The sequence below is a fragment of the Procambarus clarkii genome, chromosome 56 (genome assembly GCF_040958095.1).
Source record: "Procambarus clarkii isolate CNS0578487 chromosome 56, FALCON_Pclarkii_2.0, whole genome shotgun sequence".
In the NCBI taxonomy this organism is placed as follows: Eukaryota; Metazoa; Arthropoda; class Malacostraca; order Decapoda; family Cambaridae; genus Procambarus; species Procambarus clarkii.
The window spans coordinates 16,021,772-16,093,860 of NC_091205.1; the positions used below are offsets into that span (position 1 = coordinate 16,021,772).

Sequence of the window (72,089 nt, forward strand, 5' to 3'; positions counted from 1 at the left end):
AATGAATGAATGAATGAATGAATGAATGAAAAATTCTAAGATAGATGTATAGGATTGCATCAATAACAAATTTAGTTTTACACAATTAGATACAGTATTAAATGGGGCAGAAAAATGCACAAGCAAGACTGGTTTCTAAGAGAATACATTACAAGGAAAATATGACCACTTACCCGGTAACAATAACAAAAAGAATTTACAAAAATTAAATGATCAGACTCAAAGAACAACCATTCCTTAAAATAGGACAGATAACCCAAAATTTCTTTAATAACCACAAAACTCTAGAAAATGGGTCATTGAATATGTCATGTTGGAAGTGTTCTGAAGAAACTTCAGTCAAGTCAATCTCAACTAGAGGTGACAAATATCTTGTTGAATATACATTATTTAAGACAGGATACATTGATTGAATACTTATCTACAATATATGAATAAGGGTAAGGACCAGGTATGCAAAATGACTGGAAACGAACACAACTATCTTGAAAAAATGTTTATGTAATATAAAAAAATCAGACTAGAACTAGTTTACATATGTAAGGAAATAATAACATTTACCACAACTTCCATTAACAAGTAATGTCAAAAGATAATAGGTACAAGAAAATTAAAGCATATAAAATTGTGCTATGGCAAAAATATCATCACAGAGGGAGGGAGGGAGGAATGGAAGGAAGGAAAGGAAGGAAGGGGAGAAGGAGAGGGAAAGTGACCTGCAGGAAACATCGAAGACTCGCTCGGCTGTGAGGATGATCACCAGGTACTATCAACAGATATGTTGGGACCAGAAAGATAAACTATGTATGGCCAGGATAAAACCAGAGGAAATGTATATTGCTAAGGTAGAAATATTCATTCAAAAATATTAACCAAAGGTAGATAGAAAGAAATTCATTCAATACAGGATGAATTATAGCAATTCTCCCCATGGCAGTATTCAAATAATTTAGGACTGGTTTCAAAAACCAAGTGCTGTAGCAGCAATGAATAATCAATTCAAAATAAAACATAATGTCCATCAAAATATTTACAAATAAACAACTCTGAAGCTGAGCCACAAATGAAATTATTGAAAAATACAAAGAACATGCAAACCTCTTCTTTCTAATACAAATAGTACTCTCCATTCATAAAACATCACAAAGTTTATAAGGAACACCTAAGCCTTAATCCTGCATGAGTAACAAGTGGTATGTCGCAATATTATATGCAAGACTTTCATTTCCACTCTTAATACCCAGAAACTGCATGAGGATTTCAGCACAACAGTTAAGAAGGAAAAAACTGGGTGAGGGAGCAGGTGAATAGTTCCCTATTCTTGGGGAGAGGAATTAAGCCAGTTAGGTTTATTGCGGTCCCCCTGGGCCACCGAAGAAGCTTCCCACACAACAGTCGCTTTACTCCCAGGAACCTATTTTACTGTTAACCACTGCGCTACAGATCATGATTTGAGGAGGACACAGGATGAGTTTTATTTGAATGCCAATAGTAAGTAAGTTTCACAATGAAATCACAATGGCCTTATATATAAATGAAAATAATTTTGAGGCAATAGAGTGACTTGAACTCACGACCTGGTGATTCCCAGGCAGCGAGTTTGATTTGCATGATTAAGTTTCTACAGTAAGCTATACAAAAAATAATATACATATACAAATGTATTTGTGTAGGTATATTATGTACAAAACATGTGTGTTGTGTGTTTACTTTATATACATGTGTGTATGATAAATATGTATAAATAAAAAGTATCTATATGTTATGTTCATTAGCCTGAGTTGCTTAACAGGCCAAAATTATATAAAAATTTTATTTTTTAAATCTTGCATACTGAAACATTAAAAGCAATATAATAAGAAAGGTGAATCCAGCCCATTACTAACCGAAAAGTGTGAGAGACCAACACACTTTCTCTTTTTATCAGACATTATTAATAGGATTTTTCTTTATAAACATTTGAAATAGTCCACAGAATGCACAGTGGAGTCTACACTGGAGTATGAGAATCAGCCACAGCCTTTTGTCATGCAGACATTTTTGTAAGCTTCCACATAGCCTTGTGGAAGTAACATTACAGTATTTGTATGATGGACCAATGAAGCTGGTTCGTATAGTAGATCCAGATGCAAAACTGGGACTTGTGAGGTCATTCATAAGATTGGATGTTCATAGGTTGGAGATATCATGTAGTTACACAAACATGTTTGCAGATGATAGGCTACTGTTATGATGAGTCCAGGATGACTGTCGTGCTCTTGATGATAAACTCATGGAGCAATATATGACAAATGGAATTCAAAGTGGGTACTATGCCACATAATACAGTATAGAATAAGTGCAACAAGGTCCACATTCAACCCACTAATTATGTGAAAAACTCTACAAAACTCAGGCAAAGCTTTTGTCATAAAATTGTCACCAGAACACTACATCAATGACATAGTATGAGAAATCTACACTACTCTGGAAAATTTCTGAATGCCTTTAAAAACATGGATAATAAAATAATAATTTCATCACGTAATTGAGATCTGAATTAGAATATGTATATTTTGGTTTAGTGACCAAACCTCAAAAACATGTAAATAAAATAAAGATACAAAGACATGCTACTAAATGAGTCCCAAACCAAAAAAACACAAGAGCTATAAAGAAAAGCCGAATGTGTCAACATGTCCAACTAATTAAAATACAGGGGTACCTCGGTTTAAGAGTTTAATCCGTTCCAGGAGACAGCTCGTAATCCGAAAAGTTGTAAACCGCAGCTAATTTCCCCATAAGAAATACATAATGGGAAATGAATTAATCCATTCCTGACTACCCAAAAACCTCACTTCAAACTAAATTTTATACCTAATTTATCTAAATTTACACTACAAAAGTATGTTCAAGTTATTACTTACCCTTGCTGATGACTCCTGTTGGCGTATGGAAGATGGTGAGGAGGAGGGAGGAGGAGAGGTGTTACTGTTTGGAAGGGGAGTCCCCTTCCATTATAACACCAGACAGCGAGGACTTCACTGGTGTGCACTCTGGCACGTTTTACCTGCATACCACTAGGACTTGCTTGTCTTACTAAGAATCTGTCTAAAGACACTTGTTTTTCCCTACATTTTAACACTTGTCTGTAGTAAGACATCACATTGTCATTTAAAAGGTCAATGCAACGGCCTGCTACAGCTTTATCTGGGTGAGTTTTTTCAACAAAACTTTGCAGTTCTTTCCATACTTCACACATTTTCTTAATGAAGAAGGAACATCCTCTACTGCCTCTACTCACAATTATTTTCTTAGGTTGAACCTTACCACTGGCTTTCTTGGGACCCATGGCGAGATATATAATAACAACTTTTATACTCAAATGGCCAAAAATCAGACAAAAAACTGTAAATCCTTGTGAAGAATTCAGGCGGGATAGTCACTGGGCAAGAGGCACTGGTAAACTGAGGCACAATCGCTGTGCCATCACACGCTAGTCGGCCTGTACGCGTATCAACACGCTCGTCTTCCGAGGCAACGCTCGTATTCCAATGTAAATTTTCCGAGCAAATCCTGCTCATATTCCGAAAAACTCGTATACAGGGCAACTTGCATTCCGAGGTACCACTGTAAAAAAAAATAAAGATGAAATGGTCACTACATTCAAAATTGTGACAGAAATCTACAAAATTGATAAGAAGGCAGGCATGTTTTCAATCCACAGCATCAAACAGTGATCACAGATTCAAAACAAGAAGACAAAAGTACTGATAAACTTGCATAAATTCTTTTTAGCAATGGTAGATGATGCAACAAAATAAATGAGGGAGTGTATTTGAAGACCATCAGAAGCATCAAAACTTGGTAATACAGTACAAAGAATATAGGGAAGATGGGACACCATGAGCGTAACTTTCATCCTGTAAATCCAGTTAGGTAATTACAAACTCACTCCCACACAAATGCACAAACACTGACAAATACCTGCTTTAAGGCCGACACAGCAAATAAGAATAGCCCTACAAAAACTATTCAACTTTCACTGTTCAAGATATCACCGATATCTTTAGCCAGTCTGAATCATCTCTGGCATCAATGGTCATGCTTGCAAAAATAATAAACCATAAAAATATATAGCGACACATAAAATGGCCCTATTCAACAAAGTTGTGAACGATCATAGCACGAATGTACCGGGTGTGTGAAATGCCCACAAAACACACAGACCCATCTCAAGTCTTATTATGCAGCTTCAGCCCAGATTGATTCACAAAGCTAGAAAAAAGCTGGTTCCCAGTAGTAATTTTGCACTTACACAATACAGTATAGTATACAAAGCCTTACTTCAAAACTCTCTTCACTACATGGCACATTTGGATCCCATGTTATATGCAATCAATGCACATCTCTTAAACTGTGTATATTGTATATATTATACATACCTACAAAATGTATTACTTCATACAGTACATAATTAAAAAAAATGTGTTAGTAGGTTGTGTAAAGGCCACATTATGTAACATAAGCTGTGGCCTTTAATTTAACTACAGTATTTGGAATGACTTGGCCAAGTGTTTGTACCTCCATCCAAGTACAAGTGTATATTTATCAAGTCTATATACATTATATTATATATATGTATACTGTATATACATATATAATAAAATCGGGAAAGGAAATCGAAACCACTATTTGCAAATAAATATATGCTATCTGGCTTGAAAAGAAATGGGTCATGAAAGCGGAAAAAATCCACAACTAGCAAAATGACTTTGGTATAAATGCAACCTTAGACATAAGGGTGATTAAAAAAGAGGAAACCTCAGTGCTGTCTCAATTATTGAACGTAAGAAATCCAGAATTATTCATTTAAATTTACACTTTTTTTTAACAATCTTGCTCGTACAATAGCCTTATACGATAATATTTCACACCACATATCAAGCAAACTCATTGAACATCATCTAGTTCACAGTTTAAGAGAATATTAGCCCATATTGAATTGCCTATATTGTGTGGCGAACATTAAAAGTGAGGCAAATAATTTGTTTTTGCATGGGGAATAGTTATTTTAAGTGATGGATATTTATGCCAAAGATGCAATGTTAAGGTTACTCATCCTGCACTTGTAATGACAAAACACAGCTACTAGTACCATGCACCAAAAACTACATGACTATTAGTTGCATCAGTGAAATGACTTTTCATTACTGTACTTTAGTCTTATACACATTCATTAATGCCTGCAACATGCTTTGTGGTGGCTTTGATCTGTACAAACTAACCACTTCCAACAGCACTACCATTCTCACCTGCATGATTTTAAAATATGAAAATTTGCACCTCTGAATAATGAAAGCAGCAGGTACAAAGCAGACACAATTTTTCCAAAGCTAGACTCTTCTACTAAGACCCAAGGGAACTACATAAAATGTCTAGTATAAAGTTGTAAGAAGGTAAAGGGTTTTAAAGTGTTGGCATTATATTCCTATCAGTCTGGTTATAGCTGCCTCAATACAACCTTAATCTCACACCAACACAACTGTAGCAAATTATGTTATTATTATAGAAATTATTCTGGCTATCTAGTCCTTGGCATTTATTTTGGTTTCCATATACACGTATACAACAAATACTTCTGGAACTTTTAATATGAAATTGTATTAAAAAGTATTCATTGCAAAGTAAAACCAATTTTCATGAGTCAATTGCATAGTAATTTGTGTTGTTTCACACATGTCAAAACTTTTGCCAATCTGAAAACACACTTTCATTGAATCTGTGAAGTCTTTTCTTCTGCTGGCTTCCAAAGCCTTTGAAACAAATGCTGGCAAATACAAATTTTCAAACACTATAAATGGACAGTGGAGTCACCTTTTCAAAACAATTATTTTGCCATATTATCCATCAGTTCAGTGCTGCTATGCATAACCATCATGTGGGGTCTCATTATATTTTCAAAAAATGTTGTCTGAACACACAAAATTTGTTCCAGCTATTCATTATGCATCTATTGTATAATATTATGAGGTCTGCACCTTTAGGACTGCATGAACTGCAAAATCATAACATAGTTAATACCGTGTTTGGAGGGAGGCCGAGTTCACGTCAGTTTTTCAGGTAGAAATAATCAATGAAGGTAACCAATAAATGAAGAAGCCATTTATACTTGGCTATTTATTTTTCTTCAATCCTAATTAATAAGGCTAAAAGCTGCGTGGCTCCTCGCTCTTTTGTAACCCACTCAATGGTGTCAGGGTGCAGATGAGGGTCAGGTGAGGTGTGCGTGTTAGGGTCATGGTTGGGTGTCCACGGCACAGATGGAGACCCAACTTTATAAGACCCTGGTTTAACAGCAACCTGCAGCACCACCCGCACCTGTACATTTTTTCTCGTACATGGATCAACAAACCTGTGAATACGAACAGTATAAAGATGTCTAGTATAAAGTTTGTCTAGTATAATGTCTAGTATATGTCTAAAGATGTCTAGTATAAAGTTTATCACTGGCATTAAAGTCATTATTTAAGTATACATGTAACAGTAAAACTTACCTAAGTAATGTTATTCATGTTATATATTTTTTTAGAATATAGCAGGGCACAGAAAAAATGTCCATTATCATCATTACCCTAATTCCCACTTTCATGTAGTGGGGAAGTACTGTACTTGTTTGGAAAGGTGGAAAAGTATTATACTAGAATTTTTTTTACGGGAACAGTATTCAAAGACATTTGAATACCTCCCACACTTTGCAGCAGCATGGGGAAAGTTAACATCAACACACACACATGCAAACACTTGCAAAATATTGACACTAGTACCTCTGTGTAACCCACTACACCAACTACAGTATCACAAACCCAGACCTCAAACATTTATTTCCTTCAAACCTGCTTCTTCCATTCCGGGCTGTCCATTACCACTTCTGGATTCACATAAATTCCTTGTTCCCTGCTCTGCTTCATAACCTTAAATTCACCCATTCATTTCTCATCACTAGTCTGTCATTATCCAATCATTCAAACATGACCAACATGTACCTTCATAGCATACATGCCATAATCTGGCATGACACACTTTTATGTAACAAGAGAACAGTGAATAGCAATGGTTGAGTATGTTGCCAGGCAGTCGACAGTATGCAATGGGAATTCACATCTCAATCAGGTGCTAACCGAGAGCCAGGTCAACTTGGGTCAATGGTGAAGAGGTCACAAAGTAGTCAGATACGATGCTGCTAAGTTAATCCATGAGGATTAACTCTTCCACATCAAAAGGATGCCGGGACCTCACATGCCTCGTTCAGCTGTATATAAGATCAAGTTCAATCAACAGAAGATAGAGTGTGTGTGTGTGTGAACTGTGGGGTGTGTTGAAGATTCTCAGGGTGAACATCAAGTACTTCAAGGTCGTGTGGAACTTCGTGTGAGTAAGTATGGAGAAACTACACTCTAAAGCCACCTGAATAGATGTCTTGATAGTTGTGATGGTCTGAAAGCATGTTACGGTTCCAGTAATAGTCTACATGAAAACAGGCAAGTGACCCTTTGTCCAAAGCAGAGATTATTCTCAAGTTATAAATTTACATTATTATAAATCATTGGTATAAAATATCAAAAGTACAGTGGAACCTCGAATAATGAATTTAATCCGTTCCGGTGCCGTGATCGTCATGTGAAACGGATGTCATACAAAACGAATATCCCCATTGACAATAATGGAAATCAAATTAATCCGTTCTACCACCGAAAAACAACAATATGATATTCGATGTTTTCAATAATGGAGCAGCCTACCTTACATACACTGAACAAACCTTAATGACATTTTTCTTTCTTCAAATTTGTTCAATACTTTTTTTCATTTGTTTTATAGCAAAAGGTTCATTCGGTGTTTGGCAGGTAGGCAGCTCCATGATTCTTAAATAAAAAAAAAAAATGAAAAAATAAAAAAAATGAAAAAATAAAAAAAATGAAGAATTTTGAAAAACAACAAGTGTCAAAAAAGTTTGTTCAGTTTTCGGCAGGTAGGCTGCTCCATGTTTCTTAAATAAAACAAAACGAAAAATAAAAAAAACGGTTGAAACAATTTAAAAAACGGACAAATGCCATGAAGGTTCGTTCAGTGTTTGTCGGGTAGGCTGCTCCATTATGACAGTTTTTTTTTTTTTCAAATGTGTTCCATTTGTTTTGTATTTTTCATTTGTCTCAATAATGGAGCAGCCTAGCTGAAAAACACTGAACAAAACTTTTTGGCATTTGTCCATTTTTCAAATTCTTTCAACTGTTTATTGTATTTTCGTTTTTTTTTTATATAAGAAACATGGAGCAGCCTACCTGCCAAACACCGAACAAACCTTTTTGACTTTTTTTTTTAAATTTTATTTCTTTTTTTTTTTCTACGAAACAATTGATGCTTTGCAACATCACAGCAGTCGCCCCTTTATATCCCAGCATCATTAGCATCTTAAAAAAAAAAAACATAATTTATTTGCATCGTCGGAGGCGTCCGAGAATGTGCGAGAAGCAGCGCGACCCCACCATGTGGTGGTGTCGTTATTCAAACGAGCGCTCGCCACATAAGATGAACTGTCGGCGATCTGGGCGTTCATTACCCAAAATGCTCACCAATTGAGGCAATCGTCACTCGAGGTTCTACTGTATATGGTGAAAACGTTGTCTTTGAAGAAATTGGTTTTCTGTAAATGGAATTCTCGGGTATACTCAAATATTTTTTGAATTTCATATTTCACATCAATAACACACTGTATTAATGTGACCAAATGTAATGAAGCTTAACCTAACTAAACCCAACCTTATCCTAAAGTAACCTTAACCTAACCTAATGATGAACATAAGAGTAGATAATAGCACTGTCTATTCCTGTGAGTGGATTTCCTCCCTGAGGCCAGGTTGTAATACTTGCCAATCATCTTTTTTCAATATTTGTATTATTCTGAAGTAATAAATATTAGTAAGAAATAAATATTCCCAGGCAATATTTATGTTAAGAGCCAGTCAATACTGTTAGTCTCTTTGTTTACACTGTTGCAATACAAAATGTGCATGTACTTACAAAACTGCTGGAGCAAACTGATCTGTTGAAGCATAGTTGACTGTGGGAGAAAAACAAAGCTGGGATCCGTCACTATCATCATCCTTACTGCGGCGACCAGCTAGTGTTGAGCTGACACCAAGTTCACCTGCAAGGGAGAAGGGGGGGGGGGGGATTGCATTAATAATACTCAATTCTCTCCTTGATAATACAAGTCATATTGTTTGACATTTATCCAAGCTATGTATATACACTACAAGATTTAGCGCCTTACCACTGAAGAGCAACTCGCCCTTGTCAAGCATCCGCCTGACTGCTCCAGGTCTTGTGCCATGGTATGCCATATGCCATGACTCGTTATTGTCTCCCACACCACTCACAAGTGCAAACCGACACCAACCAAATGGCTGAGAGTAGTGCTTTGGAGGATTTCCTGAAAGAATACATGAAATAAGGCTACCTATTTATTACCTAAACATTACATGTAACACTTCAAAATGTTTAAATATTAGAAGAGAAGACTGCAACAAGTAAAGTAGTTAATGAAAACAATCATGCGTTAATATGTTTGCCTTTTTTCTACAGTAGCAATAGGAATATGTGGTTATTCTGTTACCAATCATCTTCATATATACAGTAGTAATCACTATCAAAGTAGAGGAAAACTTTTGATATTTACCCACCAAAATATTCTTATATAAGTAACACTTTCATGTGCAATTTCATTTAAAACTACTGGCACTCAAATTTAACAAAGAAAAGCAATATTCCTAAGTAACCAGTGGAAACACTAACGTGGGGGAAAGTAAATGAAAGTACCCCTTGTCAAATAATGAAACCGGCCCAGGCACATTTCAAAATGTTATACACAACCAAAGAGCACATTCACTCCAAACATCTACCACCTACGGGCTACTCATGCCCATGCCACCTCTCGTGGTCGCTTAATCTTCATAAATCAATCAACATAATGAAAGCTGCTTTCCCACACGCTACTTTAGTTTTATACCTGTGCCTTTCTCTCCTCCCTTCCTCTAGCTCTGCCCCATGTACATGCTTCCTGAGGCAAGTCTCATTCTTTGTCTCTATTCTCATTTTAGTTCAGTTAGCAATTGGTGACTGCTTCATTTTGGCGTTGACTAAACAATAAAGTTAAAAAAAAATTTAGACAAGCTTCAAGAGTTCTGAAGTTCCTTCTAAAATTTTCAACATTTGATAGCTGAAATGTTGAGATGATCTTAAATGATGCTACCCACTCCTTCCTCATGATAACCTAAAGGTAACAAGGTGTCTGAAAATAAAATTACAATATATTTTCCTTTGCAATTACAATTTCCAAGCCTTTATTGTGACTTCTACACTACAGCCCCAGCTGTTAGGCTTATCATTTATTTTTGGATCTGACATACTCAAATAAATATAGCCTCTTTCTCCCCAATGCATTCTTTATTTTTTGTTAAAGTTATTCATCAATCTCATCCCACTTCTATCTGAAACATAACCTACCCTTTCTACATATAGTAATGGCTCACTAATCTGGTTGGAGTGTGTAGCGATATTTGCCATTAGTTGAACATCTTAAGTTTACCAGCACTAAATGCCTAACAGTAAATGAGTGCTAATCAAAAACTCTTCAGACTGTATAAACGTTATGAACAACTAACACACTCCATCAATGTGGAAGAAAATGTAATTCAAGAACACTGGATGCACAATCCACCTGTTTACCTGCTGGGCCAGGAGATACATATAATAGATACAAACCACATGACAGGTAATACAGCAAAGCTGTAAAGATACACAAATACTTGTAAAGATAATGTAGTGTACCTGCTGTCTTGCTTGAATGAACTGATTCAGACTCAACCCCTTCCACTGTACTGGAGTGAACGATATGGAAGAAAATGCAAGATTGAACCAGTGAAGAGCAGAGGTGCCATAGGCACAATCAGAGAACACTGTATAAACATCAGAGGTCCACAGTTGTTCAACGTTCTCCCAGCGACTATAAGAAATATTGCCGGAACAACCATGGACATCTTCAAGAGAATACTGGACTGTTTTCTAAGAGAAATTCCGGATCAGCTGGGCTGTGGTGGGTATGTGGGCCTGCGGGCCACTCCAAACAACAGCCTAGTGGACCAAACTCTCACAAGTCGAGCCTGGCCTCAGGCCGGGCTTGGGGAGTAGAAGAACTCCCAGAACCCCCATCAAGCAGGTATCACTGCAAAAGCACATTCATTGCATCCAAATGTTATCATTTGTTCCCATTATGTGTTCCAAATTATTGTTTTTATTAGTGCAAATAAGATCTTGAACATGGTTAATACCAAAATACTCAGTATCTTGTAAAAATAACATGTATATTAATAATATTCAATTAAGGTTTTTGGCACTGCATTTCAGCTCAGTAAAGACTTGCTTCATTGTAAAACTCTGCCATCAATCCTTATTACACCTGACCGAAGCCTTACTTCATTCCTGGACTTCTGGGAATGTCCGGGAATGTAGTAGAATAGATGCCATTCCAGTGGTAATATACTTAACATAAAACAGTAATCTTTATAAAAAGCCATGATTTTATAGATAAGCATTTGCCAACATGAACAAGAGTATGTGAACCGGGTTACCTTTTGTGTAGTAAGGTTCATCTCCTCGAATTTTGTGGCAGGTCTCGCAGTAACACAGGTTTCCATCTGTGTTGAAGTATCCCTCTGTCGACAAAAAAAAAAAAAAAAATGATAAATTCCAGAGTTCTGCAGGGTGATAATGAATACTGCCATGCATGGGCTGTCAGTGACTGCCTCATGCATCCAGATGTTGCCAAGTGTAGATGAAAATATATTTCTAGCATACAATTTACATTTCAATGTGTGAAATCCAAACAATACTAAAAACACTCAAATGAGAGCAAAATAAATTCTAAAGTTAAGAGATCCTAACTGCAAGAAATCAATATTTAACACTGCTCAAAATTATCTTCTAAATAATGAACATGTATTTGGAGCATCTCAGAAAGTTAGACAAAGAAAAAAAAATCAATACTTTAGAGATGACTGAAAAGCATGAGAAATTAAATGGATAATAATCATTGCAAGTATTAAAGTTCAGGTATTTATTACAGAGATTGCTCTCTCTGCAGTAATAAATAAATATAATACTTGTACAGTATTATGATAAAGATAAGCTTTTCACAAGCCACTGTGTTGTACAGTTCAATAACATACACAGGGTGTAGGAGTATTTTTCTATCCAAACTTCACTGTTATTAAGAATGCCTCAGCCTTCTACGTAAAACTATATATTAATACCATAATCAATAGAAAATACACAGTTGCTGATGAAATGCTGATAACTGGTTTAGCCAGCATGAAAGCCAAGTTCACTAAAAAATTACATGTTTAATAACTAACAAAAACAAATTTCTTACCAGGCAAGGCCAAGGAAGTCTTGAATCGATGACACATATTTTGGTACTCGCAGTTCTTAACGATACTGCTGTCTGGTAAGGCTCGTATAACACCCTGAAGACGTTCGAATAAAATGTCTTAATATATTTCTGCCTACAGGAAGTCAGCTTAAGCTTAAGAATATTGTTTTCTAAGATATTAAAACTTTCAAACTAAAATTTTCAACACTGCAAAATATTACTGACTAAAAGTTTGTGATGTACTTAATTTTCATCAGTAAAACAAGACAAGCATATGAAGAACGAATATCATTCTTAAGATTGGATATTTTTTGAAGTGAAATGTATGTATCTATTGTTAACACAAAATTTTGATGCATTATGTATTGAATTACTATCAAAAAGAATAATTTGAAAATATAATGAGTGGATATGATGAAAAAAGTACTAATGTGAACATGGTTGGATTTGATAGTAAGAGAACTGCAAGCTCTTATGATAAATCTATAAGTGATTAGATCAATGAAGCTGAAATATGGACAAGTTGCAGAAATTGGTAAATGTTGTGGAGAAAAGGGAATGTAGTGTGGATAGGGTATCTTCTAAAACCTGGACTGTGGTATTGGTTGGTACTGGATGGTGCCTTCCATTCTCCAAGTCAGTCAGATAGTACTTCTGGTTGAGATACATTTAATTCATTATGGTTTAGTCAATAGTGCATGTGCCTGGGAAAGTCCAGGGACATGAGTTCAATCCCAATGTACAGACTCCATATTTTCTTGAATATACTGTAACAGGTGTTCAAAATTTATCACAAGGCATGGAATAGTGATACTGGGCCAGAAGACTAGAAAATAGCTATGATAGTATCAATGAATAACAATAAAAGGGGAAGAGTAGGAATTAGAGAGACATTAGTTTACCAAGTATAGTGTGGTTTGGATATCATATCTTCAACCACATTATTGTTACTCATTGTCTGCATATACATAGGTAAAGTGAATGATAGGAGAATGATTGGAAAAGTCCACACAGTTACTGAGACTGAACAGCGACGAACAAGTGGGTTCTACGGTGGAAGAGGATGTGTAGATATTTGCACCGAGACAGCTTGTATGGAAGACACTTTAAGGCTAAAACGTACATGGCTGGCATTCATGAGCTTGGAAAATGTATATGGTAAAGTTAATAAAAGGGTGCTTAAAGATGAGCATGTATGGAATTGCCACAGTGCTGCTAAATGCTGTGAAATGTTTCTATGTAAGCAGCAATGCATATGGAAGAGTTAATGGTGTAATGAGTCATTGGTTTGACATTAATATAAGTGTACATCAGGGGCCAGACTCCCAAAGCAGTTATGCAAGTACTTACAAACGTGTACATCTTTCCCTCAGTCTTTGACGGCTTTGGTTACATATATTAAACAGTTTATGGATAACAAAATAAGAATATATATACCTGTACAGCCAAAGATTTGCATGGAGTGGTGGTGCCACTCTGGTGTATGGTTATGAGACAACTGTACAGTATGAACATGAAAACTGAAGAGCTAAAGCAGTAGAAATGGATAATCTGAGATGCATGCATGGTGTTAGAAAAACAGAGCATGTAATGAAAATATAGTGGAGATAGATGAGGAGTGCAACAAATGAACCACAAGTTTCAGGAGAGCATACAAAGATGATTTGGGCATTTTTAACAAATGGATGATGAAAGACTGGTAAATACTGTAGTGTGTATTAAAGTGAATTTGAGAGTATGGGGTGAAGGAGAAGGTGGGCAAAGATGATCAGTATGTGAGGAAGTAGTGTTTGTGCGTGTGTGCATGCGTGTGTGGGAGGGGGGGGGGCAATGCACATGATATGGTTATGGTAGGGTATAAGGCTGGGTGAAAGTTTTTTGTAAGAATTAAATTAATGTAATTGTGTGAAATAAATATGATAATTAATCAGGAACACTGTATACCAGGTCTTACAATGCAGTGGACAGCTGATGTGGATGACTATTGTGTTTGTGGTGGTGCTTGCTTATCCATGATGCTCTATGCTGTACAGTATTTATAATGATAAAGTGAATGGATGAATAACATTTTAAATGTTCTAATATTTATATACCTTAACCTTCTTTACTATATTTCTCTCCTGTTTTTATTTAGATTGATACTTTTCTGCCCCATGAAAAGTGGGATGGGGTAATGGTTATGACAATATATACGCAGAAGAAACAGTTTACACATGTCATAACAAGAAATATTATCATTTTGCTTGTGTGTGTTAGAAGAGTGGTGGTGGCTTATGGTACAGCTTCTTTTGTGCAAACATGGTATTACAACAGATTGTTCATTAAACAGTTACCATTATCCTCTAAATAGGTGCTCATCCTTACCTTATCCTTATCTTTAGGCGGGTGAGATTGTGTGATGTGTTCTACGTCGTTGGAGCCAGGTTGTCTTACTACACTCGAGTCGTTATTAGAAATATTACTGCTGCTGTTCTCTTGGTTCAGACTAGAGACCATTACACCACTCCCTGGCTGTTGCGCAGGCTGTGACTGCTGTTGTGACTGTGGCTGTTGTTGTTGCTGCTGCTGCTGTTGCTGCTGCTGCTGCTGTTGAATATTGTGGGAGTGATGATGGGAGTGGTGATGGTGGTGGTGGTGATGGTGGTGAATCTTCATAAGGTTCTTCTTATTTTGCTCCTGGCCCAGTTGTGGGGTGGTGGTAGTGACTGTGTTAGCAGTGATGGTAGAATTTGTGGTTGAAATAGCCGTTGTGTTGGTTTGTTGGGAGTTGACTGTGGTGTTGGTAGCAACTGTACTGCTTGTGGTGGTAATATTACTTGAAGCAGTTGTGGTGGTAACTGCAGACTCACTACTCACACTACTGTTACACATGGTCACCTGTTGGCAAAATTAATGCTTTATAATCACATAATAAATATGTATATAATATGATGACCAAACCACACACCAGAAGATGAAGAGACGACGACATTTTGGTCCATCCTGGACCATTATCAAGACGATTGTCTTGATAATAGTCCAATACGGACTGGAACGTCATCTCTTCATCTTCTGGTGTGTGGTTTGGTCATTACATCTTCTCCCATATGATTGTGACTCATCATCTGCACAAGGATAAAGTAGTCCATAGAAATGGTAGATAACTGATGAAATAATTGCGTAACTGATGAAATAATTGCATAACTGATGAAATAATTGCGTAACTGATGAAATAATTGCGTAACTGATGAAATAATTGCGTAACTGATGAAATAATTGCGTAACTGATGAAATAATTGCGTAACATGTTAATGTTACAACTAAGCTTATGAAGGTTGTTACATTTACTCAAAATATGACAAACCTCCTGACACTGCCCATACAGGTCAAGCAACACATGAGGGTTTGGGGGAATTTCCTTGGCTGCAACACCTTGATCTACGCCATTCACAAGGAGGTGAAGGCGAGCCTCGTGGTCCACCATGATGCCAACCACATGACCTCCTGTACCACCACTTCCCCCAGCCAAGCTATCCAAGTCAGGCCCATAACGTCCTTTGATCTACAAGTGTACAAGTTATACAAATATTATCATAATACCTTGAGTTATTCTGGCAAAAAAAGATCAAGATCACATTAAGTACAAGCTAAAGATTATCATTTATTTATCTTTTAACTAAAAAATTTAAATTTTGTATTATGTACAATTATGCACTAAATATGTGAACTTTTGTATTTGGGCCAGAGTACTATGTTAAATTTAGTATTAATTCTTTAATTCAAATGTTGTATGTACTTGATGAGATACTGTATACAGTATTTGAAATTTTTTTCATATATATATATATATTCAAGGCTGAAATACTTGGACAAATAAGTCACTTCCTGTATAAAAATAGATGCTTGAGTCCAGTAACATAAAAACTACTCACTTTGACTCCATTGTAGAAAACAGAGTCACCGGATATGATCCAAGTGTTTCGTTTGAGAGCAAAAGCTGTATTCGGTAGATGAAGCTTCTCAGGTGACTGGGCAGTGACTCCGATCATCAGAGAGCTTGACCATCGTGGATTAAGGGCTCCTAGTCGCACCTTGAAAATAATTGAAGTTCCTGAACCCATTATGTGCCTCTGTAACCTTTTCCAGTATTGCCCACAGGATGGGTATGGGGGTGCACAACAAACAAACAAAATCAAAGTGCTTGGGAGAATCCTGAATGATTACATTAAGAGGAAACAGACACTTATGCAAGTGATAAAGTAGAAATATTTAGTCTGAACTAGCTTACAGGTTTCTTAATAGCCTAGTATTTGATTTACCTAGACAGTAGCTTCACAGTTAATTTACATGCACATCATTATTACCCCATATACCACATGCATGAGTTGAAGCACCTTAGCCTTTAGTGGGAAGGAGATAGATGGGCTCCCAGTTAAATCTCTTCCCACATCATCAAAGTGAATTACTTTTTGCTTGAAGGTTCCAAGCAAAACACTAGCCCCAACCAGAAAATCTGTACTCTAAACTTACTTGGAAGACAACATTCCTGGGAAGGGGCTTAGCAGACATGACAATGCCTTGATTATAACTTTCTGTTCGTCTCGCTGATAGGCGGTCTGATGAAAGCAAAATATTTTTTCCTGTGTTTTCATGAAACTGAACTATTGAAACTTCTTTATTATTAATCGATGACGCTTGCTGTTGTCGACTCTCTGTAGATGTGTCAAGCGTTCCATGTACGTGCCCATTAGTCCGTGCATCTGAAGTCTGTGCGTGCCGCCCATTTTGTCCCGAATCTTGCCGATTGTGGTCATTTGTGCTAGCTACCTTACCATCTGTTGATAAGCGAAGATCTAAGTGTGGTAGGTGTGCAGAGGTGGCAGGGTGAAAGCCTGAATTGATGGATATGTGTCCCAGTGGATGTCTAGAGTCTGGTTGAGAGAGTTCTAGTGAATCTTGGGAGACAGCATTATTATTTGTTGCTACAACTGTTGAATCCATGATGGGAGAGCTGGCTTGTCTGGAAACACTTGTTGCTACCACAGACTCTGTAAACCCAAACAAGTCCACAACACCAAACACACGCTGAAAGGAAAACAAAAAATTAACCTCTTCATTGCTGACACTATTATACAAGATGTAATCTGTAATCAGAATTTTCCTGAAATGTTTTGGTAATGCTCAGAATTTAAATACTCTAAACACTACCTATGATAAAATACTTAAGAATTTTGTTTATATTTACTGCTTCCTCCAGAGAAAATGTTAATATGTGAAATATGTTAGAACAACTTTAGAAATTACACTCGGAAATAATAAAAAAACAAAGATCCCTCTCAACAGATAATATGAAGACATGCTATTGGCTTCTAAATGAGACTACATAGTGAATGATACCATTGAAAGGCAACAATAATGCAAGAGAACCAATTTAGAGACATCTACCAAATCTGTGGTTGCCACTAGAGAAATGTTCTCCAAATGCTCCGATCTGTCACAAAATTGTATTTACGTGACTTTGCTTTTCTTCCATTTCATTCACATCAAATCACTGAAAGACAGAGCCAAATACAGCACAGTGCAGAGTAACCTTTATCAAATTGATTGCCGTGGGCCAGAATCCCTGGTGGGTCAGAATGAATTTGCTGACAAAATCTTGATTAGCCAGAATATTGTGTTCACTTCACCAAGCTGTTTGGTACCTGGTTGATACCTGGTTGATGGGGTTCTGGGAGTTCTTCTACTCCCCAAGCCCGGCCCGAGGCCAGGCTTGACTTGTGAGAGTTTGGTCCACTAGGCTGTTGCTTGGAGCGGCCCGCAGGCCCACATACCCACCACAGTCAACCACAGTTGTGGTAAACCACCACAACCTGATGAAGGCATATCCATATTTCATAAAAAGGAAAAAAAAGAAATCCCTTTTCTCTTACCTTTAGTAATAAATACTAATAAAAAATAAGAGTTATCTTTTGCAAAGTTTTTCTAGACTACAATATTTACTGCTAACAGTGAATTTCTTTAGGGTATTTTTTTATTTTACTGCAGTTGCCTTAGGCTTGACAGGAATAGAATGGATCTCTTCATGTGTGCTTTTTTTCCTCACACTCACATCTCATGACGTTATGGTATTCAATGATTTTCATCGACTTTTCTTTTGATATTGTATTATTTGAGTTGAAACCAATTTTACCAGCTGGAGTAGTGTGGCAAAATCAGGTCCAGGATTCATCAAACATTTTTGCAACAACTTTTGAGACCTGTACATGTTTCCTCAATCATGGCTTAGTTTACCTTCATTAGATGCTAAATGGGCCTTGAAGCACTATAATGTTACTTATAACAATAATAACCTAGAGTTGTTGTTTCGAAGATTGAAAACTGTTTAAAAAATGCAATCAAAGCTGTCATGATCAAGGAAAGACACTGGGGTTTTGTAGGCGGACATTAAGATGCTTGATGAATTCTTGTCTAGGTTAATAGAAAAAATGTATCTTAGTATGGGATAAAAGACTAAAATTATCACAAGCTTGTGCAAGATTCAGAAGTGAAGTGGCTGACATAGGGATTTATTAATGACAAGGTTCCACTATATACTTCAATATTATCTTTTCTAGAAAACATTTAAATGAGATATTGAGGCTTACCTTTGTCACATTTGTAGCTGCCACACCAAAATCTTCTCCATTAATATAAAACCTCATTGCCCCATCAGTCGTCCTTTTGATTCCCACTCGATCCCCAATGAGCAGTCTTCCCATATTGGGACTGAAGTTGAGCCGCAGAACAGAAGAGCCATTTCTCCTCACGTCAGATCCACTGATCCACCAAGTGTCTGCAGACTCGATCCCTGCCAAGGATGCCGGCAGGTTGACAGAGGGGTACGAGTCGCTAACTGGGAGGGAGGTGAGGCCAATCCCTAAGGAGCCGCAGTAACCCACAGCTACCCGATCAATTTGTACCTGTAGGTAATGCATAAGAGGCAAAAGGGGCTTTACAATGTGTGTTTATACTGTATATACAAATTCAGTAATCTTTCAGTTTTAAATAAATTAAAAAGAGTTGTTTAAATACAGCATATTGTACAGTATCCACAAGTAAATTCCTACCTCAAACAGTTCTTCAGGTTCTAAAGGGTGCGAGGTAAATATAAGCCCATGATTGAAGTGTCTGATACGTGTGGCTGTAGTGTTGTTGTTACTTAGAGCAATGTTTGCTCCACAACATTTGGAAAACCGATGTATTACCTGAAAAAGACACTACTGTTAAATTTAACAAGGAGTTACTGTATCATATATGACAAATAATTCACATCTCTACAAACCATACAAATAGCAATATAAAGGTTACCAATGTTTTCATTCCTGTTCTAATGGTTTTCATCAAAAGATACCTATACTGTCTCTGTCCAAGTTTAAAACAAATAACTACTACATATTAAAATGACAACATTAAGAACATTTGAGTGCATTTGACCACAACTAAGACAGCTTATACAAGGAGAAAACACAACTGTGTATATGTGAATGACGAGCATTTAAGACGCAGCCTATCTGAAACTTGGTAATGGGATGCTGATTTCTGAAACCTTTTAAAAAAAAGAGGTACTGTATGTGCTTTTTGTTATTTTACTATGATTTTTCTGTGTTTTGAATCTTGTTTTTCAAAACAAGATTCAATGTTTTTGTAATCTTGCTCATACCATGTTGTGTGCCGAGCATTGCTGAGGTTGCCATCACGGGGATGGAGGTATTCATCTCTTCCACCAATGAAGAGGTGCACTGTTACACTCCGGTTTGATTGTAGCTGTTCGGAATCTGTTCAGTTGGAGTATTGTCTATCATGCCTGGTACATTTTGTCAAACAAGTCAAACAATGTTGAATATATACAATATTTCAATTAGAAACCTTGCCACGTCCTAATGTTAAACAAGTCTTATCTGAGCATTGCCAAATACAACTCCTTCAAAAAGCAAATCTGATAATTATACCTCTCAAATTCTAAAGACTTATCTGTTCATCTATAATGCCCACAAAACCTTCTGAATATTAGAGGACAAAGCGTTTGGTTCAGCATTATCATATTCCCCCCCCCCCCTCACTCAGTTCTTAGTATACTCACCTAGCTGTTCTTGCCTAGTTGTACTCACCTAGTTGTGCTTACAGAGGTTGAGCTTTGGCTCTTTGGTCCCACCTCTCAACCGTCAATCTACTGGTGTACAGATTCCTGAGCTTCTCCAGCTCTATCATATCTATCTACATTTGAAACTGTGTATGGAGTCAGCCTCCACCACATCACTTCCTAGTGCATTCCATTTACTAACTCCTCTGACACTGAAAAAGTTCTTTCTAATGTCTCTGTGGCTCATTTGTTGCTCAGCTTCCACCTGTTTCTCCCTTGTGCATGAACCACCCTTGTTAAATAATCCCTCTTTGTCTACCCTGTCAATTCCACTGAGAATTTTTTTCTGTGGTGTTCATGTCCCCCCCCCCCCCCACCCCCCGAGCTCTTCTGACTTCCAGGACGTGAGGTGCAGTTCGCTCAGCCTTTCCTTGCAACTCATGCCTCTTAGTTCTGGGACTAGCCTAGTGGCATACCTCTGAACTTTTTCCAGCTTCGTCTTCCACTTGACAAGGTATGGGCTCCATGCTGGAGCGGCATACTCCAGGATTGGCCTTACATATGTGGTTCTGAAAGATTCGTTACAGTGTGCTGCTATGAATGTGCCTACTTTGGGAAGAATTCCTTTGCTTCTATTTCAAATACCAATTTTCCTTTATCTTGGTACTGTATTTGCAACAGTTTAACCATTTCTGAGATAGGAAACTGATCACTAAAGTTCTTCAAACTTATTTCAAGTACAGGTAATTTCAAACAAGGAGAACCCTTTCAAGTTCTCGCAACTAGAAGAAGATTCATTCCTCCATCTTTAAACTTTAAGAATTTAAAATTATCATACTGAAAATTATACAAGTTAATCATTATTGTGATAACCAGTGCGGCTTCTAAAAGATACACTCTTCTTACTGGTGAACAGTCCGAACACAAGAGTTGGTGCTCATCTACAAGCACAGCTCTATCATTATTCAAGTAATTTCCAAAATATCTGTCAGAGTTCAGCACAAAGCTTTAATCCCCTATCTTCACACTCTTTTTTGTTCTTTTTTCTGTTTTCCATACTCACTTTTTATAGTTTCTATCTCTGTCACTGATGATCATGCCAATTCTATCAAATATATACTCAATAGTACAGTGGAACCTCGATTAACGAATTTAATCCGTTCTGGCACCGAGCTCGTCATGTGAAATGGTTGTCTTCCAAAACGAATTTCCCTATTTAAAATATTGGGAATAAAAATAATCCGTTCCACCACTGACAAACATCAATATGATATTCGATTTTTTAAATAATGGAGCAGCCTACCTGACATACACTGAATGAACCTTCATGACATTTTTCTTCTTCAAATTTGTTCATTTTTTTTTTTTTTAGAAACATGGAACAGCCTACCTGACATACACTGAACAAACCTTTATGACATTTGTTCTTTTTTCAACTTTGTTCACTTTTATTTAATTTTTCATTTATTTTTATAGCAAAAGGTTCGTTCAGTGTATGTCAAGTAGGCTGCTCCATGTTTTGTAAAAAAAAAAAAAAAAAAAAAAAAAAAAAAAAATTGAAAAAAGGAAAAAGTCATGAAGGTTCTTTCAGAGTTTGTTAGGTAGGATGCTCCATTATGACAATCTTTCTTCATTTCAAATGTGTTCAATTTGTTTTGCATTTTTCATTTATTTAATAATAATGGAGCAGCCTACCTGACACACTGAACAAAAATTTATGACTTTTTCCTTTTTTTCATATTTGTTCAATTTTTTTTTTTTTTAAGAAACATGGAGCAGCTTACTTGACATACACTGAACAAACCTTTTTGACACGTGTTCTTTTTTTGTAATGTTTTCATTTATTTCTGTTTATTCTACAAAAAAATTCAATGCTTTGCAACATCACAGCAGTCATCCCCTTACATCCCAGCATTATTAGCATCTTTAAACAAAATAAATAATTTATTTGCATCGTCGGAGGCGTCCGAGAATGTGCAAGAAGCAGCGGGAACACACCATGTGGTTTTCTCGTTAATCAAACAAGTGCTCGCCAATCGAGACAAATTATCGGCGATCGGCTCGCTCGTTATTCAAAATGCTCGTAAATTGAGGCGCTTATCACTCCAGGTTCCACTGCAGTCTTTTTCAGGGCTCTGTCCTGTCTTGAAGGGCTATGCATTCTGTTTCCTACCCATTTTCTTCTCTATGTTGCTGATTACACCCCATACCTCCATCAGTATACTCTCTCATGTTGATAACTCTGGTTCATACAACTACCTACGTTCTCCATTTACTTTCCTCTCATTGCTTTTCTTATGATTAATTTATATTAAATCTTTAAACTGTCTTCTCATCATCCTAATACAGTACTGTGACATAAATTGTGCCAAAACCTCTCTCGCTGCTGTAATGGTAAACTACACTTTGTTTATCCAATATATATCACCTTTCAAATTATAAGCAAAATGTTACTCATGTTATGCCAAATATATTTTATTTTAGGTGCTGTACACCTGATTAATCCAGCCATTATTGTAATGATTTGTATACGTTGTTATGAATAAAGTTTCTGATTCTGATTAATTCAGATCTTAATATCCTCCTCCAGCAGATGGTACAACAATCTTTAGTATGTTCAACTCTTACAAAAGCCATACTTTATTTATACTGTATAAATAAGATACACTTGAGTGTTCATTTTTCTTCATCCTTTATCAGCTACAGATAGTCTTTTTTTTTTCATTTTAAATATTTGATCACTTAAGGAAAACTCATTTACTCAACAGTAAAATCAGCTGGCATGAAGCTTTAGAATTTGGTGCAAATTTAGAGGATACCTTTTTAGTAATCAATGCCTGAAGCTTAATAAATGGTTCATACATTCTTGTATATTCGTTAATAGTTACTTAACATGGGAACCCGCAGGTATTTTTCTCTAGACCTGATTGATGCTTTACATGATTTTACATCGATTGAACCATCTAGAATTCTATACACATGTTTTACACATACCACATGTATATAAATGACCAAGACACTATATAGGGAAAACCTTACACAAGACTCTCCAAGGGCATATAATGGAAGTCAAGACAAGATACACAAAGACAGACTAATGACACACTTTGTTACATACCTCTGAGCCAACACTAGCCTGACCCGCTGCTGGCAGAGACAGATGTGACATGTCCAAGTACTGTGACACGGAGATAAGGGACTGATCATGTCTGATGGGGTTGTGCACAATCGTCACTTGAGCACACTGCCCATACAGGTCAATCACAGGCCACAGACCTGGAAGTAATCATGCACAGATTCTAAACATACTTAAGATGACAATAAAGCAAAACCAAGAAGCTTCTTTCTTTACCTTCTCCTGTTTATTTTTCATAAATAGGTAGCAAACCTTCAATCAAGATATCATAAACAAATCATTAATATATAATGCAGTATATTTAATTAAATATTTTCTGGCCACATAAACACTGTACACAAAATGCATACAAGAGTCACTGATATCCCAGCATCCTCAACATATCCATTAAACACACTTAATGTACTAAACCCAATACAGTAGTTAAGTGCTGCAGGGTCTTTTGAAATTGTTTAAAGTGTTGTGTTTGCATTGAGCTGTTAAGAGTTATGATAAATTATGAGTAGCTGTGCCAGGTAAAAAGATGACCTCTTACCTGTAGGTTACCTGTAGTTTACCTGTAGTCAGTTCTGAGAGTTCTTCTACTCCAACACTGGCCTAGGACCAGGTTTTTCGTATTATAACTTGATGAAAAGACTGTTGCCTAGAGTGGCCTGCAGGTCAACATATTCATTACAACCTGACTGACCCGACACTTCCTGCAGGAACTTGTCCACTTGTCTCGAATACCTTCACTTTTCTTCTGGCAATATTTCTCATATTTGCTTGGAGGAGGTTGAAGAGCCTGTGGGCCTCTGATGTTTACAATGTTCTCTGATTATGTCTAGCACTTCTACTCTTCACTGGCTCTTATTTTGCATTTCCTACCATATCTTTCACACCAATAAGTTGTTACTGTGTTGTGTATATTTGGGACGTAGCCTTTCAGTAACTTCTATATATACTTTACTGAATATTATGTGATGCCTCTCTTGCCTTCTTTCCAGAGAGTATATTTTGAGTGCTTTATGACTGTCCCAATAATTTAGGTGTTTCTAATTATTTATCCATGGCTGGCATATGACTGTGGACATTCTCTAAAAATTCAGGAGAAACAGCTATTCAAACCATATAAAATCAAAGCCTAAATTTTACTTTGCAGCAATATTTTTGTTATTATGTTTTTCCTCAGTCACAGACTACACTTACCCTTGTGTGACTTAACATTTAAGACAGGATTCAGTTAGGGTCTGCCAGTAATTCTTGACTTGACTCCCAGGCCACTTCTCCCAACTTCACTGAGAGTCTGGCTTGTCAGACATTTCCATGTTAGTCTCCAGCTCTATTTCTCTACCAAAACATTAAGTGTTGAATGCAGCCACATCAACATTTGGGTAATGGTGCTATCTGGATTTCATTCATGTGTATCTCTCTGCCAGGGGCTTTGCATAAGCATCTATATTCCAACAGCAATATAAAAGGTTTCGACTTAACATGGGGTGCTATTCCAATTTCCTCTGACTGTGATGTTGGACACTGGCTATAACATACCTTTCAGCATTGCAATATTAAATCCTAGAAGCAGTTCACATCCACAGGGGTGTTAAATGTATTTGCAGACAGCCTCTCTCAGTCCCATCTGATTGTGACAACCGGAGGTGGAGGAGACCTCCTGTCAGTAGATGTGTGTGTAACTTTCACCATCCATATGGAAATGTGAGCTGCTTGGATTTCTAACTCTCTTTCAAATCTGTTTTGGGTTTGGAGTGGACACAGTTCCAACTAAACCCAATGTGAGATAAATGTTTTTTTTTACACCAGTCCAGATGCTTAATATGGACCATCCAAAATTAGAAAGCCTGGTGTGCTGTACCATTTTGTTTGATCTGTAACTGATTCAGCCATGGTTTATAACCTTGTTCTACAGTTGTTCCAATTAGTTCCCTTCCCTACCCATATGTGGCAAATCAGTCATCTATGTTATATAAATATTTTTAGGCTTTCCTACGAGTTTTTAGACCGGGGGCATCTTTTGTTAAGGGAGCATATTTTTGTCATCAATATGAGGAGCAGGTGGCAAAAAATTTTAAGGCATCACTTTGGCATCTTCGTCAATATTATGAGGAGGCCTGGTGGGTTTTCCAAAGGTATATTACATTTCACCACCTGTCCTTTATTTCTGCTAAATTTCTCTGAACTTTTCTTGGATTTTTATGGAAAGGTGACCATGCCCCAAATCCTCACCTCCAACAGAGATGCTTTGGTGGAACAGCTATATCTTAGCTTCAGCCTTGACCATTCAACATATGTTCTTCAAATACTCTCAATGGAATTGCCTGATCTCTCGATGTGATATTGAATTTCCTTAACTTAAGATTGGCTTATGGTCTTAACATTTTAAGACCCAATTTCTGATGGTTCTTGCTACATTAATTGAGTCTGTGATAAAATCCGTATGACCAGTGATGAGGGTTCAAACATATGCGACTAGACCACAACATGGTATAAGGACTGCAGCCTGGGTTCTTCTGAACACACAAAGCTTCACATGGCTTCCTGAGGCTTCTACTGAAGCCTCAGGAAATCCTTGTGTGTTCAATATTTTCTGAATGCATTGGCAGGCTTCAGAACCAGTGAATCAGTTTGAGTAACACAACGATATATTATGCTCTTCTCTTTGGGAAGTCTAAATGGCAAGGGTATATATAATATCATGCTCAGATCTAGGCATCTTAATCATTTTGAGCTTCCAGAACAGACACCTACTTTATTTAAAGGAATGCAACCCCTTACATGAGTAATTGCACAACATGTCAATAATTAGTTTCAATAAAGTGAAGTGAAAGTAAAGTGCAAACTCTAGCAAGAAATACATACAGTACTGTAATAAAATTACAACTGGAGAAGAAAGCATCAATTGCAGATGAATACATTTTCTTCAGCATTCACTTACTCATCTGCCTGTACCCATCAAAACCTACTTTCTGCTCCTTTAATGAGGATTCATGCACAAACTAAAGTTTCCTCTTACAGTATAACAATATCCTTCAAATATAAATTATCATCAAATATCTAATCTACTTTGTGCAACTCTCCTCTATATTAATGATTTGTTTGCTTATCTTGAATGGGAATGACTCCTGCAAATAATCCAACCATAATATTATTTACCATGACCATCACTGCCTCAAGACAAACTGAACATTACAAAAAAAAAAAGACTTTGAAGACATACCTTATCAATACACACATCTAAAAATAATCACACTAAGGAGAAAGCAGTGGTCTCTACAAATACACACAACGAGGCTAATCAAATGCAGCTACTGATAACGTACCTTCGTCTTCTATTGTCGGCGTGAAACAATTTAATAAGAGTCCTTAGTGACACGACAGGTAGGAGGGGCTTAACCTCATAGTGGCAAGGAAAGCCAAAGTTACATTTTAATCACAATGGACATTGAAGAGTGGGGAGAGAGAGCAGTGTTTGAGCACAGAAGGGCATGCAATGCATCACATAAGAACACAGTTAAGCTGCTCTATGGGTGAAGAATTAGGAAATGGGATGGTCCATGGTTAAGGATGCAGAAATCACTGAAATATAATGAAAAGAAAAATAGGAAGTCACAGGAGAAAGGAATAAGAAAGAATGGCTGAAGGGAGTATTAGATCATTTAGATGGGAAAACAAAAAGTACAAGATGAAAGAGGATGAAACAATAAAGGGAAAGAAAAAGGGTGAGAAGGAATGACAAAGACTGGGAGAATGACAGAACAACCCATCCTCATTTGAACAGTCAAATATGTTATAAATGTTTAACATGCCAGTCGTACTAATGCATTTTGAATGTTGACTTTCATATTTAGTTTATTGCTGAATGTTGTATGTAATCAAATATGGTGTAGTGTGTTAGGTTAGGCTTTGTATCGTTAGTCCTAGATCTGGTTAGGTTTAGATGGTTTGGTAAACATTTTGAAACTAATGGTAATATTATTTGTATATAGTTAATATACGATATTGTACACATGTTAAAATGCATGTATGTTAAGATGGATGTACGTATGTTAAGTTGCATGAGGACAGACTGCAGAGACAGGGATGTGAAGTGACATAGAAAGGGAAGGAAATAATAAATTTAAATAAGCATGACATATAATAAAACAGACAAATCATTGATATGAAACAAATCATACTTATAAAAACATGAAATAGATGCATTAAGAAACACAACCTGTACATTAGAAGACATATAAAATAATTCATTGGAGAATACAAAAGAGTCAACATGAAAAATGTATCTAAGCATAAAAGGAATAAAATTCTGATAAATGAGTGAAAAACATATTCCACGAAGGACACGGGAGTGGTGGCAGTCTCGGACAAGAAGAACGAGCACCCAAGTTCAACAAAGAGGAACTTTGGCATTATGGTGAAACGGGTACCAGGATAGGCTGAAGAATGGGTGACAATATTGGCTAGAAAATGGATAGGTTATTAGAGCTTGGGGGTCTTATAAAACTATCCCATGTTAGGAAAAAGACTTACAGCTATATTTGGGATCACTGCATGAAAAATACAGGATTATATATTTCAAAATCTGTAAATTTCCACAATGGAGAAAACTGTCATGCATATTTATTTGTAAAGCTATTAGAAAAATTACAACTAAAATGGAGACAATTTCTGATCCTACATTTTTCTAACATACAGCTGCATCCTAGTAAATGCAATTAAAAAAAAGGCCTAGTTTTATGGTGCTACAAGCAATATGTAGTTTGAACTTGTGGAAGGAAGAGAAAACTAGTGCCATCTATAAATTTCTGTGTGACTCGCTGACTTTAATACCCAAAACAATACCCAGGTATTGCACTTGGGGTTTTCCCATGAGCCAGTCCCTTCAAAGTTCTCTATCCCTAAAATTGCTGTAGTTCTATCAACTTATATATATATATTTAACTCAAAACCAAAGATCTCAGGTTCAATTTCCGCAGCAGGATAGAGACAGTCGAGTAGGTTTCTTTTAATCTGAAGCCTCTGCCCACCAAGCAGTAAATAGGTATCCACCACTTGAGCAACTATTGAGAGTTGCATTCTAGGGAATGCCATTAGTTACCCTACGGGGACACCCATAAGCCCAACAACACGATTCTTGTCTCCAACAATGAAAAACTATATACATTAATATATTTAACATTGATAATTTTAGTAACTGAATTAATATACATTATATAATTCTATCGTATCGTAACTGCATCTAATTCCAGGACAATCTTACTTGAAATACAATTTAAAACATATTTCATTCAACGATTCTGTCAAAGTATTTCAATAACAAATTATTGTAATATTGGAGAAGTTATCACCAAAAATAATTTTCCTTTCCAACATCATACCCAATAAAAAAAAGTAAAATAAAGATTTTATATTTGCAAGAAGTAAATAAAAATATATATTAAGATTATATAGAAAAAATAACAAGTCCATCTAGCCAATCAATAGGCAGCTTTCATTACCTTAAACAAGAAATTGTCCTTTTTCAGTATCCCCTATGCATCGCTCTCCATTTTCTCCCATCTCTCTCTCACCCTTGTCTTTCTGCCTCTATTGGACTGGTAAACCCTTATATATTTGTATGATTTTCATTGTAAGTGAGCACCAACTCCTTTCCCTATATGATAGCAAAATCAATATAAACTTTAGGACGAGTCGAGTATAATATGGATTTCATAATAAACCTTTAATACATAAATGGGGTGAGAATAGCTTGAGCTACCTCATCCCTTTGTGTGTATTTTACTCAATAAACTTATTTCAATTTCAATTTAATACATAACTTATACTTTAAACACAAACATTTCCAATCTCATTGTTTGGTCTTCTCTCTTTTTTTTTTTTTTTTTAATGTTATCATAAATATTCTAATGCATACTTTTATTAGGGGTTACTTTAGTACCCCTAATGATGGATGCCTACTTACCTACCTACTTTAGTACTCTTTTTAACAAATTAACTCTAAATCGACAAATTTAAGTACAGTACATATTCTTCACATAAGCAAAACTTAAAGAGGCCAAAAATGGTACCTCTTGCCAACAGACTTTCTCCATTCACATAGATTTTTCCTTGTGCAAAAACTCAGTAGAATTTTGCTTCAGAATGCACAGTATATAGAAATCTCTATCCCATTCCTAAGTTAACCTTCCAAGCTTCCACAACTGAGTAATGTAGACTCTTACTGAGAGGAAGATTGTCATCTATGCCACTGTTTACATCTTAAAAATTACAAATTGATGAAAATTTTTAATCTTTGACAGCCTTCCACAGAACATGATATCAATAGCTTTCTTAAGTCCTTCATTATCTAATTATTAAATATTTGAATCAAAAGCTAGTTCAGGGACCTAACACTACCCACTAGATAACTAAAATATAAATGCTACATCAGCTGAATACTTAAAAAATGCTTTATTTTCTACAATTCATGTATGTAGTTATAAAAATCTTGATTAAATCTATTATTTATATCGTAAAATATCACAGAAAGCAAGCACAAATATGCAAATGGTTTCCAAACATTTCCAGGCATACTAAAGATACGGAAAGCTTATACATTTCACCATCTTCATTAAGTTGCTATGGTAAGAGCCCTTGAGCTGGTCTGGAACCTATTTCCACCCAGGACCAATCTGACTGGATCTTTACTTCCCACTGTAACACAGCTTACTGACTGTCAAAGAATTTGTTTGCTAATTCTCCTCTGATTCCTAAAATATTAAATATGTTTTCATCCTGATTTATCATCAGTTCATAATGAGCATTAACCGTATAGGCAAAGACAAAAATGATTACAATTAAATTAGCATAGGCATTTCAAGCTTTTATATATAAATGGGTAATCCAGACGAGTGGGTAGAACACAAGAACACCAGTGTTAAATAGTGAGAGGAAGTTTTACTAGCAACAAGTTTGTATAACCATAAGGGTGTAACTTAACTTCCTATTCAAGAGGACAAAGCAAGACTGAGCAGCAAAAAATTAACTCGTGTGAAAGGTAGTCAATAATTATAAAAAACTCGTGTGAAAAATGCTTTCAAAAATTCTGAGAACATACAAATAGAGAAATAAAAGTATATCACAACAGAATTATCTTTAATGTGAGGTGCTGAAGCTATTATACTGGAACTGCTTCTGCTACCTGGCCAGCTGGGTCCTGAGCAGTGAAGATCAAGTACCATGTGTGTGGGGTCATGAACACCATGCACATTCTTGACTCCTCTCTCTCTAGTGTAGCTTCATCCATATCCACTTCCTATACTATTAGCTCATCCATGTCTAGTACTAACAGTGACCCCACTACATTAATATGGAGACAAGTGCTTATACATCAAAGACAAACATTGTTGATCCTGCCACATCCGTTCAATTCATTTCACCTGCCGAGTGGATTATAAAGAAAGGTAGTGCCGAGATTAATAATAATAATAATAATGACATGTGATATCCTACGAGTATTTACTATTGAAAAGAAGCTATACCCTTGACCCCTCACCGTCCCAAACTGGGAGCTGTACATACCTGGTGGCAGATTTTCACATGCTGTGCCTTGATCTTCTCCATTAACATAATAATGGAGTGAGCCATCAGAGTGCCTCATCATTCCCACTCTGGTTCCAACTACAAGAGAATCCAGGTCACAGCGGTAATTGTTCATAATGGTAACACCATCCCGCATGACAGATGATCCACTGAGCATCCATGTATCATAATCAATGTCTGTCATCGTGCTTGGAAAATCAATTTCCTCTGGTGGAATGGCAGTAACACCTAACGGAGATGGAAGATAAGTCAAGGCATATCAGTGAATGTGCCCAAAGTGATGGCTTTAATGAGACAAAACAATTAGCAAAAACAAAACAATAGTAAAATAAGGAAGTGCAATGAACCGTTTAGCCGAGATGATTGACACTTGTTGCTGGAAAGATGATGGTAATTAAGTATAGAGAGAGACCTTTGTCCACCTGCATAAAAAGCCTTTACTGTAAAGTAGGGGGTTAGACAATTATGTTTCTACTTCTAAAATCCTATATAAACGTTTGGGTACATGCTGACATCTGGTGACAAAGGTTCCTCTCATGATACTAGCCACTCCTAAATTTCACTGAAAACTTCATTGAATTTCAATATAATTCATTGAAAATATCCTATAACAAAAGTGATGCACAAGTTATACGTAGGTTATATCATATCCAAGCAGAACACAGGTAGGGACATTTAGTAAAGGATGTAAAGAGATGGTCACTATGATAGCAGGAGTTGTGACACTCAAGTAAGATATATTGCTACATAATGAGTTTGTAAACCGACTGATAACACAAATGAAATTTTTTTATACAGAAGGTAATCCCGTACATTAAGGTGACAGAAGACAATAATAATCTCTTGTTGCAATATCTCCTGGAAAACACATCCAGGAGTTCCTTCTAATCCTTGTCTAAATGATAACAAAAACAAAACTCTCAAGGTATAACACTATGCCTGCACTGGGTCACCAGGCTGAATGGTGTATGTTATTCAACCACTACATCAAGTACCACTGGAGTGAAACACAGGTATATTACCAATTTGACTTAATTTGTATATACACCAAAATTCTTACCTGCTTCCAAAGACCCTGACCACCTGTCCACCATCTTGTCAATCATAACTTCAAACATTTCTCCTTCATGAAGCTGACGGTTGCTGATGACAATGGCATCGTTGAACTCTCCATGAGCATTAGGTCTTTGAGCAGTTAAACCCCCATTTAATATTCTTGCATTCTTGCCATGAAGATGATGAAATCTTAAGTCACTGAAAAATATACCCAATTCTTGAAAGTAACATACTATATCTTGAAGAATTAAGAAATAACTCTCAAACGTTGAAGAAATTTGCTTTTCATTCAAAATTATCTACTACAAGAAATTTAGCCAATTATCCCATGTTTGATAACTGTATGTAGTGCATGCACATACATGTAACCTATCCACCGCCGCCCACTGGATGAGTGTGGGGTGCACGACTGGATGAGAGCAAGGTGCACGACGAGAAGATTAAAATTTAACCAGCTCAACAAACTAACAATGATGTTAGTTCAATAAACTGTGACCTTTTTTTTCACTATAACCCACAAGAAGAATCTCTCAAGCTTCCAAACTTTTCAAAATAATCCTTACAATTTAACTCAGAAACAATGTATTGTAATATGTTACTGTAATAAAGAAACATCTACAAATGCCATCACTAGAAATATGAGCAACAATTAATTTTGGCAAGGGACTACTGCAGTTAATTTGCTGAAGAGAAGATAATGACAATGGACATAAAATATGTTCAAACCATTTATATTTAATTAATTTATGTAGTCAAGTTACTGTACCTTACAAGCACTGTGCATGTAATTTGGTGGCAGGTACCTGTAAATTGTGGAGCTGGAGACACTGGAGGGCAAGACCTCTGAGGAACAGTGATCAGAGTGCTGTACTATGGTAGCTTGTGCTGCCTGACCATACAGGTCCACTACTCCATACACATGTTCTGGTACATTGTTAGCTGCCAGACCTTGCTCTACACCATTCACAAAAAAGTATAGAGCACCGTTGTCTTTCCGAAGGACGCCGACACGGTCTCCAACCTAGTTGATTTGTAACGTGTTAAGACATTGTAATATTAACCACCGCACTTCTGAGCATCTTAATATAAACGTTATGTGTATGTCTGGATGAACGTAGCTGGCTAGGAAAGTGAATGAAAGGGTTTTATAAAATGTATAGTTCAGTTTACTATAATTTTTTTTTTTTAAGTTTTGTAAAATTTACAGAGAAAAATATGTACCAGAAATATAGGCAGTTGCAAATGGAAAGGTGATCTGGTTACTACCTAGGAAATCTTTAAATAAATCTTAATTCTGTAAAAAACATCGACAATCCTTAAGACTTATTTTGAAGAACTTTTGATGTCATTATCGTTACCCCCATTATCTTGAGGTTATCGTGAGATGATTTCGGGGGTTTTTAGTGTCCCCGCGGCCCAGTCCTCGACCAGGCCTCCAACCCTCAGGAAGCAGCCCGTGACAGCTGACTAACACCCAGGTACCTATTTTACTGCTAGGTAACAGGGGCATAGGGTGAAAGAAACTCTGCCCATTGTTTCTTGCCGGCGCCCGGGGTTGAACCCGGGACCACAGGATCAAAAGTCCAGCGTGCTTTTTATGCAGCGAGGCGTCCTCACCCTCAAGCAAATAACAACACTACAGAAATGTACTATACTGTATACCAAGTGAAGTATAAAAAATGTAGAGTATCACAACATTTATTTTTTACTGCATTACATAATCAGTTAATTTGTTGTTATTGTAATACAGCCCCAGTACATCTGTGTATTATTGTAGCACCAGTACACAGTACCAATACACGTCTGAAGACAATAACCCTAATGTACATGGTAACTAACCAAAAGACAAATATAACATATATAAGAAACAAAATGGCAATGAAAAACTAAATGGATAATAAATGATACAGAGGAGTGAAATAAGGGATAATGAAACAGAAGGTAAACAACCCTTTTATGTACAATTACCTTGAGTCGGTCCAAATTCAGACCATAATCATCAATAATAGTTGTGCCATTATGCATGACTCCATTGCCAGTCATCATCCATGTGCCTGACCTGAAAACAAAAAGTACCTCTTTTATTGCAGATGCAACATGTCAAGATGCATACAAAAAGCACCTGGTGTTCACATTCAATTCTACAACTGATCATTCTGAAACAAAAAGTACCAAAAAGTGATCACAAAATGTTGGTCTAGACTACACATGCATAGCAAATACTGTATAACTATACTAGACCACACAAACATGGAAATTATAGTCTACTAGGCCTCAGATGAATGGTAAATATATATGACTAGACCACAAATGATGACAAATGTGATCAAACTAGATCACACATGCATGGCAAATAAGGAAATATATAAAAGGAAACATCTATAACTGCCAAGCATTTATTATAGGGAAAATTGTTTACAGAAGAGCTTCAGGTGTGACCCCTCACTTAGCATAGTGACTGTAATAAAAGCTCGTCCATGACTGATGCTTCCTTCACACATACTTGCCAGAGGCACCTGCCCTTCGTCCATATTAACACAATTTTATACGGAATATCTTAAGAGTTCATGATGCACAGCCATCCCATGACAGGTTCCTACATGCTAAAGAGAACAGAGTGTCAGAGATATGGCTTTGTATCAACTCGGTATTAGCAATACCCTTTGAACAACGGTATACCTTTCAAACTTAGCCCAAATATATATGCCAATTACATACCTGACATTAGTCATTGTGGATGGATATTCGAGATCTGTAGGAGGATGTGTGGTAACGCCAATCTCAAGGGAACCTGCCCACTTGTCCACACACTTGTCTAATCGAACTTCAAACATTTCATTTGGCTTCAGTGGACGTAGAGTGAGGACAACCCCATTATTAAAGTCATCTGAAGCACTAAAAAAAATAAACCAATACAAAATATAAAAATTTCTCGACATGTATCATGAAATCATTTGTCATTGCTGTTTATCTATAAATATTTAAAACATTTACTCCTACACACAAAAAAGTGAATTGTTACATGCAAAAACTACAAACACCAGAAACTACAGAACATCTCACTGAAGTCTCCAATGTATGCTCCTCCCACCCATCCCACCATGAATCATGGTATTTTCCTTGTCAGTTCCCTCATACAATAGTTAACACTCCATTCCATATATACCTACAACGAGCCAGCATCACCATAAATAGGAGTCACTCCAGTTATCACCTGAGTACCAGCATCTGAGTACTACTGGAATTCAAGAGTTCGTAAACAACACCACTTAAATCCTTATGCTTTGCAGCAAAATAAAATATATTTCTCAATGGAACACTTAAACTGTTCACAATAGGAAAGAACTATAACAATTCTGCAAACAAGGGCATTAACATGCTGAAAATCAAAATATGCCTACCACTCGAGAATCTATTTTGTACCCTTTGTATCCCCTAACATTATATATTGAGCATATGGATCCTGGAATGAGCACTATGCACTCTGCACAGCAGACCTTCATGAATCACAAATTTCACAAGGTGCTATCCAATTCTATAACAAAAATTGCCTAATGCAAGTTAGCTAAGATGTTTCTTACATTTTATAATTATGACTTCGTGCAAATTAGTTTTTCTTGAGTGTTCTGCACTTATTGAATTCTATTTTTGGATCATTGTGCACAGTATGTGTGGTGTCTAGAAACTGCAATAAAATATAATGGAAAGAATTAAACCATTCAATCTGGAGTGCAGTGTACAAAATTGAGTTTGTTATAGATATGGTCCGATGCATTGGAACCTGTGGTATTGGCCTACTTTTGCAGTACAGTATTGGTATCGATAAGATTTACTTCCCTAACCAATAAATATTTAATATATACAGGTGGATACAGGATCAGATGACTTATAATAATAATAATAATAATAATAATAATAATAATAATAATAATATTTATACAAGTAAAAGTAAATATACAAAATGAGCTACAAACAGAACGTTAGATTTCTAGATAGAGCTAGTGTATACTATGCCTAAAGCCACTAGTACGCACAGCATTTCAAGCAAGAGATACTTGACCTCTTAAACACAACTTCTTAAACCTTGCCCTACAAGTTTTCTCTAGAACACAATCTACTCATTGCCTTACAACTAGGTCCCCGATTACTGCTGGGCGAATGTAGGTAAACAGTTAAGGATTGGTTACCAATCATCTCTTCCTTCGCAAAGGGATGAGTTGAGGAAAGATTATGAATTAAGGGGGGTAGAAATAGCCTAAGCTACTTTATCCCTTTGAGATATATTTTTTTCTTGTCTCAATAAACATACTTGAATTGAACTATGAATTAAACCATATATTACATGAAGTCAGAAATGTTAAGAAAGACATGATTACAACATAAAATTTATCAGGGAAATTTAAGGGGAATTGATGAATGGATTATTTAGAATGGGTGGCACTTGAACAAGGGAAAACTAAATACCCACAGATGAACCACAGGACATACCCACAAACTAAATACCCACATATAGAAAGCCTTTTTTCATGTTCTATTAGTGATTAATGGAATGCACTCTAAAAATAAAGTGGTGCAGGACGACTTCAAACACAACTTCATATGGAAATATGACAGAACCCAATTGGTTTGAGAACCAATTTACCAGTTGACTGAAGGCTTATGTGGGGGAGAAAAAGCAGAAGCTTAACTTCAAAGTGCACAATTAGGCAAGAACTCCTGCCTCGGCCATACCCACCCCCACCCAACACCAACCTAACCAACCCTTGTACCTACCCATTTCTGTCTTATCCACCCCATTTCCCATAAACCCCATTTCATACAATTAAATACCCACCCCCCCGTTTAGGAGCCGGTCGGCCGAGCGGACAGCACGCTGGGCTTGTGATCCTGTGGTCCCGGGTTCGATCCCAGGCCCCGGCGAGAAATAATGGGCAGAGTTTCTTTCACCCTATGCCCCTGTTACCTAGCAGTAAAATAGGTACCTGGGTGCTGGGTGTTAGTCAGCTGTCACGGGCTGCTTCCTGGGGGTGGAGGCCTGGTCGAGGACCGGGCCGCGGGGACACTAAAGCCCCGAAATCATCTCAAGATATCCTCAAGATAACCCCTAATCCTATACACTCCTGCTACTACCAGTCTTGTACTATTAAAACTATTAAAAACTTTCAAACTCAACATGTTGAGAATGTAAGGCAGCATGCCCCAAGCTACTTCAAGATCAATTAGTTATGCAAAATGTCTATGGACTGCATGTGCTACTAATCAGTAATCACTGCTGGCGAGTCCATTTAACACAATTTCATTTAGTGGACTGCTCAGCAGGTATAGGTGTTATGATTATTATGCAGTAATTGAGTGCAACTTATTTACTATGTCATTGTTTACACTTCATATTACAATCTTCAGGTTATCTTGAGATGATTTCGGGGCTTTAGTGTCCCCGCGACCCGGTCCTCGACCAGGCCTCCACCCCCAGGAAGCAGCCCATGACAGCTGACTAACACCCAGGTACCTATTTTACTGCTAGGTAACAGGGGCATAGGGTGAAAGAAACTCTGCCCATTGTTTCTCGCCGGCGCCCGGGATCGAACCCGGGACCACAGGATCACAAGTCCAGCGTGCTGTCCGCTCGGCCGACCGGCTCCCTCAAGAACCATTATGTCTTATGCTTTAATGTCTACAAAAATATTTAGTACTCTGTTAGTAGGGAGTATCAGTATGGAGTATCATTATTTTAGTAATATCAAAGTAGTGCCAGTATCGTATAATAAAGTGGCATCAGTCAAAATATTGGTATCAGTATTGCATATCTCTAGTTTATTACGTTTATTTTTATTTTTCATTAAAAAAATTCTTGTTTATATCCTTTTTGGTATGAAACTTTTTGTTACAAAAAATAATATTACATTAATACAAAGCACACACTGTACTCCAAGTGAATGGACAAAATTCATACTGTGGCCTTTCTGGCCCTTCAATGCATCCAAAATTTGACTATTTTTTGCCACATCTACCAAATATAATTATGTTTTTACTAATGCAAATAATAGAACACACATTCTAAGACCAAAATCACTTGAGACCGAATGTTTTTAAACATTTTGTTCGTTGTTACATTTGCCTACACAGTTGTAGTCCAGTAAATGTACAGTCCTGTACAAGTCCACTTCACCCAAGATACGTTTGATATTTGATGTTGCAATCAAATATAACTATCGTATGCAGGCGATGAGTCACAATAACGTGGCTGAAGTATGTTGACCAGACCACACACTAGAAGTTTGAAGGGACGATGACGTTTCGGTCCGTCCTGGACCATTCTCCTGTCCAGGACGGACCGAAACGTCGTCGTCCCTTCAAACTTCAAGTGTGTGGTCTGGTCAAAATAGCTATCGTAACTACTGGAATGGACTCCTATTGCATCTGGCTTACTGGTGCATTGATTTCCACTTAAGCGGGTGTCCATTGTACAAAGGTGTAAATTTTGGAATGGGTCTAAAACCAATAAGTACAAAAATTTTTAAGTTGTGCTGCATATGTACACAGTATTATAGACAGCTTACTACGGTACAGTATAAAGGAACAAATAGAATGAATAAAATCTATCTTTCTAAAAATTTGTTAAGACACACACAAAAGTTAAAAGCAGACAGACTGGCAGTAAACGTAGGGTTCTTTGCTGCTTTGAACAAATTCAACTCCAGAGATCATGAAACTTCAACTTACTTTGGCCGATGAGCTGTTCGGCCATTGTTAATGACCTGGGCATATGTGCCACAGTTAGGATGAAAAAGCAGGGTGTCGTTCCCATCTTCATCGGGTGGGACTGTGTGTATAGATGAAGCCAATTTGTTACAAGACAACTATCATGATTTAATATACAAAACATGTAATTTTTAAGGTAAGATGAAATAATGTATTAAGTTTAAGGCAAAACCACTTTAGAAATTTAAATACAAATATGAAAACATACTTGTTTAATTTTGTACATAAGAGGGAGAACAAAAACAATATGCTGGAATTTCCTTCAAAGACAATTCCACTAATATTTGCTTTAGGCAATTACAGTACTTTCATCTTTCTTAATAAAAAGTTTCCTCTTTTTTTTATCTTGCAAATTTTCAACACAGTGCAACAAAATGTAGACTATTATACAGTATATATACAACAGCCAACATTTTGTACAAATGCACAATAATTTTTGAGGATTGACTGGAGATCGTAAACAGAAATATAACAACATATAGAGAAATACTTGCCCGTGTCTGAGAGTGGGGGTTGTATGTCACACATCTGGGTGTTTCGACGGGTTATTAGGTTCTGTTCTTCCCTTTCATCACGGTCTACTATTGTCACCTAGAACAGCAATGTTATTCAGTGAAGATAACTACCATTGCAAAATAGAGTACATGTGCTGTAGGTACAGTATTGTACAATTATCATTGTGCTACAACTGAATAATTTCACATTAATAACAAAGAAATTTAATACAGTACTGTACACACACTTATACTGAAGCAAAGTTGTAACCTCTTGGCAAATAATAAAGGAAGTAATACATATAGTGAACTGTATAATAATATTGTTTGATTTCAAAACAACAAACTTGGATAGCACAAGAAGAAGGTTTCTACAAAGCTCCACAAATGACTCCATTTGCCTCATCCCATGATCATTTCTCAACTTTATCATGAAGAGAGTGACAATTAAAGAAAAGATTTATGCTTGGACTTTGAAGAAACATTCAGATGATAGGAAAACAAATTAAAATGGCTCATATTCAAAATGAAGTCAAATATTCAAAGTGACAACATGAGCAGCATAACACCCAACTGAGCAGAGAGAGAGAGAGAGAGAGCACACTGGGTGTTCATGAGCGGCATAACACCCAACTGAGCAGAGAGAGCACACTGGTTGTTCATGAACAGCATAACACCCAACTGAGTACAGAGTGTGCACACACTGGGTGTTCATGAGCAGCATAATACCCAACTGAGCACAGAGAGTGCACACTGGCTGTACACTTTCTGCACCAGGTAACCCAATAAAAAGTTCACTGTTGATAAACAAGCACTTAACTTAAAATCTTCCAATAATATGCACTTTTTAAATAAATCAAAACTTAATGACAATTAATTTTAGAGTAACAAAACACAGACCGCCATAGTAATGAATTTATCCTTTCTCAAGTTTCGTCTTTTAGCTCTGTCATACACCCTTAAATACTTTGTCTGAAAAACAAAAATATTTGCAGAATATTTTTAAGCTAATTTATTAACTAAAGCAACCATGCTTAGGTTAATAAATTTACACTTATTCAATTCATAAATTTACATTAATTCAAACCTCTCAACCACAATGGTAAAAACGTTGACCAACCCGGAACTCTACTGAATTCACTGGGGTGTTCTGGAGGCCGTGAACCAGAATCCAACTGAGTTAAGGCCAGTGTCTGGGAATCACCAGAACGCGGGTTCAAGTCACTCAATTTGCCCCACCCAGAACTCAAAACTGGAATCCCTGATTATGAGTCGAGAATAAAGCCAACTGTACGGCGAGATATAATTAATCAGTAGAATCTGCAAGAGTAGTGAGATTTTCTTAAAAATACACTCTTGCTTAAAACTATAAATCCTAGAGCCAACTCATCTACCTGCTATGAGATACAAATGAGTCTTCATGAAAGGGTTAAATATAACTAAAATGGATCACACTGCCAAAATGGCAGTGAAGGTCAAAACTTTACCTTAACTGTCATGCCGTACAAGTCGACAACAGACCAAACAGGCGAGGGAACCATGGTTGCAGCAATACCCTGATCCAGCCCATTGATGTAGTAGTGAAGTTCTCCACCAGTTTTAATCATCATTCCTATTCGATCTCCCTCCTGGAAATGCACAATATAGCATAAATAAAATATTCATTGTGACCATCATTTCTCCTATCTTATACATTCACAGACTTGGTACAAAGTAAGTACTCTTTGCAAGTTGTTATATTATAGGCAAACTGTCAGCTCACATATTCCCTCCTAACAAGCTGCTGCTACACTACTCAGCCTTGTTCTACTAATTCAGCAAATTTTACGTACATACCACATTTCAGCACATTCACTCACCATATCTGCCCATTATCTTCATCATCCCACCTCATCCTACATTTATATTCATATAACAAACTTTCACCAACCTTCAGGGTGTCTACTCACAATAAACTGGTGTGTAATCGTATTAGTACACCCTATGTCCAAAATTAATCAATTATGTTTCTTAATGAAATCCAATTATCTTATAGAAAAATACATAAAAATTTACCCAATGAAATCATTTCAACCATCAACCATCTCTCACCTTCAGCTCATCAAGATTGAATTCACCATACTCTCGGTGAGTTCCTTTACCATTCGTGAGTATTCCTGTTCCACTCATCATGGTGGTGCCTGAGCGCATGTTAGTCATGGTAGCAGGAAAATCTAGCAATCCTGGATTGTGTGTAGTTATTCCAACTTCTATACTGCCAGACCACTTGTCCACCAGCCGATCAATGCGAATCTGAAGAGGTAATCCTAATTACAAATTTCATGATGATGTATGAGAATGTTCTGCACAAATTCAATAATTTGGCTGCTGCCTCCATTCCGTTCCAAAAACTCAGCTGTATCATTATTGTCACACTCTTGTTAATCCCAATTTTCTTTTAGAGCTCAGAATACAACATAACAGAATCTTCACTTAAATAATGTCTGATTAGTGAATACAAGCAGTTCTCAATTTGTAAAAGCTTTCGTTCGTGTATAAGTCGTGACATTAAAAAACACACTAATCAAAGTGGTAAGGTTAAGTTTCGGACACCTTCAGAAGTCCACCTTATTTCACTTTGATAATAAAATACCTACTTTTGCATCAATAATTACAGGTTCCTCTATTTTCCAGTTGCAAATATAGAAGTGCCTGCTTGGGATGTGCAATGATAAACAAATGAAATCCAAAAAGTTCATAAACACAATGGAGACAGTCTGGATAATCAAAATTAATATGTAATCTGCCCTAAATAGACAAACCATCTTGTCACTCACATTTTGAAACTTGGTATAAAAGTAATTACCCACCTACCACTAAATATGCTTTCTCAAAGTGTAGTGTATGGGATCACCTGTACAGGACCTGGTACTGTATATTGGAATCCAATTTATTTTTATTTTTCAATAACTAGACTTTTCCATATTCCCCTGCCAGGCATCTCTGCAGTCAAAACCCCCTGCCACGCATCCCTGCACAGTCAAACCCACGAGGCTTTCTAGTAGTTTAGACCACTGTGAAGCATCCAAATAGTCAAGAACACTTTTCACATCACAAGAACAACAGAAGGAGGGGGGGGGGGGGGGATGTTGTAAGCACTGGTTTAAGGGGGATTAAGAACCAAGCTCCTAGTGCTGTACTTGAATTTATCACACATTTATTAGATTAAACGTCCCCACAATGGGGACCAATTCTGGATAATATTAGTGACTATATAAGGTAAATGACACTAGACTGATACTTCCTAAAACAGTATATAATAGCCAAGGGGAAGAAAATAAATATTAGAACTTAGATTCTGAATAAATATTAGAACTTAGATTCTGTTCTCCCCAAGTGATTAGAATAGTGAAGGGATAATATACGAGAATCTACCTTTAGCCAGTGAACACTTGTTAAAGGTATTTGACTACGTTTGACTACATAATCAAGCTTGAGGAGAGCAGGATCTATAACCAGTTCAGATGATACATACCAACAGGAGGATGAGAAATTTCTACCAGGAAGTCTAGTAGGAGACTAAACTAGAGGTGGGGACAAGCTCTGCTTTGATTGTTTCAAGCACAGGTTGGACAAATATATGAGTGAGTTTGGATAGATGTAAGTATGAGCTGTCTCTTATGTGCCAATAGGACTTTTAGTTTCCTGTATTCTTAAGCCTTATCATGTTTTACAAGTACAATACTCATAAAAATACATGCAGGCCAGAGAAAAGTACATACCACTAGGAAATAAGGGAGACTAAAACCAATATTAACTCTCAGTTCAAAAGACAATGCAAGAATTCCAACAGAAAAAAAGCAATGTGGAAAAAGTGCAAACAGCACAATACCAGGATATATAGGTAAGGAGGAACATAAAGGACTACACTAGTGTTAGAAGAGAAGTGGAGAGGCTGTGTAAAAATGAAGCCTTTTAGGTTTATTAAGGACCCACTAGCCAAGGTTTTCCATGCACTTGTCCATCATATTTTAGCTACTCAGTTATGCCTGACACCTGCTTAACAAATGATGTGCAGACCCCACACTGCACCATACTGCAACAGAATCATGCCAAATTTGGCTATGGATACCGCAAACACGGTACCCATGATAAAGAAAGGAGCAAAAGACACAAGGCCTAAGCCCTTACACTGTACTGCCCATCATAAGTGCCTAGAGAGGTGCTCCACATGTCTAATGAAACTTGCTTTACTCTCACGTTATTTACACTCGTAAAGAGAGGTCTTTTAACTCCTTCACCTAGTGATTAGTTCTAGGAATTGGCTGTCATCCTTGGAAAATCTTGTGTGTTCCAGATACCAGTGCCTTCCCTGTTGAAGACCTCAATATAACAACCACCAGACATAATCACACCAAAACTTATTAACTTCATTGAACTAAAAGGATATTTATCAAAGATCAGATTGCAATTTTCAATATAATGTAACAAAAATATAAGGCTGTAAAGTGGGTGGTGGGGTATGTGGATACCATCCCCACCTTCCTGGGCGTGTATGAGCACACTACACATGGAGAAAACATTTTGTTTTTCCTAAAACTTAACCCTTATACCGCGCATATTACTGGGCATATTGGGGGCCTGGTAGCGAAAAATATTTGACTTATGTAAAAAAAATTAAAAAATGTTAAACAAATCTCCAACTTATTGGCTTCAGTGTCGTGAAACTTTCATAAAAATATTTTCAGAAATTGATTTTGCACGAATTTAAAAAAAATAATAATGTTTTGTTGATAAGGAGAACAGCTAATAGCTGGAACTGAAGGATAATGCAGTAATAGAGAGATGCAAGCACCTGTCCGACGCTCAAAGAAGAATAGTAGTAAGAAGTGTCCACAAAGTGGATATGCACTTGGCGTCTTTATAGCATTGCTGAGTAATGCATAATAAACAAATAATAATGATTAATGATTAACTATGTTATTATGCTCTATTTTGTTATTTATCATATAAATACATTGCCCAATGTTAATATATGTTACTTTCATCAATGTCCCAATTTTTTTTTTTTTTTTTTTTTTTTTTTTTTTTTTTTTTTTTTTTTTTTTTTAAGATTTTAGTTGTTTTTTTCTCCTTTGTTTATTATTTGACTTTGTTGTAACCTTTACTTCCTGGAGAATGCATATATTTCCCTATGTGAAGATAGAATGAAATTGGTCAACAAACAAGTCGGTCACAAATTGCAAAACTTGGAACTTTTAATTTTTTCGGGCCGATTTTTTCTCTGCTTTCAAACTATTTTCTTCGTCACTTTAGTTTGTTTTGATGATCAGGGACCATATTAGGGCTTTTTCACATATATAAAGTATACCCTAAATATATCCCATAAATCATTATATTATAATTATCCCTATATTTTGTGTTTTTTGGGGGTTATTTTTTCTCGACTTCATTTCAATACATTGACCTACAACTTTCACATATTTGAGTACGAATGCCAAACAATGTTTATTAAAACATACAATTAACGAATTAAAACTACACTGTACCTTTATTCATTGTTGATAACTTCAACTTCAATTATCTCTGAAACTAGAGTTTCATATTTGAGCGACTTCTAAATTCCAGTTTTTGACCGATTCTCACTATTGTGATATATTGTGTACTCACCTATTTGTACTCGCCTATTTGTGTCTGCAGTATCGAGCATTGACTCTTGGATCCCGCCTTTCGAGCATCGGATGTTTACAGCAATGCAGATAATGTTTACAGCTCAGCTGTCTGTTCTACAATCCCTTCAGAATGGATTTTTCATAAACTTTATACATTCGGAGTTATAATTTTTTGGGGTCTAAATTTGCCGCATATTTCAAATGCCCTATTGACGATTTTTTTCACAGTAAACTATACTGAAAACCTATGTTCTAATTTGATGAAAATGAAGATCATGTGCTATTCTGAGAGAATAACAACATTAAATGAACAATTGGTGATAGTTCATATTTTTTATTCTGAATTGAAGATCTGAAGTTTTAAATATTAAATTTTAAAATTAATTTTGATTCTCTTATTTTTCAAGTTATGCTGTGAACATTTAGACAATGTTGGAGCATTTGCCTATTTGATTATGTAAAAAAAATTGGAAAGTGTTTGTGCCAGTTTTAAAAACTTATGTTAAATTATTTTATGTCAAACCGTATATGTATGTATTGCGCTGTTGAAAGATTAAGCATGGAAATTTATGACAAAATAGTGTTTTGGCGTACAAAGAATGAGCTGTTGTTAAACTACAAATCATTGTCACCGACATTCATCAAATATATAATATTTAAAATTTAGTAAAATAAACTACTGTACTTGAGACTGCTTCAAAGATACAGGATTCAAAATTGTTAGTGCTATTAATTGGACTAGGGCCCAGGATTAAACACAGATCACCTGGTTTGAACACAACAATTGGACACGGTATGTGCAAACACACAAGTTAACAGACAGAAATTACATAATACAGTGATGTCTCAGTCCAACGGATCATTTGGCTATGGGGCATTATTTTGGAGTGAGATGTGTGTTGTGTTTTCCACTTTTATGCCATAATCTTTTTATAAGCAAAAATTACCAAAAATGCTCATATTTTGACATCAAAATCATAGAGTAAGTACATTGTTAACATATATATATATATATATATATATATATATATATATATATATATATATATATATATATATATATATATATATATATATATATATATATAGATATATATATATAGATATATATATATATATATATAGATATATATATATAGATATATATATATAGATATATATATATATATATATATATATATATATATATATATATATATATATATATATATATATATATATATATATATATATATATAAATTTAAGCTATTGGCACTGCAAATATTGTATACAATTTTTGGGAAATTTTCATTAATCCATATAATCAAGGTACAACCAGTTCATAATACTGTACTTCCATTACATAAAGCACGCAAGTAATTATAAAAAGAATACATTGCATTAAATCCTCCATTGAACTGAATTCGACTTATGCGAGACATCTCTGTACACGTAAACAATTTGAATATGACATTTCATCAATAAATTCATCTTGAAAACTAGTTGCTACATTAACTCTTCACAAAACATTCATCAGCATCACAGAAAACAAAGTAAAAAACTATTATAATGTATACAGTACTGGGTATATATATTTACCTCAAAGAGTTCATTTTCCCTAAGTGCTCTACAACTCATGACCACTCCATTATTGAATTCATCCAAAGGTCTTCTTCGTTCAGCTGTTCTAGCGCTGTTTGACAATTTAACAAGAGTTCCACTTTTTTCATGAAACCGTAGTCTGTCACTTGCTGATGAATAGTTCGTCATATTATCCGAAGTGCCAGGATTGCTGTTTCCAGCTTGATTGCCACCTGTATTGGCACCATTTGTTCCACTGTTGTTGTTATTATTATTATTGTTGTTGTTTCCCCCACCATTATTATTACCACTACCATTATTATTGTTCCCACCATTACCACCCACAGCACCACCACAAGTGTAACCAGATGGGGTATTGCCAATGTCATTGTTACAGTTATTTATTGTGACAGTCTGTGCTGCTGGCACACAATTTGTGACAAGAGGGCGAGGAGTGGCAGCATCCGAAGCTCGTGGTGAAGGATTATGGGATGCCTCACAGCTGCTCTCTCTACCATCCCTCTCGTCGTGTAGAACGTTACTATCACTGTTAGACATAAGGCTGTTGGCAATGCTAATATTAGCAACATGATTATTGAGCGCACTACAGGTAGCATGACTGGCACCTGGGGTGAGGTTGGCTGCAGTTACACCATTAGCAAGAGCAGCATGTAAGTTTGCAGAGGTGTGATTATTGATGCTGGTGAGGCCAGAGGGGATTGGGTCATGCTGGGAGTCCAAGATGTTGGAGTCCCGCATGGATGACATCTCACTCGTGGAGTCTTCATCTAATGTGTCTGCAAAATAGAAATTAGGAAGTTCATTTTCATCAGTTTTAGTTACCTATTTTCTATGTCCACATTCTTAACAAGGTCTTCAAATAATATTACAAATACATTGAACACACTAGTTTCATTCCACAAAATGTAGATAAATATATCCAAAATGATCAATATCTCACACTTACTAGAATCTGGCGTGGACGGTGCAGTAACAGTAACTTGTGCACACTTTCCGTACATATCAACCACGGCATACAACATCTGTGGTAGATTAGCCGCTGCTACACCTTGGCATTCTCCATTGACGAAAAACTTCAGGTCACCCTAGAATTTAATATCTAGCATATAATTGATATCAATAAAACAAACTGTAATGCTATTTTATCAAATAAAAATAACATTTACTCACCGAGGGATTTGAACATAAATGGTTAGAAGTAACGAAAGATTTTAAGATTGCAATGTCTGATATGCTAACATGATGTGAGAGAAAGCTCAAAGAAAGCAAGAATGACGAGTGGAATGGGGTATTAAAATATAACAGAATAATACTGGGAGTGAAAAAGAACAGTCGAGATGGAGCTATATTAATTAATCTCTCAGTTCAGATACTGGAATTTATACCTTCAAGAAATTAATATATTTGGACCACAAATTGTATGCATAGTTTTAGCGTTTTTTACGATTTTGATCTATTATTCAGTGGTCTGCAATCATCCCCTGCAATTTTCAAATGGTCCACAAAATACTGGATTAGGATATTGATTAGGATTTGGATTTTCAAATAAGGCTAGTATTCAGAATGAGTTTGCTTTAATTTAACAGGCAATTTTTTTTTCATAACTAAATCTGACAATGTTGTATTCCACCCATTAAGAGATGAAATTAAGATCAGGCACAAGAGAACTGGATGATAAAGTGTAAATTCAGCGACATGCAGGAGAACCACAACTGAACTATGAAGACAAATGTAATGTAGATAAGCTCTACAATAATGTGAGTATCATTATTGAATAATAAAAAAAGTTGAAAATTATAACAGGTTAAATTAATAAAGGGGCAGAAGGAAAGAATAGTACAGTACAACACTGTTAAATCAGGATTGATTCCCCAAATCAAATTTGGGAATATATAACTCTTAACATGCTCTCCAGGTACATATAAATAAATAACCCATCATACACAGGTAAAAAATATATGAGTGACAGCGTTTCAGTCTGTCCTGGACCCTAATTAAGCCATGACAAGGAAGAGTGAGAGTCAATATAAGGCAAGAGGACTGGTAAGGTGAAAAGAAGCGAGAGTTAAATGTAGAATTAATGCATGAAAACCATACAAAGTGAAATAAGGGAAATCACCAGTTGAATATATCTAATGGAAATTTTACTGATTAGATGATTATGTAACTGAAGGTGCTAAAAACAAGGACAAATTCAAAAACTTATCACAAATAGACAGCAACAAAGTGAAAATTTATAAGACTGGACTGGTCACCTATCTTAATACAGGCTAAAGTCAAACATGTTTTCAAAATTATGTCCAAATTTAGAGGACATATAGTGGAAAAAGATCAAACCTAATATACAGTAAGTGCAGATACAAAGAAACACTACTATGAGCCTTAAACACTGCATTCACTTAGAAGTGGCATTGAACTAATTGAAGTACACTGAAACAAAACAACAAATATAAAACCAATTACCAGTCTCAGAGCACACATTATTAGTATTATTATTTGCTTGTCAATTCCGAAGGAAAGGAACAAAAGCAGAAGTCTCCTAGGCTAGTTTCTTGCAAGGTCAGTTTTTAATTTCCAATAGTCCAAGGCACCCTACCTATTGATTCCAAGGATCAACATGCTTGTAGCATGGTCTGACCAGGTCTCTTGGTTCCTGGTGTGATCAACAAGGCTGTTTAATGCAGATGCTAACAGCTCGATGTACAAGTCACAACATGGTTGATCAGATATCCTTTGAAGGGGCTTGTCCAGTTTTCTTTTGAGCATTAGGAGAGGTCGGCCAGTTATGCCTCGTATGTGTAGGGGAAGAACGTTGGAAGGTTTTGGGCCTTTGATGTTGATCAAGTTCTCTCTCTGTGTGCCTATTGCACCTTTGCTTTTCAGTGGGGTTATTTTGCACCTTTGCTTTTCAGTGGGGTTATTTTGCACATCCTCCCAAGCCTTCTGATCTTATGTGGTATTATTTATGTGTAGTGTGCAGATTTGGAACCAATCCTCCTAACATTTTCCAAGTGAAAATTATTATGTATCTCTCCTGCAAGGGCTCTAGGGAATACAGATTTAAAATTTGTAGACAGCCCTGATAATTTAAGGTTTTACTGAGTGGATTCTAGCAGTACAAGATCTTTACACACACCCCAGGTTAGCAATTTCTCCCGCTTAGAATGGGGCTGTTAGTGTGCAAAAATATTCCATTCTAGAGAGCAATAATGTCTTGGAAAGTGACTTCATTAGTATGGCATCTCTTGTTTGGAAGGTTCTTGTTATCCAACCTATCATTTTTCTTGCAGTTGTGACAGCAACTTTGTTGTGTTCTTTAAAAGTAAGGTCCTCTAATATGATTATTGAACTCCTTTATCATTTACATTGCTTTTTCTTTCAATAATATGGTTTGTCAGTATTTTAAATATATTTGTTATTTATTTATATATACAAGAGTTCTTACATTCTTGTACAATAACAAGATACATAACTACTAACAAGATACAAATGCTAACATACATAGCATTTCAGGTAAGTCCTTAATCCTAATATTCTCTGGAATACGACTCGCTAAATTGTTTAACAACCAGGTACCCATTTTACTGTTGGGAAAACAGAGGCTACAGTTAAGGATTTGCGCCCAGTAAATCCTCCCCTGCCAGGATATGAACCCAGGCCAAAGAGCTCGCAAAACACCGGGCGAGTGTCTTACCACTACACCACTGGGATTGCAAGTTGTTTATGCTGATAACCAAGAAATAATATGTTTTCTGCTTTGATATCTTCACTTTTTCCACAGTGCAGCAATTAGAACTTATCCTCATTAAACATCATGTTATTTTCTGATTTTTTGTGGCCCATTGAAAAACTTGATTAACATTAGATTGGAGGTTTGCTTTGCCCTTTATATTGTCTACTCATGAAAATTCTAGAGTTACTGTATCTGCAAAGGATGATAAAGTACTATAGTTTGTATCCTTGTTTATGTCTGATGTGAGGATGAAGAAGAGTACTGGAGCAAGCCTGGTACCTTGAGGACAGAGCTTTTCATGGTGGATGATTCTTTTTTTTTTTTTTTTAGGGATATTCCTGTGTAGGTCCTAAGCCTCTGGCTGGCCCACTAAGTGTTACTTGTTTCTGTTTTACTTGGGCGGAGTATGAGTATTTATGACTCGTCGCTTCATTAAGATTTTGTCCCATGTGTTTAACAACAACTACTGCTCTGTTGAATCTAAGTTGAGATCTTATTGGGTTTGTAACTGTGCACTGTGTTAGATAATGTTCCAGTGGTGACTATTACACCTTGGTTCTATTTGTTAGGAAGTAAAAGATCCATCTTCCTACTTTGCCAGTAATTCCTTTCATGCGCATACCTAGAAAGGGTTTTGGGAGTTCTTCTACTCTCCAAGCCCGACCTGGGACCAGGCTTGATGCATTTTGAATGCAACACCACCATGTCAAAAACTGTTGTGAAATCTGTGTATATTACATCAGCATTTTGTTTGTCTTCCATTGCACCTAAGGCCATGTCACAGTGGTCTAGCAGTCAGAGTCAGGAGTGCCCCGTTCTGAACCCATTTTGCCCAGGGTTTAGAAGACACTGTGATTCCATGTGTTTTGTGATCTTACTTTTTATAATTTTTTCACAGATTTTTATGATGTTAGAGCTATTGGTCTATAATTTTTTTGCATCACCTTCACTATCCGCCCTTTGTGAATTGACATGATCTCTGCTATTTTAAGTACCGTATATTAGGGATAACACTAGTATCTAGACTCTGTGTAAAAAAAAAAAATGGTTAGGGCTTGTGACAGTGGTTTTTGCAATTCTTGATGAATATAGAATGCTAGGAGTCAGGGCCTGGTGCAGAGTGCAATGGCATCCTGTCTATGGCTACTTCAAAGTTGAGTGGGATTAGGGTGACATCTGATATATGGTTTGATGGTAGTGTCACATTCATAAAAATTTGTTTGGATCTGAAATGTGTTCAGGGGTTCACTGAAAACAGATTCATACTGTAACCTCAGTATTTTACTTATTTATTTGCTGTCATATGTGAAGGTTCCATCACCTTTTCCCAAGGGCCAATGAAGGATGTAGTTTTTGTTCTAGACTTTGCATAGAAGAAAAAGTTTCTTGGATTCCTTTCTATTTTGCTTATGGTCTTTTGCTCTTTCTGCCTCTCCTGGATTTCAAGATCGTTGCAACTTTAGCTCAATCTTTTCTATTTCTTTACATAGTCTTCTTTGTCATTCTTGGGATAGAGTGGGGCATTTAAGATTTTTGCAATTTGTTTTTAATATTTGTAGAGAACACTGTTCTTGTTCCAGTTTGTATCTTTCCTTAATGTTATGTGATTTGCACATATTTCTAATGCTACTGTGCCTATTTTCTCAAGGCATTGGTTTAAGTTTGAATTGTCTAGATATCTTTCCCAGCATATTTCTGTGAGGGTTTGGTTTATTTGTTCCCAGTTTATCTGTTTGTTATTAAAATTGAATTTGCTGAATTCTTCTCCCCTTAGATTTAAGACTAAGGTCTATTGCCCATGCATGTCTGAACTTCAATTAGGTTATCTGAGTAACATGTATTTGTAACCCTTATGTCCTTAATCAGCATATCATTGTTCGTAAAAATTAAGATCTAAGGTGTTTTCTTTCCTAGTTAGTTCTACTATTTGCTGGTTTAAGGCAAATCTGTCACACATCTGTAAGAGGTCATCTGTGTGTGACTTCACTCGAACTGCTGCCTGCGATTTTCTCTGGTATAACTGCATTTGCCAAATTTTTCAATTTTAGGTGCTGTAAGTAATCCTTCCTAAAGCACATCCACATATTTCTTCAAAGAGCTATAGTGTCATACTGGATTAGTACTTCTTCTTGATAATTATTTCACCTTCTGACTCTTGATTGCAGGGTAAGAGCTCATTCTCTCACAGTTTGTTTTTGAAGCCTTACTCTACTTGCTTTTCCTTGAATACTACTCACTAAATGATTTACATCCAAGTCTCCAGTTAATGCTGGGTGCAGTGCCACAAAAGAGATTGTGCCTACATATCCAACCTTGGTCAGGGTGCCAACCAGGATCTTACAGCCTGCAGGGTGAGTGTTGACCACTACACCACACAGTGCCATTTTCAATGAGGCATGTCTATTTCATAACAGAAATGCTCTCAAACTATGAACTTTTGCCAAGAAAATCCCAATTAATATCAGAAACGATATTTAAGGAAGATGTATTAGTAATGGGTTAAAAACCTGTATCAGATTCAAGATAAAAAGAACAATTTTACATTTTTACTCTTTATGCTTTGTAATTCAATAATACATACATCAATTTAACTGAAAAATAATAATCAGTTTTAAGAAAACACTACCAATCTAAAATAGGAAAATGGTACCGAAAATATCGTTCTATATTCTCAACCTCATTCATCTATCGCAGACAATTAATAAAAAATTCTCGTACCTGTGATGTTCTCATTACTCCAACCCTGTCTCCCTCCACCAGCTTATCCAGGTCGCAGCCGTATGCTTCGTGTAGAGAACGACCATCTCTTAATACTCCTTGACCCAACATAATCTGAAAAATTAGTATCATATTCAGCCTATTCTCTCGACGTGCTACTCCATGCATACAACGCCAATGTTTTGTCTCACCAGAAATGTTCAAACACAAGCAGCCCATCTAATTTATAAAGGCCAATGCACAGAAAACATAATTAAGTATGGTATTATGGTGTTATCATTTTAATGCATCTAATTTTTAATGAATTGGTCGACCCCCAAACATGCAAGATATTAGGCGATAAAATGGGTTGGCGTATTAGCTGCTAATAAAGATTATTGTTCAAAATGTTAATAAAAAAAAGTCGAATTACCTTGCACACTGATAAAGGTTTAACATCTGAATAAATGCCTGCATAAATATTTGTCCTTAACTGATAATAATTCACTTTTACCCAAAATACTAATTCAAAATCTTCTATGAGTGCCAAAGCATAATTTGCTCTTTAATAGTTAGGTTGCTACCTTTTCCCAACTTCGCTAGCAATAACTAGCTCAATATTTAGCATATTTTATATATATATAAAACTAAAGTTTTTGTTTCTATTGAAACCACCACCTGTCGTACGTTAAAAAGATGAAATTTACATGAAAATACCAAAGCTACATAAATAAAATTGTCACATTGTGTTGAGCTATAGAACAAATATTGTGAGAAACTTTCTAGTTTGAATTACAGTACTGTACTGAACTGTCTCTACTGCATATACAAAAAGTTTTGTGCCCTACTAAAGTCAATATGACTGGCAAAGACATTGCAAGCACTTAGTACAAAGTCCTTGCAATAATCAATAATCTAACACCTGTACACTTATGAAAACTAGAGCAACTGAATCTGAATGAATATTAAGGATTTATATATAACATTATATAAATATTTATATATTACGGCAGCAGGTTTGAAGTAACTAGAGATTTCTATTTACTTGAAAAACCTTTGACCACACAAACTAGGTTATGAACAGTTATGAACATATTACAAAAATTTGACACAAACACAAAAGATACTTGCCCATGTTCCTCCACGTAGATCTGTGGCTGTAATTGGAATGTCGATAACATCTGGGTTGCATACTGTCACTCCTATCTCGATACTGCCACTCCATGTATTCAGCTGTTGACAACATACTGTACAAGACTTTGCAATCCCACAAATACCAAATAATTATCTACACAAATGTCAAGTTAAAAAATTTCCATGAATAATGTTTTAAAGATGTCAAGGATATTTTACCTGTGTTAAATAAAAACGGTAGGAACATGATATGTTTCGAGTAGTTGCTCAAAAAGAGTTATGTTCAGGCCAACACATTCAGGAACATAACAAAAAAGTGCAATGAGTACATTGTATGAGTGCTGTATGAGTACTAGGGGGGAGGGGGGTGCTATGCGAGTACTAGGAGGGGGTGCTGTGAGTACTAGGGGGGGGAGGCTTTATGAGTACTAGGGGGTGCTGTGTGAGTACTAGTGGGATGCTGTGTGAGTACTAGGGGGATGCTGTGTGAGTACTAGGGGGGGATGCTGTGTGAGTACTAGGGGGGGGGTGCTGTGTGAGTACTAGGGGGGGGGGGTGCTGTGTGAGTACTAGGGGGGGGGGGTGCTGTGTGAGTACTAGGGGGGGGGTGCTGTGTGAGTACTAGGGGGGGTGCTGTGTGAGTACTAGGGGGGGTGCTGTGTGAGTACTAGGGGGGGTGCTGTGTGAGTACTAGGGGGGGTGCTGTGTGAGTACTAGGGGGGGGTGCTGTGTGAGTACTAGGGGGGATGCTGTGTGAGTACGAGGGGGGATGCTGTGTGAATACTTGGGGGGATGCTGTGTGAGTACTAGGGGGGATGCTGTGCGAGTACAAGGGGGTGCTGTGTGAGTACAAAGGGGCGCTGTGTGAGTACAAAGTGGTGCTATGGGAGTAAAAGGGGGTGCTGTAGGAGTACAAGGGGTGCTGTAGGAGTACAAGGGGTGCTGTGTGAGTACAAGGGGGTGCTGTGTGAGTACAAGGGGGCGCTGTGTGAGTACAAAGGGGCACTATGGGAGTAAAAGGGGGTGCTGTAGGAGTACAAGGGGTGCTGTGTGAGTACAAAGGGGTGCTGTGTGAGTACAAAGGAGTGCTATGGGAGTACAAAGGGGTGCTGTAGGAGTACAAGGGGGGTGCTGTAGGAGTACAAGGGGGTGCTGTAGGAGTACAAGGGGGTGCTATGGGAGTACAAAGGGGTGCTGTAGGAGTACAAGGGGGGTGCTGTAGGAGTACAAGGGGGTGCTGTAGGAGTACAAGGGGGGTGCTGTAGGAGTACAAGGGGGTGCTGTACAAGTGATTTTGATGAGTCAATGATTTTAATAAATCATGTTTGTTGAATCAATGATCTGGATGATAACAATGGACAAAAATATAAAAAAAAAATATTAAATAAATTAAATCCATCTATAACTGGGATATTTTAGTATGAGTTTAAGCACTTGAAAAATACTTGGAAAATAAAATGTTAATTGATGACCAAACAGACTGATCGACCGAGAGGAGGAGAATTCTACACACACTCAAGCTACAAAAAATAGTCATCTTAGCCTACATCAAGTGTTGATCAACCAATTTATTTTGCTTCAAACAATAACAGTACTATACAGATTTAAAATTATTATTTATGCTTCAGACAGATGTAAACTCTGCTCGTTACTTATGAAGATTAACGAAAGAAGTCGAGGCTGGCCCCAGGCCAGGCTCGGAAAGTAGAACTACTCTTGAAACCCTCTCCAGGTATGCTCCAGGTAAAGATAGGTTTAAGGTAAGAAAATAACCTTATCTGTAAGAGCAAACTGAAATACTACATTAGGTTAGGAGTGAGTTGGAAGTGAACAGACTCATCCCTCAACATTTATTAAAACAATAACAAATTAGCCAATTCTCTAAACTCTTTTCATGTCTTTGCACTGTAGTGCCAAAGGCCAGACACATTAATTATCTTCCTCACCAACAAACTGGTTTGGCACTGTTAAATTTCTCTTCGCTAGTGATAATATTGTGCCCAGTTCCCCAAGTTCCTGAAGCAGCCCGCTGACGGCACTGGGGACTCTCACAGCCGTCAACTACGGTCACAGCAGCTGGCAGACAGCCACAGCAGCAGGCAGACAGCCACAGCAGCAGGCAGACAGCCGCAGACAGCAGGCAGACAGCCACACCACCAAATATTGGCTGTGACAACAGCTTGTCAACCCCCCTGAACACAATGTTCAACCTTTGCCTTACCTTTTTATCGATCGTCACCTCAAACACCTCATTATCTTTGATAGGCTCGAGGCTAAATATGAGTCCTCGGTTGAACTCTTGAGTCGGGTTGCTGCGGATAGCCGTCTTGTTGCCATTGGAGAGATGAACACAGCGTCCGCAGCGAGGGTGGAACATCGCGGACATGACACAAACAGATGATCGACACTTGTCTCCCGACCCCTGCACTCTGGCCTCTCTCCTCACGAACAACACACAAACATTAACACAAAGCACAGCATTAAACTTCCTCACTACGCAATTCTTAAATCATTCGTGTAACAACTACCTATGCTTATATATACCTACAGAACGAAATTACAAATGATTAACTTTTAAAAGAACGTGAAAAGTATAATCCAAGGAATCGAACAAAGGTCAATACCAAGACAAAATAGATATGTTACATTTTAATTATATATTTAGCAGACATTTTAGACAGATTAAAATGTAAATTACTTTTTTCCAATAAATATGCAAACACAAGTGCAAAAATTCCCTCATAAGATGAGATCACTGCATCTCATAAGAGCTCCATCATTAAAATATTAATTATTACTTGTGCAAATTTAATATTAAATTAAATAACAAAGAATACAAATATTTAGCTGGTACAATTTAGAATATATACACGAAACTTGAACTAACATTGTATTATACTACTGGGAAAATATACAATCTTTGTATATATGGATCATTATTGTTGGCATCTTACACTGTTAAGTAGTACCTAAGATTCTTAATAAAAACATTCAGTAAAAAAACTTTTTACGCAGTTGGAATTTCTAAGAGTAAGCTTAGTTTAGTTCATTTATTTTGCAGCCAATACCTCTTTTATGAGTGATAGTGGACCTCATACCCATCCTGTGTGTGGTAGTGGACCCCTATACCCATTTTGTGAGGGGGCAGTGGACCTCATACCCATCCTATAAATGTAATAGTGGACCCATACCCCATCCTATGAATGGTAATACAAAAAGTTACAGATGTAGCATTCCCTCATTCGTGGCGCAGGGGCTAGGGGTTATAATATAAATAAATATACATATATGACCCAAAGGCTGCATGAAAGCGCAAAGCCATGGATTCCACCTCCCGCTACCCAGGTGGGGGTTACAATACATGTTTACAATATTTTCCTGTTTTTACACAAATTCAAAGTTACACATACATTATTCAACCTCAAAATGCTCTATACGTATGGTTTGAAACGTGATCGAAGCACCATATATAATTTATTAATAATAATTTATTGTATTTATTTATGTATATATATGAAAGTACATTGGATTTATGAGGGTATATATCTGGGGGGGGGGGGTGTACCTAATGTATGTAAGGTCGCAACTCGGCGACTATACAATAGGTACATCCAGTGGAGCCCCCTTGGATTCCATTATAAACAACATTTGGGGGGGGGGGGGCGTAGAAATAGCCTAAGCTACTCTATCCCTTTGAGATGCATTTCTTTCTTGTCTCAATAAACATACTTGAACTTGAGCTGTACAGGACATATTAGGTTTATATCGAGCCCCCCTCCCCCCAAGGGTCGAATTACTGACCCCGCCCAGGATAGACCCCACAACAAACTGACTAACGATCAAATCCACAAGTGGATTGAATTAAGGGCGTAGAGGTAGAATATCTGGTTGAGAGAGCCCGGGTGCATGGGGGGGAATAGAGTGAAACCCCGATTGTGCTTTGGGGGTCCTCGTGAGGGCAGTAGCACTCCAGGTTGCAAATTTTTTACCATGTCGTGGTACAATTGACTAAGGCGCATCTGGGAACATCCCGTGCGTAGGTTCGAACCCTCATCATGGCCCTTGTGGATTTGTTCATTTGATATATCACGCTATTGTGATTACTGTGTGTGTGGGGTGAAACTGTCTAACCCCTGAGTAACTGTTTACTGCTAGGTGGACAGGGCCATGAAGTGGAAGGAAACTCGCCCAACTATGTCTGTGCCACCCGATACCAAGATTTCTAGATTGAGACGAGAACAGTACGGTTAAGTGGACAGCGCTCGGGGTTCGTTATCCTAAGAGGTCCGGGTTCAATCCCCGGCGGAGGCGGAAAGAAATGGGCAGAGCTTCTTTCACCCTGATGCGTCTGTTCACCTAACAGTAAATAGGTACCTGGGAGTTAGACAGCTGCTACTGGCGGCTTCCTGAGTGTGTGTGTGTGAAAATTTGGATTAAAAAACTTGCCCGGAACGCTATGCGTGCTAGTGGCTGTACAAGAATGTAAGAACTCTGAAATAAATAAATAAATAAATAAATAAATAACAAAATAACAAGAACAAACTCGACTGTACTATTGAATGGTAATATGTATTTAGAAGTTGAGTTAAAATCAAAAGCAGTTCATTACACGTGTGCAAATTATTCCCACAAGCATCGGACCGCTAAGAGTTTAAATATTTTAGTTATGCCTGACCAGTAAACATTTTCTATAGAAATTATTAATTTGCTGTTTTCTTCAATGTGTGTACGATGAACTTAAATAATATTGATATTGTATTATTTTTATAAAAATAACCTGAATTTACCTGTTACATAGAGGTCTAGTTACAATGTTTATATACTATGTAATCGGTATTTATATGCACGGTACTTAGGGTATTTTACTGCTAAAAATCACATCAAACACAATTTGCTAAATATATGTCAAAAAGCAAGAGTTTCAGATTCTCATTTGTATGGATACCATCTCATACAGGTGTTGTCCAACATGATGACACAGACAAGTCAGCTAAAACTGCATGTTATACGTCTGAAATTGAGTTGAATATGGGCTTTCCAATCTCTGCTGTTACAGCCGCTATATTTCAGGAAATTAGGGAAGACAGAAGAGCAGTTACTGACACTCAGAGGCCAGAAAACAGAGTATAAAGAGCTATGACATGTTTAGAACCGAGAATTATATGTACGGGCAGCATAAAGCATTCACTAGCCAGTGTGACATTGCCAGAATTAGGCTGAGATATCGATATCTATGGCAGGTGGCTGCAGGTAATTAATCCCCCCAATGGTGAACATTCCAATTGTAAACTATGTGAACAGGAGCTGGGACATACTCTCCAACACTATATCTGTGATTGCCCTGTTACCAGTGACTTCAGACCAAATGGTATGAGGTACGTTGAGCTCTGTAATTACTTCATACACTCACGAATACTGGAAGATATTCTTGTGCTGTACCCAGATTTTGCTAGTGGAGGCTAACAGATCAGCCTTACCTTTCATGTTCTCTCTCTTGATTCCAAGTATGACTGGCCGTCCTGTGAGGTGGGGATGTTGGATGAGCTCGTAGCTGGGTTTTTTATTTACACCGTGTAGTCCTTCATACAGGATATGGTAGCAGTACATTGCTGTGTATACCTAAGCTTGTTTTAAAAAAGAAAATTGAAACGAGTCTTGTAGAAACTGGTACGAGTAATTGTAATGTTTCCATGATTCAGTACTTAGCTCTTGTGAAAATCATGAAGTTGTTGTCTGGTCAGAGTTTATTTGTTTTTTTGTATTGAGGCAGGTATTTTCTCCCCTGATTCCATATATGTCTAACCATCCTGTGAGATGGGAATATTAGATGAATACTAGATGATGAATAGATGAATATTAGTGAATACCTAGCTTGTTAATAAAAGAAATAGATGGGTGTGGGGAATGGCAGAAAAATAGAACTGTATGTCACTGGTTCTAACAAACTTACTCTTTGTGTTAGGACCGCTTGAGGTCACGGTGGTGATGTTGGTTCATGTCTGCAGGTGTTAGCTACGAGGAAGGCTGGTGACAATCATACCCAACCACGCTTGTGTCCCAACACTTTGGGACACATGTTCACCACGGGAAACTACGGGAATCTGTGAATGTTCACTATGGTAATCTAACCCGACTGCACTTATCAGTGCGACGCAGGTGTAGGGAACACCAGTGCACGGCCACGGTATTAATTGCTGAACATTTGAAGCCATGCTCATCCGGCCAATGGGACACTTGACTTCTGAGTTCCGCCAACGACATCCTGCAGGCTTCATGGGATCGTCCGATTATCCACATACAGAAACTTCGAATTCCTGAAGGAAGACCTGTAGCCAAGCCATTAACAGCAACTGTGAACACGACAACAGTGAGGATACTCCCTGAGGAACACCGTCCTGCTGGCGGGAAAGAATGAAGAAGGGTTGTCCATCCCACACTTTACACCGGTTAGTGAGGATTTCCCTCATTATTGTCACCAGCCAATTTCAATTTCGAGCCTGTCGAAACGGTTGCAACTACAGGGCACAGATTTCTCTGTGTGTCCTCTCCTGTAGGAGCATCAGTTTCGATAGATTCTCTGGATAGCCGAAGATTGAAGTACAGGGCACAGATTTCTCTGTGTGTCCCCTCCTGTAGGAGCATCAGTTTCGATAGATTCTCTGGATAGCCGAAGATTGGTATAAAAGTGTAAAGTGGCCTTGGAGGGGGGGGGACCTCGATATTTGTAAAGTGTTGCAAATTTCCCTGCTGGAAATAGTGCACAATCACCTAAAAAAATGTCTCAAAATGTAATAATAAATCAACATATTAGTAATATGTATTACTATTAATCACATAATTACATATTAATCACTGTGCATAATTAAACTCCCGGCTTCCTGCCCCTGTCGAGGCCACTATAGATGGTGGTCTTCACATGTATTCAAACAAGACAAAATTAAAATGAGCTTTGGGAGTAACTTGTTTGAGTTACCCATCTAGTGACACTGTTTTCTATAGTTAAGTGACTGAATGAACATGTATGAGAGCTAAGCGCCCCCTTGTTAAATACTGAACGTTGTTACCTAACACAGTTTATAAGACCAAGCTTCAGTTCCTGGGCCCCACACGAAGGGTAAAATTAAACAGGTAATCCTTGTCTCGCTTCCCGTGTTCCTAGAGGGCTGTCACACAACTCATAGGTACCATACGAGAAACAAATGTAATTGCAATTTATGTTACATACGTAAAAACTATTAATTATTATCATTGTTGTACATGCTGCTATGACGGTGTGTCCACTCACAGGATGAGTGGCGCTGCCCAATACACTCGCCCCTCGGGGCAAAATTTTAAATTTAATTATTATTATTATACAGAGAACAGAGACACAGAGAAATCACATTATCGTGAGATATCAATGAGTAAATCCACAGGATCAGTGATGAGGATTCGAGTCTGTGCGCTGGGTTTCCGTAGACCACTACGCCACAACATGGTAAAAGAATTGCAACCTGAGGTACTAATTGCAACCTGGGGTACTACTGCACCCTCGAGGATTCCCGAAGCTTCCACTGAAGCCGAACCAAAGTTTCACACAAATTCCTCCTATGCTCTCTGGCTCTGTCATCGTCTAGTCATTTAGAGCGTGCATCTGGGAACACCCTGTGCATAGGTTCGAATCCTTATCACGGCGCCTGTTGTGAGGGGAACAGAACACCCAGTGCTAACTTAGCGTGATAAAGACTTGGGAACAGGCATCACCAACATAGCGAAACAAAGACTTGTGGACGACAGGTTAGCGCTAACTTAGCGAGACAAAGACTTGGACACAGTCAGCGCTAACAAAGCGAGTTCGTTGACGCGAAATTGGCACAACAAAAGCAGCGAGAAATGACAAAGATAAACGGATGAGAGAGAGAGAGAGAGAGACAGAGAGAGAGAGAGAGAGAGAGAGAGAGAGAGAGAGAGAGAGAGAGAGAGAGAGAGAGAGAGAGAGAGAGAGAGAGAGAGAGAGAGAGAGAGAGAGTGTGTGTGGGAGGGAGAGGAGTGAGAGGGAATCAGAAAGTGGGACGCCCGCGTACCGTTAACCTCTGGTGAAAGTTCAACCTTGCAAGGACGTGTGTAGTGTTGTTGTGTGTCTGTGTTTGTGAAAGGTGTGGGTGTGTGTGTGTGTGTGTGTGTGTGTGTGTGTGTGTGTGTGTGTGTGTGTGTGTGTGTGTGTGTGTGTGTGTGTGTGTGTGTGTACTCGCCTAATAATGTTTGTGGTTTTTAGTGTAATGTTTGTGTATTTACTATTTTTGTGCCTGCAGGAGAGAGTTATTAGCTCTTGGACCCCGGCATTCTAACCGTCGGTTGTCTAATACACAGACTCCCGATCTATTTTTCTTCTATCATATTTATTTATTGATTTATTTATATACAAGAAGGTACATTGTATCAGTGTTCTTGCATTCTTGCAAAGCCATCTACTGTATATCACACACACACACACACACACACACACACACACACACACACACACACACACACACACACACACACACACACACACACACACACACACACTATCTAAAAGTTTTCTTTCGCAAACAGAGTGGTAGACGGTTGGAACAAAGAAAAGGTTGGTGGAGGCCAAAACCGTCAGTGGTTTCAAAGTACTATACGACAAAGAGTACTGGGAAGACGGGACACCACGATCGTAGCTCTCATCCTGTATCTACACGTAGGTAATTACACAATATCGCCTTGGATACTAAAAGAGGCAGCTACGCAACCCACGTGCCATAATTAATTCCTCTCTAGAAACGGGAGAACTTCCTGACTGCTAGAAAAGGGCTAATGCGGCACCAGTCTACAAGAAAGGGGGGAGACAGAACCCGTTAGACTACGGACCAGTATCACTAACATGTATCCCCTGCAAGTTGCTGGAGAGACTGATCTGAAGCTGGCCAGTGGAACATTTAGATCAGATACACTTTGTCTCAAGGCACCAGCATGGTTTTAGTAAAGGAAAATCCTGCCTGACAAACTTGCTGGAGTTCTATAACAAGATAACAGAAATAAAACAAGAGAGAAGAATGGGCAGACTGCATATTCCTCGACTGTCAGAAAGCATTTGGTACGAGCCCACACGAAAGACTCCTGCTCAAACTAGAAAAGCAGGCTGATGTATTGGGAAGAGTTCTAAAGTGGGTCAGAGAGTATCTCTCGGGAAGGAGCCAAAGGGTTACAGTGAGGGGAAGAGATATCAGAGTGGAGAGAGGTTACAAGTGGAGTGCCACAAGGGTCGGCCCTGGTGTCCCTACTGTTTCTCATGTCAACGACCTGACAGTGGATTTTTTTCTTTATTACATAATATACAATATAAAGATCATATTTACATCAGTTTACAGGGAAAAATACAGGCAGGCAGGAGGGTTACTCAGAAGACAAAATACTGAAGTTCTTGCGAGGCAGGATCAAGTATACCATTTGGGGTTTACGGCTTATGCTCTGTGATGATATAAACAATTGGTTTATATATATAAGCTATATATAAATGACAGTGGAAATTGGCGCCTTCATATAAGTGTTTGCAGATGATGCAAAACTGATGAGAAGAGTCAGGACGGAGATAGATTGTGAGGCATTGCAAGAGGATTTGGACACACTCCAGAAGTGATCTAAAAAAATGGCTGCTGGAGTTTATCCCAGTCAAATGCAAAGTTGTGAGGATTGGAGCAGGAGTACAGCTATGAAGGTATGACGGATTCATTAATCAGAAAAGGAGAAAGACCTGGGAGTGGACATATCCCCCAAATCTGATATTAGCAGAATAACAACAATTGTGTATAGGATACTGGCCAACATCTGTGTATTCTTCAGAAACTTGAACAAAGGACCTGTCCAGGCTCTAGATTAAGCGAAGGTGAGACCCCCCAGCATGGAACCCTTACCCGAATAAGGACAAAGAAATGCTAGAAAAAACTCCAAAATTATGCAACGAGACTCGTTCCTGAGCTGAAGGGATTGAGCTCTGAGGAAAGACTGAGACAGCTGGACCTTACCACACTGGAGGAAAGGAGAGACATGGAAGATATGATAACAACATACAAGATTCTAAGGGAAACTGACAATATAGACAAAAGCAGCATTATTCAAAGCTAGGAACAGCAGAACGAGGGGTCATACTTGAGACGCAAATGAGTCAAAGACGTCAGAAAGAACTTTTTTTAGTGTCAAAGTTGTCAATAAGTGGAACAGGTTAGGCGATTTGGTCGTTGAACCTAATTCGATTCAAAGTTTTAAATGTAAATAATGAAATAATAGATTAATGCAATGACTCATTTCTCACAAGCGTGAGAAATGAGTCATTGCAATAATCTATGAACATTCGGAAGGCGGGGCTGGGAGCCTAGCTTGACCCTACAAGCATATCTAGGTGAGTATAGATGGGCAGAGTTTCATTCACCCTGATGTTCTTGTTCACCTAGCAATAAATAGGTATCTGGGAGTTAGACAGCTGCTACGGGCTGCATCCTGGGGATGTGTGTGTGTGTGTGTGTGTGTGTGTGTGTGTGTGTGTGTGTGTGTGTGTGTGTGTGTGTGTGTGTGTGTGTGTGTGTTAGAGAGAAATACCAGTCTCCGTGGTGTAGTGGTAAGACACCCGCCTGGCGTTCCGCGAGCGCTTTGTCATGGGTTCGTATCCTGGCCGGGGAGGATTTACTGGGCGCAAATCCTTAACTGTAGCCTCTGTTTAACTCAACAGTAAAATGTGTACTTGGTTGTAACAACGATTCTTCGCGGCGGGGATCGTATTCCAGGGACCTGCCCGAAACGCTACGCGTACTAGTGGCTGTACAAGAATGTAACAACTCTTGTATATATCTAAATATATATATATATATATATATATATATATATATATATATATATATATATATATATATATATATATATATATGTAGTAGATATAACAGAGGATAATAGATTGGTTAGAAAGGCGGGGTCCAAGAGCTAATAGCTCGATTCCGTAGATACAAACAAAATAATAAATACAGATACACATCCCCAGGATTCAGCTCGCAGCAGGTGTCTAACGTCCAGGGAACTATTTACTGCAAGGTGAACAGAGGCATAAGATGAAAGAAACTGCCTATTTGTTTCTGCCTCGGCTGCTAGGATGTGTGTGTGTATGTTTGGCTACATCCTTGATCTCTCAATCTACTATACACACAAACATTACCTCATAAATGCATCAAAATTAGCATACACAACAAATACATCAATTATACATTCAAAATAAGATAGCAAATAATGAGTTAATATAAAAAAATGAAGAATAAGCTGAATAAACCCACCAACACCATAGATAATCTTTAAAAATAGCAAAATATTGTATAAAAGCCTCACGCGAGATTATGTTACCAGGAGGAAGGCGGGTGAGACAGAGTGGGTGGGGGGGTCAGGCCCCCCCAGCTGGTTCAAACTGGTACGTCCCTCCCTATAAACCAAAATATATTCCTTGAAATATGTCCTCCGTCTAACAATCTGGAACAATGTCAATTACAACCTAATGAGGGTCATTTATGATAATCGCAGGAAGGTTGTTAATAAAGCCTAAATTAATTGACCAATAAGGGAGTAAATTTGTCCTGACTGGGGTACCTGTGTTGGTGTATGTATGTATATGTATATATATATATATATATATATATATATATATATATATATACATCCTTGCAGGAGACAGGTGGTAAGTAGAGGCGGTAGATGTAGTTTGGGTAGATGATGTGAGCCTCGCCAAGCTCCTCAGTTCTGGGAAAACACAGCCATTATCTTAACATTCTGGTATTCGCCTTCACCTTCGGAGTGTCCCACTTCCACAAGACCAACCTTACATTCTCAATTGTTGTTACAACCCCGCGCATAAACTGCACAGCTTTCAACACCATCTGTATACTTCCATACGGTTAACAATGAGAATAAAATGAATAATAATAATACTCGGTCTAACCCTATTATCTATAATCTATGTGCCCCTATAATCTGTTACCAACTCATCATGATGACAGTCGTGGCAGGAAGCCTTATTCCATGGCTTCTGGGGTACACTACCTCCTTGAACCATATCTTCTTGAGGTTATCTTGAGATGATTTCGGGGCTTTAGTGTCCCCGCGGCCCGGTCCTCGACCAGGCCTCCACCCCCACGAAGCAGCCCGTGACAACTGACTAACACCCAGGTACCTATTTTACTGCTAGGTAACAGGGGCATAGGGTGAAAGAAACTCTGCCCATTGTTTCTCGCCGGCGCCCGGGATCGAACCCGGGACCACAGGATCATAAGTCCAGCGTGCTGTCCGCTCGGCCGACCGGCTCCACCATTAGGCAATGCACATCATCAGAGGATCAGGATTGTTCAGTTTCAAGTTTATTTTGTCTTGTATTTAAAACACAATTATACAACATGTACATACAGTACAATAAAGGCAGGAAATATCCTCACCTACACCCGTATCTAAATATTATTTAAGGCTAGTTGTGCTACGGTTTTGTCGGCTTCAAGTTTGAGAAATTACCTGGCTGGTCAGTTTTATGGTGTTATCTGGCGGTGGTTTTATGGTGCATTATAAAAATAATATAAACAATTTTTATTGACTACATATCCCACCACTAAACAGACCTGGTGGCTCTGGAGCTACCAATGAAGAAGGCTGACCTTCCTGCCTCTGACTTCGGGAGCAGAGTACAGTTACTGAGCCAGACCGGTCCCTCTCTGTGCTACCTTCCCTTACTACTTACCGCTTATCCTCCTCCTCCTCTAACACCACAAAACATTAAGTAGAAAAGCACCCACTAGTAGCGAGTGCTAGCCAGGCTCTAAGACCAGACTGTGTAAATACTTACAGCCTTAAAAGATGTGCACTTCCATATGCAGCTACCTTTTGTCGCCTTGTTCCTAGCTTGCATTGACCAACACACCTGCCTACTAATATGGAAGGTCAGGTGATAGCTGTCGAAAAGGTACACAAGATATCAGTAGAAAATACACACACACCCCATCAATATGGAGCCAGTACGACCACACACACACACACACACACACACACACACACACACACACACACACACACCATCAATATGGAATACACAATATTTACCTTTGCACATTAAAATTCCCGTCACAAATACCAGCAATAAATTACCACCGAGATTTAAGAACAGAGAAGATGTAAAACACATTGGGCATAACCTTGCTCTAGCAAACACACGACTCATAGATACTCATCCACCACCTGAGACTGAAATGAGTAACAATGAGTCAAAGGCTTAAAGCACAGGAATATCCCAGAAAAAAATTAATCTGAAACGTAGCCAAACCTAACATTTCTTGCCCATTTTTTACCCCAAATTTGTAATATAAAAACAAAAAACACAAAAAACTTTATTTTTTATCCTTGTTAACTTTATTCGTTAGAACACTAGTAAAAAATTTACTAGCTTAGCTTCATAATTTGTTAGTTTACTAGCAGTACTCACTAGCGCAGCTCCGTAGCCTAACTTGCTTCCCCAAATATGAGGAATCACTCGCTCGGTACGCTGGACGCAAAGCGCTCCTCCACGATGTAAACCTTTGACCATACTAGCATACAAAAGTGTTGGGAGCGTCACTTGCGTCACAGGTACCCCAGCAGCTGCGTCACAGGTACCCCAGCAGCTGCGTCACAGGTACCCCAGCAGCTGCGTCACAGGTACCCCAGCAGCTGCGTCACAGGTACCCCAGCAGCTGCGTCACAGGTACCCCAGCAGCTGCGTCACAGGTACCCCAGCAGCTGTGTCACAGGTACCCCAGCAGCTGTGTCACAGGTACCCCAGCAGCTGCGTCACAGGTACCCCAGCAGCTGCGTCACAGGTACCCCAGCAGCTGTGTCACAGGTACCCCAGCAGCTGTGTCACAGGTACCCCAGCAGCTGTGTCACAGGTACCCCAGCAGCTGTGTCACAGGTACCCCAGCAGCTGCGTCACAGGTACCCCAGCAGCTGTGTCACAGGTACCCCACAACACCTAATAAGTCTTCAGAAGCTCATACCAAACGAATATCATCAGCTGAATATGGAAGGTTGGCTAACATAAGAACTACCTTCCGGAATCTAAGCAAGGCGTCGTTCAGGGCAGCGTTTATCAGCGTCGTTGAACCACGGATGGAACAGACGGCACCAGCGTAGAGTACTTGCCTCGTTAAACCCCAATGAAGACGGACAAAGATCGGAGGTACCAGAAGAGTCCCAGAGCTGAGAGGTTTGAGTTTGGAGGAAAGAACAGACAAGGCCACACTTTAGCACGGGAGGAACAGAACCAAGGGGCCCCCACAGGTTGAAACTAAGTACTAAATTAGCCACAGACACATTTAGGAAAAACTGTAGGCTATAATACTCAACAAGAACATTGTGACTAGCATTGACCAGCAGAAGAGGGCTGGCGGCGTGCCTCTATTGGTGCGCTCTATTACGGCACGTCTTGGGTGCTACTCTACGTCATGACGTAGTGTCGTGACGGATGGGAACCTGCCCCTGGCACGCCATGGCTGAGTGCCAGGGGGGGGGGTGACACTCAGCCATGAGTGACACCCCCTAGAGTGGCACCTCGCAGGTGAGTGCACAGTAGGGTGAGGTCACCGTCACACTACTGTGAAGGTGACGGTGATAGTGTACGTCACACTACTGTGATGTTTATGAAATAAACTACAGCGAACAGCATAATGAGGAGAGTAAACAAGGGAGATAATGAGGTGAGGCAAGCGGGGAGGGGGGGCTAGGTGAGGCAGAGGGGGGGGGGGGGGGGGTCAGCGTACGTGTGTACTGGGCGCCGGTGTGGCCATGAAGGTGAGGGAATCCCGTCTCTCACCTTCCCCCTCCCCTTAACCCCCCCCCCCCGTCCCCCCCCCCGACACCCACACACAGAAAAAGGGGGTCCAGGAAAAGGGGGGGGGTCTGGTAGCTGAATAGACAGCGCGCGGGACTGGTAATCTTGTGGCCCGGGTTCGATTCACGGACTAGGCAGAGACAAATGGGCAGATTTTCTTTCACCCTGATGCTCCTGTTACCCAGTAGTAAATAGGTACCTGGGAGTTAAGACAGCTGTTACGGGCTGCTTCCTGGGTGTGTGTGTATTCACCTAGTCGTGCTTGCGGGGGTTGAGCTCTGCTCTTTCGGCCCGCTTTTCAAATGTCAATCAATCAACTGTTACTAACTACTATTTTTTTCTCCACACACACACACCAGGAAGCAGCCCGTAGCAGCTGTCTAACTCCCAGGTACCTATTTACTGCTAGGTAACAGGGCCATCAGGGTGAAAGAAACTCTGCCCATATGTCTCCGCAGGGTGCGGGGATCGAACCCTGGTCCCTAGGTCCACGAGTCTAGAGCGCTGTCCACTCAGCCACCCAGCCCCGGTGTGTGTGTGTGGGGGGGGGGGGAGAAATAGTAGTTAGTAACAGTTCATTGATTGACGGTTGAGAGGCGGGCCGAAAGAGCGGAGCTCAGCCCTCGCAAGCAGAACTAGGTGAATTACAGCAATTACTGAATTACGGGCTCACCATAGCCCGTGCTACTTGGAACGTGTTCCAAGTAGCTGAATCTACAACAACAACGACAGCAGCGTACTCAGCGCTAGCAAAGGTTAGGACATAACAATTGTCTTCCACACTTCCGTGGAAATAAACGCCGATGGATTTATTTCCACTACACACGTGAGGTCCAGGGTTCGAGTCTCCTAGAGCACAGGTGACTAGAAAAAAATCAGTTAGAAGTTAGGGCATCATTCAGTAACCTAAGTGAGGAGGCATTTAGGGCGCTTTACATTACCTAGGCAGGCGATGAGTCACAATAACGTGGCTGAAGTATGTTGACCAGACCACACACTAGAAGTTGAAGGGACGATGACGTTTCGGTCCGTCCTGGACCATTCTCAAGTCGAAGACCATTCTCGACTTGAGAATGGTCCAGGACGGACCGAAACGTCGTCGTCCCTTCAACTTCTAGTGTGTGGTCTGGTCAACTTACACTACCTACGTGAGGCCAGTCTTAGAGTATGTCGCGCCATCATGGAGTCCCCACCTGAAAAAACACATAAGGAAACTGGAAAAGTTTCAGAAGTTTGCAACGAGACTCATCTCAGCGTTACGAGGGATGGGGCATGAAGAGCGCTTGAAGAAACTGAACCTTACGACACTAGAAAAAAGGAGGGAGCGTGGAGATATGATAGAGACTTATAAAATACTTAGGGGATTGAAAGTAGAAATAGATGAAATGTTCATACTGAATACCAACAGAATAAACGGACATGGGTGGAAGCTAGAAACTCAGACGAGTCACAGATATGTTAGAAAGTTTTCATTTAACATATTAGTAAGAAAATAGAATGAACTTAAGAGACAGGCTGTAGAAGCAAACTCCATTCATAATTTTAAAACTAAATATGATAGGGAAATAGGACAGGAGTTACTGCTTTAAACAACAGGCGGCTAGAATGGCAGGATCCAAGAGCAATGCTCGATCCTGCAGGCACAAATAAGTGAGTACAGTTTCTTTCACCCTGATGCTTATGTTAACCTGGGAGTTTGACAGCTGCTACAGGTTGCTTCCTGGGGATGTGTGTGTGTGTCTTAGGGTGAAATATATGTAGTACATATAATTGAGAAAAAATAGATTGGTTAGAAAGGCGGGGTCCAAGAGCTAATAGCTCGAATCTGCAGACACCAATAGTAAATACAAATAGTAAACACACACACACACACACACACACACACACACACACACACACACACACACACACACACACACACACACACACACACACACACACACAATGTGGTGTGGTGTGGGAAAAAAAAAAAAAAGTAGTTAGTAAACAGTTGATTGACAGTTGAGAGGCGGGCCAAAAGAGCAAAGCTCAAACCCCGCAAAAACACAACTAGTAAACACACACACACACAGGTTATCAGACTTGACAAAAGTGTGGGAGGACACACACGGAAAATGATAAGTAAAATTAGACAACAAAAGCTTCCAGGAAGTAGTGAAGCTGGAACCTGATTTGCCACTAGAACTTAAGAGCCCAAACTGAACAGGCTGTAAGGAAGCCTCAATGGAAATAACAGTGTCACCCGAAGAAGTAAAGAAGCAACTACAGGAACAGAAGCCGTGGGACCAGATGAAATATCAACATGGGTACTAAGAGAAGCAGCTGAAGCATTATGCAGCCCACTGGCTGCATAATGCATAATATTTAATTCCTCTCTAGAAACGGGAGAACTTCCTGACAGCTCTAAAATGACTAAGGTGGTGCCAATCAGCAAGACAGAAACCGTTAAACTACAGAGCCATATCACTAACAAGTATCCCTCGCAAGTTGATAGACACTCTACCCACCATGAGAGTGCCCACTACACCTGACTAATCTTTGTATGTATAGATCACTGATCCATACTTCTAACCTTTACACCTGACCTAATTGTATGTATAGGCTATTGACCTATGCCTCTTATGTTTTACACCTCACTTATTTGTATGTACCTGACCTCCCAGTGGTATAAATCCGATACGACCTGTCTTGTTCAAAATTCAGATGGCACCGCTCCTGTGCCAGGTAAGTCCACTACGGGCTCACTATAGCTCCTGCTACATGAATCTAAAACAACAACGTCGTGTCCCATTGTCAATGTGTCACCTCTTAGGTGGCT

The 72,089-nt window shown here is 38.1% G+C and overlaps 1 protein-coding gene across 1 annotated transcript; it reads right to left on the reverse strand.

Annotated features, from left to right (window-relative positions):
* Positions 1-4,800: 4,800 nt before the first annotated feature.
* On the reverse strand, positions 4,801-56,807 carry Neurl4 (neuralized E3 ubiquitin protein ligase 4). Its single transcript, XM_045762678.2, has 26 exons — positions 56,609-56,807; positions 54,385-54,486; positions 53,275-53,388; positions 47,770-47,908; positions 46,821-47,599; positions 41,682-41,882; positions 41,078-41,218; positions 39,591-39,687; positions 39,058-39,157; positions 35,053-35,229; positions 34,303-34,393; positions 33,138-33,355; positions 32,339-32,532; positions 31,258-31,506; positions 23,686-23,843; positions 19,555-19,692; positions 19,093-19,407; positions 16,979-17,533; positions 16,381-16,539; positions 15,813-16,010; positions 14,834-15,346; positions 12,470-12,563; positions 11,670-11,753; positions 9,314-9,472; positions 9,061-9,187; positions 4,801-6,394 (listed from the first exon to the last, which is right to left on the reverse strand). Exons 1-26 carry the CDS (start codon positions 56,771-56,773, stop codon positions 6,160-6,162), a joined length of 5,502 nt encoding a protein of 1,833 aa, XP_045618634.1. The 5' UTR covers positions 56,774-56,807; the 3' UTR covers positions 4,801-6,159.
* Between the last annotated feature and the right edge of the window lie 15,282 nt (positions 56,808-72,089).

Excerpts from the sequence above, each read along its gene's own strand:
- Neurl4 (XM_045762678.2), bottom strand. The coding sequence starts at position 56,773 with ATGTCCGCGATGTTCCACCCTCGCTGCGGACGCTGTGTTCATCTCTCC. Across the intron at positions 41,883-46,820 it reads GGGAAAATGAACTCTTTGAG|ATTCGCATTGATCGGCTGGT; the intron begins GTAAATATATAT and ends TTACCTCTTCAG. Across the intron at positions 6,395-9,060 it reads CAGTTTGCTCCAGCAGTTTT|GTTTGTTGATCCATGTACGA; the intron begins GTAAGTACATGC and ends TCGTATTCACAG.